The 60,948-nt window shown below is 38.2% G+C and overlaps 3 protein-coding genes, 1 long non-coding RNA gene and 1 pseudogene across 5 annotated transcripts; 3 read left to right on the top strand and 2 right to left on the bottom strand.

Annotated features, from left to right (window-relative positions):
- The first annotated feature begins 4,532 nt into the window (after nucleotides 1-4,532).
- Nucleotides 4,533-15,092, top strand: LOC120112408 (uncharacterized). Of its 2 annotated transcripts, none has more exons than XR_016396500.1 (6): nucleotides 4,533-5,071; nucleotides 5,597-5,703; nucleotides 10,046-10,205; nucleotides 10,379-11,974; nucleotides 12,048-14,182; nucleotides 14,520-15,092. It is a non-coding gene; the product is annotated as an uncharacterized LOC120112408 (long non-coding RNA). The 2 variants fall into 2 exon arrangements; XR_016396501.1 differs by having other exon boundaries at nucleotides 10,379-11,934.
- Nucleotides 9,791-24,405, bottom strand: LOC103709316 (kinesin-like protein KIN-7A). The gene is made up of 15 exons (XM_008794609.6): nucleotides 24,188-24,405; nucleotides 22,965-23,222; nucleotides 22,762-22,851; nucleotides 22,557-22,657; nucleotides 22,280-22,393; nucleotides 22,112-22,193; nucleotides 21,925-21,992; nucleotides 21,775-21,834; nucleotides 21,562-21,686; nucleotides 12,274-12,472; nucleotides 12,033-12,155; nucleotides 11,817-11,912; nucleotides 10,787-11,728; nucleotides 10,368-10,693; nucleotides 9,791-10,258 (listed from the first exon to the last, which is right to left on the bottom strand). The coding sequence occupies exons 2-15, from the start codon at nucleotides 23,203-23,205 to the stop codon at nucleotides 9,931-9,933; spliced, it is 2,895 nt and encodes a 964-aa protein (XP_008792831.4). The 5' UTR covers nucleotides 23,206-23,222; nucleotides 24,188-24,405; the 3' UTR covers nucleotides 9,791-9,930.
- A 2,537-nt stretch (nucleotides 24,406-26,942) lies between these two features.
- Nucleotides 26,943-39,491, top strand: LOC103709364 (uncharacterized protein OsI_027940-like). The gene is made up of 6 exons (XM_026805517.4): nucleotides 26,943-27,103; nucleotides 30,843-31,029; nucleotides 31,133-31,283; nucleotides 32,351-32,388; nucleotides 32,473-32,533; nucleotides 38,995-39,491. The coding sequence occupies exons 1-6, from the start codon at nucleotides 27,099-27,101 to the stop codon at nucleotides 39,096-39,098; spliced, it is 546 nt and encodes a 181-aa protein (XP_026661318.3). The 5' UTR covers nucleotides 26,943-27,098; the 3' UTR covers nucleotides 39,099-39,491.
- A 1,849-nt stretch (nucleotides 39,492-41,340) lies between these two features.
- Nucleotides 41,341-42,176, bottom strand: LOC148702535 (non-specific lipid-transfer protein 2 pseudogene; annotated as a pseudogene).
- An 8,192-nt stretch (nucleotides 42,177-50,368) lies between these two features.
- LOC103709363 (reticulon-like protein B6) lies at nucleotides 50,369-51,947 on the top strand. The gene is made up of 5 exons (XM_008794662.4): nucleotides 50,369-50,582; nucleotides 50,697-50,877; nucleotides 51,093-51,234; nucleotides 51,314-51,383; nucleotides 51,454-51,947. The coding sequence occupies exons 1-5, from the start codon at nucleotides 50,468-50,470 to the stop codon at nucleotides 51,621-51,623; spliced, it is 678 nt and encodes a 225-aa protein (XP_008792884.3). The 5' UTR covers nucleotides 50,369-50,467; the 3' UTR covers nucleotides 51,624-51,947.
- The last annotated feature ends 9,001 nt before the right edge of the window (nucleotides 51,948-60,948 follow it).

The raw sequence follows: 60,948 nt of genomic DNA on the forward strand, positions 1-60,948 counted from the left end.
GCCATGGGTGGTGGCCGGCATGGTGGCTACCACCGTGGGCAGCCACGAGCTCCCAAAACAAAAAAAAAAGAAAAAAAAAGAAGAGGAAGAAGGAAAAGAGGCGGCGGCGTTGAGAGAAAGAAGAATATAGAGAGGGAGAGGGAGAGGATGGGTGAGAGAGGAAGAGGTGGGATGAGGGTTTTGGAGAAAAAAGTGAGATTTAATGGGGGTATTTTGGTCCAAAAAATAGCTTCTCGACAAAGCTGAAAATAGTATTTTCGGAAAGCTCCAAATTTGAGCTTCTCCCCAAAAGCTGTTTTCAGCTTCTCGCAAAAGCTGAAACAGCTTTTCGAAAATTTTACCAAACACTATTTTTTATCTAAAAGTACTTTTGGAGGGCCAGAAAATGCTTTTTGGCCCTCCAAAAGCTCCCCCAAACAGGGCCTTAACCGCTCATAGCCAGCTCATTTGCGTTTTATTTTTTAACTAACATTACAGTATATAATATACTTGAAATAAGATATGCTCATTTAAAACATGTTAGAAAATAAATTTACTTTAAATACACATTACATATTTCTAATGAAAAAAAGAAATCTGATTAGCTTCTCAAAAGAACAATGGAAAAATTCATGTGTGAATAAGGGATACAATAATGCTTCCAGAATATTTTTTTTTAGAATTTTTATCTCAAGTATTTTCTTGGTATTTTTTTAGAGAGAGAAGGGTGAATGACTTTTATATTAACTAAGTCCAAATTTTTGGCTATGCACCCCATTCATTCTAACGCATTGGACTTTGGTGTTGAAATTGGTATCCTTATGGTCTCGGTGCATTCACCAAGAAGAATTCTCAAAAATATATTGGTCATCGACACATAAATAGACATATTACTCTTTAAAATATATTACTCTTGGCACATAAATATATTTGATTGTTTGCGAAGTAATAAATACTTTTTATTCACAAATATTTGATTTTCATGTATTGAGATAAAAAGATTAACATTTTTTTATTTATATTTTGAACAAATTACACTTTGTTGTTGTTTTTTTTGGTAATCTTCCTTTCTTATTATTCGATTCACACATTTTTAGGGTTAAAAGCTCATATACTAATGCTATGATAATTCCTCTCAAAAAAAAAAGAACAAGAAAAAGAAAAAGAAAACAAACATCCCTTTGTATAATTCTTTTTTTTAAGAATAGTTGAACTCTTTTCTTTTTTTTTTGAAAAAAAAAGTCAAACTCAATTTTGTTGGGCCTCTTATTAAGTTAGGGTTGTGTCTCCTATGCTGATTGAAATCGAGCGTGCTTGCTTTCTCAATAATTTTTCTGCTAGTCACCAACAAATTTCACCAGATATTTCTTTCTTTCTTCTTCTCCTCTTTTTTTTATTTTTTTAAAACCATGTCTTCCTTTTTTTTAAAAAAATTACTATAAATTGGAGTATCCATCACTCGTCTGGGTTGGGTGGTGTCTTGTTTCATGTTATGTTAGTCTATTTAATACAATGAGGTTTAACTTAGACCGTTGAGCCAATTTTTACCAGTGGATCAATTCACCAGCACGAATCAAGTCCAATCATTTGAAATCCTCCATATATGATCCAATCAAAGTGTGGGTCCTAACTTCATACTCATGCGGGACCTAGAGGTCAGGTCTAAGGTCGCTTGGGTTCTATTCCAATCTGGATTGACTCAATCCCATTATACACAATCTCTAAAAATTGGATTGAGCTTCCAAGAAAATGATCAAGATTCAGGACTGAGAGTTGTCATCTCTCAAGAATTCAGCCTTATGTAATTTATTCTAAGATTTTTCCCGGTGCAAATCCTCTAGATTCATGTCTCTGATCTTTCAAATCTAGGAAAAGGAGATAGGGGTTGCAAAGGTGAAGAGAGGCTGGTTAAACTCACCAACGAATGTGAGCCGACAAAGTCCAAGTATGGATCATGTCCAGAGAATTCTGTCGGTCAAACTGGGTCAACGCCGCATTAAAATTTTTTGGATGGTAGGCAGTGACCTCACATTAATCTTTGAAGCTAGATTATCTACATCTCAGAAAGAGGAAAGCTGGTCTTCTTTCCTATTTCGCCTGTTTCCCCTCCTCTTTTCCTTGCATTTATTTAGTCTCTGTCCATTTTTTTTATTTGGATTGTGAGTCCATCTTCTCATGGCTTCTCTATACTGGATCTCAGAAAGTGTGCCTTAGATGGAGAGGAGAGAGAGAGATAGAGATAGAGTTCATGGTCCTTTGAGCTTAGAACATCTCCATTCAGAGTTCATCAACAAGGTAGAAACGGAACCTGGTACGAACAATCACCTCCCTTGATCCATATGGACTTTTTTAACAAGTTTTGATTTTTGTCCAATCTGATGATTGTTCTTCTCCTTTTAATTCGCCTTATTTAATTTATTTTTTATTTTTCTTCCCATGTTTTCTTGGGCCTTATTCCAGACATGCTATATATTATTCATTTAAAACTAAACATGCTACATATTATTCATGTAAATCTAAACAGTATTTTTATGCAGTTAAACTATTTCTAGCCATAACAGGTTATGATAGGTCTTATCCTTTACATTGCATGTGTTAGTGGAAATGCCGAGCCTTTGGCTACTTCCAAAGTGCGCATATACCGTGCTAGTGCCACATCGCTCCACTATCCTTACCACTCGACAAAAAAAAAAAAAGAAAAAAAAAAGAAGAAAAAGATCGCTAAAAAAACCAAAAAAAATTGAGCTATTCTCGTGCATTCATGTCACCAAATTTACCAACATGCAAATCACCAGACCACCGTATGATATTTAGGTTGTTCTTTTCAGGTCAGCGAAAGGCAACGACCCACAGGTTTCGAATCATGATGAAGAAACCCCATCACCCTCCCTCGAGTGACATGCACCGTTCGATCCAAATGCCCTTCCTTCTCCCAAACTACAAAACTACCGTCCACCCAAGAAGTGTTTCCAAGAGTAGATTAGATAATATCCATTTAGATCCATTTTTGTATCCTAATCTATACAGATATAGATAAAAATTTGAGCATCCGACTAATATCTGTATCCGCATCCATGTCGATAAAAAATAAAAACGAATATAAGTATGACTAGACATTCAATCAGTATCTGAATATCCGATTCTATTTATAATTTATTTAATTTTATATTAGCACTTATGAACTTTTAAGAAAAATAAATTATGATATTTATTTGATTTACCTTTTATTTAGTAATATCTTTGATTTTGTAGTCATAAAATTTAATTATCCAACTTATATCCATTCTTTGACTATTCAATTTGTATCCATATCTGTTTAAAATAATATGGATACAAATTTATATCCGTATTAATACAACTAACATTTATATCCGTATTTATATTTATCGAACAAAACAAATATAGATATACCAGTATGAGAGTATCCAATCTGATTTTTATTTTAGTGGCGGATGACCATTTATACACATAGCGAATAGAAAATTGTCAAGGTAGAGTCCCCATTTTAGTACATATAATAGCGTATAACTCGCGTGATGCATGAGGTGTAATTCTTTCTCCTTTTTTTCTAACTGTTCTTATAATGCAATATAAAATAAATATAACAAAATAGATAACTGTAATAGAATAGAGTATAATAGGCATAAAAATATAATTATTTTCTAAAATGATATTTTGATATTAATATTATGATATACTATTAATATATAAAATTTCAATAGTATATGTATAATTATCGATATAGTGAGCTATTATATTATTATAAAACAATAAGATCACGATCCAACTTATATATAAATAAAAAATAGGAAAATATTGCATATAGAGGATATTTAAATACAATATAGCGAGATTATTAGTGGTTGCACTTTTATTTTTTAAATAAGAATATGACCATAAACATGTAATAAAAATTAATAAAATATTAGTGTAATATAATGAATTGTGCAGGCTATGTGTAATAGTCTCTGATGCACCTAATGCTCTTCTAGAAACTAGCTGATATGAACGGAGAATCGATCATCAGCACTTGGTTCGAAACCTACTTTATTTTTTCTAAACAACTAGGTTCCCATCATGTAGTCTGGCCTCTTAACCAGAAATACCTTAAGATTTCACTTTTCATTTCAATGTAGTCCGAGTCTTACAAGAGTTTAAGGTCTCTTGCGGCCTTAAAGAATACTGCCACTTGTGACCAATTTTCTTATAGAAATTTTAAGAAAGAAAACTTTCTTTTGGTTCTATATTTTTTCGACGTATTTAGTTCTATATTACCTATGTATTGGATAGATCTTAGATATTTATACAAGACCAAAAAATACAAATAATATATTCTAATTAATCATTTTAGGTGTGATTCTAAGTTATTGCAAATGATATCAAAGCGAACCCAGTTCTTAAGGGATATCGCAGCATGTGGACTGAGGATTATAAAGAAAAATTCCAAAATGTTGCTAGAGAATATACTAAATATAACGAGTTATCTAGAATTTAGTTACTTAGCAATCCAAGGTATCTTCTCATTAAATAATATTTTATCAACCGCCGAAAAATATTCAAGCTATCAATACTACATCCATCCTGAGCCATTAACTTTAATATAAAATGACTATGATTTGGTTTCAGATATCCTCTGACCAATTGATGTGAAATGAAACGGATATCCTACTTCCATCTCGGAATCAACAATTTGGCTTGGATCAGATTTTTGCCTCAACGGTTACCAAGTTCTTAAGGTTTTAAAATAGTCCGAAATATTTGTGTAAAGGCCCACATTTTACTGGGCTTGGGATACAATCCGACCCATGAGAAGGGGGAGGGAGACTCCCGACCGGGTCTTCTCCCTCCCCTGTTTCAAACCCATCTTCCTCCTCCCGAATCCACCAGAAAAAAAAAAAAAAAACAGAGGAAAAAGGGGGATTAAATCTTACCTAAATTGAACCAAACTCCATCTATAAAAGATCCCTTTCTCCTCGTCCTAGGGCATCAACCGAGTGCCGTTCAAAAGAAAAAGGAAAGAAAAAAAAGGGGATCCGTGAGATTGGGTTGTTTGCCGCCGATCTTACTAGAGGAACTCGTCGCCGGAGGTAAGGTGAGCACCTTCTCCTCCTTCTCCTTTGTCTTTGGGCCACTGTCGCCTTGGAATCCGGCTGGCAAGCCGCCGGACTAATGGGAAAAGCCGAGTCTCTGTTCCGCCTTTTCCTCTTCCGTTCCGGCCGGCCGTCGCTGGGCGTGGCACCACCGGCACCACCATGGGCCGACGACCATAGGGCGTCGCCGGCCATGGGCCGCCTGCTGCCGAGCACTCTCGACGGGAAGGAGGAAGGAAGAGAGGGAGAGAGAGAGAGAGCCAACTCTCTCTCTTCTTGGCTATTTTATTGACGGGAAGGAGGAAGGAAGAGAGGGAGAGAGGGAGAGAGAGAGTTGGTTATTTTATCTTCTCTCTCTAGTTGTTGTCTCTTATTAGTCTATTTTCTCTCTAGTTTAATTTAGGGAGATCATGGATTGTTGGTTAGTCTTGGGGTACTAGATACTTGTAGACCCTTGAGAGGATCCATAGAGAGTTTTGGGTTGTCAGATATCTTGGGTAATTTTTAATATCGTCTTGGTTCTGTAGGAGAATAATCCATTGGACGAAAGGATGTTGAGCGGAGTTCTGCGCATCCCAGTTTCTAAATCGCCGTGAGGGCGGGTGATTAGTCTATCTGAGTTTTTCAACAAAGGGTAAGAATCCTTGTACGCCAATCCTACATGATATAAATATTTTTGCACTATATATGTTTGATATGCTATGATCCAGACAAAGCAAAATAGTTTTATATTAAATTATATTTTAATCGTGTTGGCTTGTGATTGGTATTGTGATGGATGTATGTATGTGTATAACCTATACCTGCATAATTGGATTTATGGATGTGGTGGTATGGACTAACCATGTTATATAGATTGCCCTGTCACGGGCTGTGTCACGCCCCCGCCTGCGCGGAGCACGTGAGGCACCCAATGCCCACGTGGGGGCCACATGAGGGGGGAACACGGGGCTCCCCTGCCAGATATTGTCTGGTTCCAGAGCTTTACGCAAGCGTCCTTCACCCCTCCCCGATTTTGTTTTCCACCCAAAACGCGTCTGCAGGATTAGGAAACACCCGCCTCATATGCCCAGGCTCTAGAACGAGTCTTTCCGATGTGGGACTATTGGGCCTCACACCCTTCCCACCATCGGACAAGAGCCATCCTCGGCTCTGATACCAAATGTCACGCCTCCGCCTGCGCGGAGCACGTGAGGCACCCAGTGCCCACGTGGGGGCCACATAAGGGAAGAACACGGGACTCCCCTGCCAGATATTGTCCGGTTCCGGGGCTTCACGCAAGCGTCCTTCATCCCTCCCCGGTTTTGTTTTCCACCCAAAATGTGTCTGCAGGATTAGGAGACACCCGCCTCATATGCCCAGGTTCTAGAACGAGTCTTTCTGATGTGGGACTATTGAGCCTCACACCACAAAAAATAAATTCTGAAGAAGGGCTTTACCTGCCTTGAAGGGGATCGTTCGTCTCTTACTCCGGTGATGCAGCCCTCTGCTCCGGCGACGTAGGACTAACACCGGGTCCTACCAATCGGAGAGGATTGTAGAGAGGGAGACAAACAGTGGAGGAGGAGGAGAAGAAAAAGAAAGAAGAAAGAATGGAGAAGAAGGTTCGGGAAGGAAGAAGAAAGAAAAGAAAAAGAAGAAAAGAAGAAAAAGAAAAGAAAAAGAAAAGAAAAGGAAAGGAAAAAAAAAAGAGAGAGACCCTTAACGGGTTCGACCTAACGGGCCTGATCCGAGTACGGGTCCGAACCTGTTAGGCCCAAATAAAAGAAAAGAAAAATAGGTTTAGCCAAATTTGACTAAAACCGAGCCCAGTCAGATTGGGCTAAGTCCGGACGAACCCAAACTATAAATTGGGATAAATCCGAACCAAATTAAGTCCAATTGAGTTGGGTCTGAACCTAATTAAGCTGAGTTAGTCTCAGCAGACCCAAATTAAATATGAATCAAGCCCAATTCAAAACCAGTTTAACTAAATTGAGACCGAATTGACTTTGGGCTGATCCTGACTCAAGCCTAGATGAGCCACATTGACCCTGGACGAAAGTTAAACCTAATTGGACTTGAAATTGAGCCCAATAACATAATCAGAAGACCAAATTGACCCGATAGGGCTAGACCCAATCAGGAACCGAGCCCAATTCTTTAATTAAAGACCCAATTGACCTACATGAACCCAATTTGATTCTAAATGGAGGCCAAGGGCTCTAAATTAAGTAAATTGGACTTGAGATTCAAGCAAGTAAATTCATATTATGATAAATTAGAAAATTATGAAATAAATAGAGAATAATGTGATCCCTATGTGATTTATTTAGGTGATCAAGGATTTGTCACCCGGACGTAAGAAATTGGAAAGCATATTGCAGTAAGTAACCTTGGCACTGATCTTAAAGTTTATAAATTAATGTTTATTTACAATTATGAAAATGTATTGGTTATGATATATTTTTCTCAAAATTAGGATCAAGTATATGATTGCATGTGATTCATGAATTTGATTAAAGAGCATTCTTCATGAATATTTGATGGTGTATGAGTTATGAAATTATGATTATGCTAGACTGCATGAAAAATGATATTTGAGACATGTTTATGCATTTATTATATGATGTCATTTATCATTTTCCAACCTATTTATGATGATTATGATTTATAAAAGAAAAAGAATATGATTTATGAATTCTCAGATAGCTATGACCACCTCTAGAAATAGAGGCCAGTCGACACCCTGGAGCTAGCATCCAAAAAATAACAGGCCCTCTGCCAACGGGTTAAAGTTGGTAACGAATAACAGAATTAGTCGACTAAGATTAACAGGCTCTGTCACGGGATTATAGTGACCATAGCAGCACATCCGTCTGAGAGTATGTTTTATAAAGTATGGATAAATGGCAATATTTCTATATAACTTGCATTATCATGGTTATGAACTTTCATGGATGCCACCAAGGTGGTAGCCTAGTGGTACTGGGCAGCAATTCTAACCACAAGGTCCCAAGTTCGAATCGTTGCGGCGACGATTAAATTGTGGACCGGAGCTCACTACTTTGGCCACTGCTTGGACTTGTGGTGTAGGACCGCTCTTGAACCGCTAGTAGCCGGGGTGGTGCCGGGTGTGACGTACTCACACGTGGGACTCGAGCCAGAGCTCAGAGGAGTAGCTGAGCCGGGCTCACGGATGGGGAGGGTATGAGTAAAACCGGTCGGGGTGCCCAACACACGGCCATTTCTGCCCGCATCGAACATTCTCCTGGCGGGGCGGGGGCCCAGTGGGGGCTGCTACGCGGGGGTGGGCTTGTCCCTTCCTCCCCCCTACCCCTTTTTTTCATCAAAAAAAAAAATGAACTTTCATGGATGGATCATACATTGCTTTATGACCTGATTTGTGTGTATCATCTATAAAATATTTTATTTTACTACAATTGTTGGCTTTTTAATCACTGCATTGGCATAATTGTACTTGATCCAATAAGATAGTACCTGGTTACTTACTGAGTTGTGTAGCTCATACCTTTTTATCTACTTTTTTCTACAGATGAATAAGACCACTAGGAGCAGGGAGCTTGATGTTATTCAGGGTTGGGATAATTGAAAATGTTATGTAATAATCAGATTTTAGAATCTCTGTACTATTCCAACTTCTTCAATAATGTTATGACATTAGTAAATGAAACTATTTATTTTTATTATAAAATTTTATGTGGCTTCGTGTTATTGTGTGCATAAGATAGCAATAGCACGGCCGTGTCATGATCCGGATTTGGGGCGTGACAGGCTGGAAACGTGACCATGGTCAGTCTAGGTCGGAAATAAAGTGGAAAGGGGAATGGATGTGTGTTTGTGAATTGATTAAATGAACATGGACTTTGGGCTTATCTCGTTATTATTGATTGTCCCATCACAGGCTGGAAATGTGATATTATGGATTGCCCCGTCTCCAGCCTCTTTCCTCGACCTCTTGACCAGGCTGGAAATGTGATACTATCGATTGCCCCATCACAGGCTGGAAATGTGATACTATCGATTGCCCTGTCACGGGCCGGAAACATGACCAGGATGTAGCCCAAAGTTGGAAAGATAATTGATCCGGATCAAGTTAATATAGAATGGAAAGAAAAAGCATTGAAAACATTAATGAAGATTTATGAGCTATCGTATGCTATATCATTCTTGTGTGGTTGGACTTTCATTGATATTTGACGTACATACTTATATTGATTATTTGAGCCTTTTGATAGCCGGTTTATGATTTCATGAAATGTGCATCGATTTGTCGTGGCTTTCAATATAATATTATTATTGTGTTGGTATGGATGTGTAGGAATTCTTACTGGGCTGTAAAGCTCACCCCCCCTTCTTCTTCTTTTTTTCAGAGTTGTAGGATTTGATGGGATGAGCGCAGAGTGCGAGTATGAGAGTCATTAGTCACTTAGTCTATCTTGATATCAATGAATATTGAAAGCTTTTGTAAATGAACCAATTTGATTATCTGATCATGTTGGATTTATCTATTTGATTTAAGTGATTAACTGTAGAATTATCGGATTTTTGTTCATCTTAGACCTTGCATGATCTTTAGGGCACTGCTCTAGGGCTCATGCGGCCGGTCGCATACCGAACCCAGGTGCTGGGTTCGGGGCGTGACAATTTGCTAGGTTAAAGTTTATGCCACTGAAATAAGGTTTCTTTGATAACCCATAATCAGGCAAATACCCCTGAAATCGAGATGAACTTTTCAAGGGATTCCTTGTAGTTAGCAACTATTTTAGGAAACAATAATAATTGCTATTAAAACAATTTAGGGGAAGAAAGAAAGAATCTAATAAAATTTCAGTTCTTTTATTTCTGGTACCTCGCAGCATCAGAGTCTCAACAAATTTGATATGGGTTGCCATCCCAAAAACCATGGTTTCTTGCTTGCTGGCAGTGCAAAATTCAGCTCAAACATCTCTTTGCTGATGTTTCCTCCCTCACAGAATCCTACCAATCTGGCCACTATGTCAGCACTCTCCTCGATGTGCACTGGATCGTTTGGATCAGTCCAAAGCTTGTTCACCAGCTGAAGCTTCCTCTGCTTCCCTTCAAGGGGAACTTGCCATTTGATGTAGAGCCGCTCTCTCTCCTCCTCTGTCAAACGTGAGTTAACCCTTCTGGAAAGAAACTCTCTTTCCTGCCTTAATGCTTTAATGCTGCAGTTTGGATCAAAAGATCAGCAAACAACAGTTTGTCGCCGGTTAAAAGATTAAATAATGCAAACAACTGATTGAATAATGTGGAAGTAACTCAAATTTCTCATACCTTGATGACAGAGAAACTGCAGGCTCGTCTCCGATATGAGCAGGGCTTGCATTGCCAACTTCAGCAAAATGCTGCTGCAGCCAAGCCAATCTCCTGAGCTCTACCTCAATGTATATCTGATCCGCTCGATCACCTCTGAATAACAAGTAGAACTGCGACCGATGTATTATCGATACATGACAAACATCCCATAGTTGAATAATCTGCTGCATTTGCTCCTTGAAGACGGAATCCCATGCATCAGTGGAATTTTGCAGTTCTGATATATGCTCATCAGCCTCTGGTACTTCGTGCCCTGCAGCTTCATTTGATTCTAATTCCAATACCTAAAACAGAGGTAAAAATTTCTAGATGTTCAAGGAAGAACAAACCAAGAAAACGAAAACGAAAACGAAAACCAAGAAAAAAAAATCTCAAACCTGGCACACAAGAAGCTGCTTTTGGTACTGAAGCTTCGCAACACGCTCTTTCAGCTCGGTGACGTATGCTCGTATGCTCCTTACATTTTCCTCTGCAGCATTTTGGAACATCTTCTGCATTTTTTTCATGTTCACAGAACTGGAACGTTGGCAGCGTGGCGTTCCTTCCCTGGATGTTATGTCGCCACCATCTTCGCTCTTGGTCGGAGTAGCTTTCTCAGAACCTGAAAAGGTCTCCGGGGATCCTGCGTCGTTCTCTGGAGCCTTGTTCTCTATTTCAGACTCTAATATCTTCCGGGAAGAAGAGAGAGGAGAGCATGGCGCCCTTATAAGATGCGGTCGGTTGACGTGGCTGCTCAAGGTCAAAGGAAGCATCATCTTCTTCTTCTTCTTCTTCGGCTGACTCTTTGAGGACTTCGGGGTGGTTTCATTGAGCTGCAAATTGTTCGGCAGAGACATCACTAGCCTATCTATAGATTTCTGGACATTTTCTAGCTGCTCCTCCAGATTGGCAATGGTACTCCCCTGCGAATGAAGTCGCGTTATCTCTTCTTTAAGATTGGCACCGGCATTCTGACCGGTGATCACATCTTCGATGTTGACCTCTTTAGTCAGGGATCTGATCGCACGCATCTCCCTGATCTCCGCTTGAAGTTTGGCAACAGTCTCAGCGGCATCCTGATTCCCTTGTCTGTGGCAAGCCACCTCTTTCTGCAGCACTTCAAGAGCTCGGTGCGCTTCCTCTCCAAGTTCCTCTTGTAGCTGTTCGAGCTTGCGAATTTCATGCACAAGCATGGATGGAACAGTTGATGACTGCCTCATTGGGTTCCTCATCTTCTCAGCCCTTCCATGTCCTCTGTCGCCATGATGCGGTGATGATGGGCCATAAAAGGTGAGGCATTTAGCCACTCGTCGAGGCGATGGCTCAAGGGGACTCGAACCCTGGAGAGTGACAGAAGAAAAGAGCATGAAAAGATAACGCTCCGTAAATGCGAGTTGGAAAAGGGGAAAGGGAGTTTGGATTCCTTACCGTCTGATCTGCTGCACCTACTTTCCTTCGCAAGTCATCCAGTCGCGACTGCGCAAGATCTCTTTGCCGTTTCAGTTCTTCCATTTCCATTTCCATCTGCTTGTCACCAGTTCACAAAGTATATGACTCATCAATCTATAGCTCCTCCTTTTCCCAAAGTAATGATACAAATGATTGTTTATACCTTCAAAAGCAATAAAATTTAAGGTTTCTTACCTCCTTAATTTTCAGCTCTTTCTCCTTCAGAAGGGCTTCGGAAGGTTCCGGGGTGCGTCGTTCTGCTTCGAGTCTGGCAACCACATCCTGCAGATGTTTGACCATCTGTTTGTCTGGCACAACCTGATTAAGCGAAGGGTCAGCTGCATGATTCATTCAAGAAAAAAAAAAATCCTGATACTGCAACAAGAAAAACAGGCAACCAACTTATCTCATTTTATGTTGGTATTTTGTTTCTTACCATGTTAACATGAGCAGTATTTGTAACTTCCTTGGCACAAGTTGCAAAATGTAGGGTATTCCGAGATTGCTCTACATGGCTTTGTGCTGGACTCATGGTACATATAATGGCAGTTCTTGCATTTCCACCGAGAGAAAGCTGCAGTATACGTGTTAGCTTTGAATCCCTGTAGGGTATATGGCCGCTTCTTTTCCCAACACTGCATGGAGAAAATCAATGGCATTAGAAAACCAGTTTTACAATGTTCAAGATAGCCCATAGCAGCAACTTTTAGAAAACAATCAGCCTTGTAAATTTACTATTGCATTAAGATCAACCGTAGTTTAAAAACAGCTTCATACAAGTGCGTGGAATTCTCTGTGAGAGATTATGAGGTAAAAATGTAGTGCGAGGACAATGCAGCTTATGCCATTTGGGAGATCTTTTTGCTCGTACAGAATCAAGGACTTGGTAATGTATGTGGGGTCATACCAAGTCAGGATGTAGAGACAGCAATAGAGAAAAATTTACTTGCATGTACTGAGGACGTAGAGACATCAAAAGAAGCATGGGGTGCTCTTGCTGCCCTCTTTTCAAAGAAAATTGCAGCTCGGCTCCAACTTCTCGGGAGAGAGCTGATGAATGTCTCATATGGTACACTTTCGATAAGTAAATATTTTCTGAAAAAGTTAGAACTTTCTGCAGAACAATTGGATCTTAATGCAAAAATTGGTGAAGATGGAATGAGACGAATTACTATCAATGGTCTAAAATCCAAGTACCCGGGGGTTATCACGACAATACAAGGTTGGCCAATCCATCCTTCTCTACTAGACTTAGAAAATTTATTGGCCAACCACGAAGCCTCTTGCAAAACAAATGGCGGGAGTTCCATTTAAAAATATAGAGGAGGCGCTCTTTAGCAATAAAAAGAAGAGGCCACTCAGGAAGACAGTTTGATACAAGACAAAAGAAAGAGGAGGACGATAAATTTAGGAGGCAACAACGGAGGGGCTCTAGGAAAGGGGGAGGCTCGACAACACGATGTAGAAGAGTACAATCCGCAAGATTTAACAATGGAATGGTCAGTGATACAACTGTATCAAGGCAGGCCACTTTGCACAAGTCTGCAGATACAAGAAGGAATTGGTAGAAAGAAATGTCCAGCAAGCATCAAGATGACTATAATGGTGAAGGAGAGTGGGACTTTGAGGTATCCTTCGTCGTAGCAGAGTCCACATAAGTCCTCTTTGAAGAAGAGATAGATTTTGACGGTAGGACAGATAGAAGCTGCTGCCATGGAAGCAGGGGAGTCAGCAGTTGCTAAGTCTAATCCAGGAGTGGTTGACTACAGCAAGGATTGGATTGTTGACTCAAGGTGCTCTAATCATATGATTGGTGATGAAGAGAAGCTTAGTAGCACAATCAGCCACTTCCAAGTTTTTGGATGTGTAAGCTACGTATTCGTGCCTGATCAACTACGCAACAAGTTTGATAAGAAGGCTGCTCGGTCCATCTTTGAGGGCTACGATGGTGAAAGAAAAGGCTGGAGATGTTGTGACCCTACAATAGGATGTTGTTACATATCATGAGGTGGTGTTTGATGATGCATCATCTTGGTGGTCCGCTAACAGGTAATGCTGCCAGATTCTAAGGAGATAGAAGATGAGTTACAAGACAAGCCGGGCGAGCAAGTAATGGAGAGACAACCTAGTCCTGAAGTCATTAAGGAATTGATACCCTTATAGTGAAGGGAAATCAGAGCCAGCTTCGACAAGGGTGCCTTGGAGACTAACAAGTCTATGGAAAATATGAGTACATCATAGAACTACAAAAGATACGTTATGCAGCACGGGTTGCAGCCAGCAAGTACTATAATCAACTAAACCATGCCAAGCATCGTAGGAGCCAGCAGATAATAGAATTTTAGGTAGGTTTCAATATTTGTAATAAAATAATTATAGTATATTTTCTTATTGTCGAGTCCTATTTCAAATATGATTCTATATCATGTCTAATACCTAAATCAGGATTAGGATATCATGTCCTATAAATATGCCCATAACCTATTGTAATAGAAACATTTAAAATATTAATAAAAAAAAATTCGAGAGAATTTCTTTCACCAGGTGAAGAATTTTTAATCTAGTTTTCTTCTATTTGTGTGTTGATCTTCTTTGAAGTATAACCTCATCAATCAAATTGCCTCTTCTTTCTTTTCCCATTGCGTTAGTTGGTATCAAAGCCTGAGTTTTGATTTGATTCAGATGGCTCCGAAGAAGAAGCAAATGATGCAGGTGGGAGGAGCACAAGGAAGTGGATTAGTGTTGTACGAATCGAAGATTCGATGCCAAATCGAAGACTTACTTGACAACTTCATGCAATCGAACACCCTCATGCATGGATGAGGTTGAGGAGGATGACATGCTCAACCCTTTCCAGATCGCACCAAGGGCATCAGAGGGGAGGCCAACCTTGGGTGGGGATCCAAGGCGATGGGAGTAGCGCCTCAAAATCGATCTGCTTGAGTTCTTAGGGAGCTTGACCGTGGAGTTCCTGGATTGGCTCTATACAGTCGAGGAGATCCTTGAGTTCAAGGAGGTTCCGTACAATAAGAAAGTACCACTAGTGGCAACACAACTGCAAGGTAGGGCGGTTGCATGGTGGCACCAACTAAAAATTATGCGGGAGCATAATGGGAAGCCAAAAAATCACTAATTGGGAAAAGATGAAGAAGAATATGCATTGTGAGTTCCTTTCTTATAATTATGTTATACCTATATCATAGATTATAAAATCTAAGGCAAGGAAAAGACTCAGTTGATAATTATTCTTAAAAATTCTATAAATTAATCGTTCGAATGATTTGGTTGAATCCCAAGAATAATTGGTTTCGAGGCATCTTAGGGCTTTAAGCTAAAGTTTTTGACTCCATTCATTGGTATGCGCAAATCCTAAGTATCCAAGATAAACTGTTACTGAAGAATTGTTGGTCAAGGAGACTCTTTCCTTCAACTTTTCAACACGGAATTCCAAATCTTATTCTAAATCGAAGAACCCTAATACTAACTTTTCTAATAACATCAAAAGTTCTTAACAAGAAAGTTCACAAAAATCAAAAGTTCTCAAGCTTTCCTAATGAGACAAAATTCATGTTGGGTTCCATGACCCGCACATACGGGACCCACAACCTATGCATACAGGACCCACAACTCATGCATACAAGACCACGACCTATGTGGTGGCATGTGCATCCTAGGCACTCTGGCATCATACTCTCTTGGTTGGAGAAGATTCACACCATCGAGTCTACCTTCTTAGTCTTCCTAGTCTTCATAGTAAGGTGTTAGGTCGACTACGTTGAATGTTGCATATACACCATCAACGAAGAAGTTTAAGTTATCAATAAACTACAAGTAGTCGGCAAAGTTGTAGTTGTAGCTGCCATCCATAGTGACAATGGCAGCTGCCCAGCTACTTTCAAGGAGAGCTTATTATTGATTGCAGTATTGATTATCCAGAAGCAAGTAAGCCTTTCCATAATCCATGTTTAGTTTGTAGGTGTAGTGGAGCCACTGAATATCTAGACGATCCTTAATTTTGACATGAACTGGGCTAGCATTCTTGTCATAGATGTCCTTGTGCTTCCTACCCATCTTCTTGGTACTTGATGAGAGAGTAGTATTTTGACTTTCACATTTCTATCAAGATTTTTCTGAGAGAGTATTCTTTAGAAGGGATAACCTCCTAAGTTCCACTCTCATATAGATAGAATATGTTGGATCAGCTTTGAAGAGCAAGAAAAAGTAAGTTCTATGAACTAAGGAAACATTGCATGCATGCCAAAGCTCAATTGTCTCTTGCATTCTCCCAAACTCCAGCGGCCATCTTGAAGGAGATTGCAAGAGGCCTAAGATTGGATTTAGGCCTATGCTCTTTATGGTTTCCTTCAATATCTTTGTTGGCATTCAGTTCCATCTCTATGAACTAAGGAAACACTGCATGCATGCCAACGCTCAATTGTCTCTTGCGTTCTCCCAAAATCCAGCAGCCATCTTGAAGGAGATTGCAAGAGGCCTGAGATTGGATTTAGGCCTATGCTCTTTATGGTTTCCTTCAATATCTTTGTTGGCATTCGGTTCCATCTCTTGACCCACAATGAGTAGTTTCTGATGCTAAACCTTAGCCATCTCTTTAAGTTCAGCAACAAAATTATAGATGCTGATAATGTTCTCTTCAGCACTAATCTTAACATGATGCTCTTTGAAGTACTGCCATCCAAAATTTTGAGATTCTTCTCTCGAAACTTTTCCACATTGGCATAATAATTTAATGTAATCCATCTTTTCTGCAATCCTTTAGGCAACCGCGAGTAAAGTATCACAACATCACCGCCATCAATACTTTTCGTGTTGATCACTTTGATCTCCAAAGTTATGTCTTCGTTGCAAATTAAATCTTCAACCAACATAGCAAAACATGGTGGAAAACATGCAGATTGTTTGTGGGGAATTGATAGGCAATTTTGATTAAAAGCCAACTTCTTCTCCACAGATTTCTTAGTTGAAACCATTTTGTAGGAGTAATTTGTATAGCTCAACCATTGCCAAATGGATACAAGGTGGATCCATTGAAGAACTTGTAGATTCTTCCAGATAGCCTAATTCATCTACCGATCGTAGTTGCGTGGAGGTTATGGGGAGTGCATCGACATAGTCATACTTGAAAGAATCTATACTCAGCTGCAGCAGATTTTTATTTTCTTTAATCAAGAAAGGTTCTGAATTTTTGTTTATATTTGTCTCATTCATCTTAATACAACAGACCTCCTTACATATGTCTTCAGCACAAGGATTTTAAACAATCTCGCCTCCATTATGATGTAGTATTAGTCTAATAACAAGACTGTCAAATGGGTGTTTAGGAGACACAACAACCTAGTCTTGTTTTTGGCAAGATGTAGGCAGTGTTCATTGTCTAATATACCATTATCAGCAATATTTGACAACTAAGTTGCCGAAGGTAAATCCTTACATGCATAAGGTACCTAGGATGTCAAAGTTTAGCTGAATTCCTCCATCTTGCCATATGAAGTGGATTTAGTATGAAAGATATTGTGGCATAACCAATTTTCTTCATTAGCTACCATGGTCGTATTCAAGTTGCAGCGGACCATCAAGGCTTCACCTTGATCGGTATGCACTAGCTCTTCCTTGCTTGAGCCTTTCTTGTTCTACTTGACTGGTTGATCTTTGTCCTCTTCTACGCACTATTTTTCCTCCACCAAAATGATGAGATCTCTATTTGGGTAGTTAGCTGTAATATGTCCAAACCCTTGGCACTTGAAACACTTGCAAGGGTTGTTGAGGATACCCTTGTCCTTCTGAGATGGTTGGAAGGTGCTAGCTTTAAAGGATGTTGATGTCTTTGACACGAAACTCTTCTGGTTGGATGCTCTATCACATCTTCAGCATCAACAGGGCTGGAGTTGCACAACTTGTTCAATGTCAGGCTTCAATCCTCCAAGATATCGCCCTATAGTTTGCTGTCAAGCTCCTTGATGTCACACATTATGAGAAGTTGCTCGAATTCCACTATGTATTCTTCTACAGTCATACCACACTATCGAAGATTGTGAAGCTTAAAGAGTTTATTCTAGCAATAATTTTTAGGAGGGAACTTACATTTGAGTTCACGGTGCATCTTGTCCCACGTTCGGATCTTGCCACATCCTTCATACTCATATCGTTGCTTCAGATTTTTTGCCAAATTGATGTGTGCTTCTTGAGCTTAACGGCGACTAGTCTCATGCGTCGATCGTCAAAAATTCGTTAAGCTCAAAGACTCATTCAATGGTGTAGAGCCAATCAACAAACTTATCAAGTTGTAGGCATCCTTCAAAGTTAGATATTTATTTTAATACTAAAGTCACGATGGTTGCGATGTAGTCTTCATTTGCGTTGGCTATAAGTATGTTCTTCACTCATTGAAGATGGTTTTCCGTTATAGAATAGATTGAAATCTTCCAATTTTTTATGGGAACACCTGCTTTCATCATCAAAAGGCTCTATATCAGAGTAGTGATTGAAACTCTAACGATGTCGACGTTCATGTTGCTCTTGCTGGTGACAAAGCTGTGGATTTTCTTCTTGAAGTTGTTCAAGCTGGTAGTGCGATTCATCTAATTTGATGTCATGTAGATCTTGCTCGTGTTCAACATGCTCTTTGATGTTGCGGCAGTGCAACAGTATCTTGAAACCGTGCTCTAATAACAACTGACACCATGAAGGTGTTAAACTTGGACTGAAAATTAGGAGGATGGATATGTTGGTGCAACCATGGCGAGATAGAAACCTTACTACGACATGAATGGTGTCAGGGGTTGGAACCTAAATATAATGATGATTAGCAAGCCAATAGGCTCTTAACAGGGGTGAAGCAGTAACTAGAAGAAGAGAAGACGCGGGTCACTCTCTTCCAAGGTTGAAAATACCATCTTGGTTGGTCACTCCAAGAATACAGCTATCACACGATCACTCGTAAACTCTAGGAATTTACCAAAAGGGAGGAGAGAGAATATAGAGAGAAGGCAAAAAAATTTCTCATAAGAAAATTCTCACTGATTAATAACTCAAGTATTTTAAGTATAATTGCAAGTAGAGTTGTAATAGAGGTATTTATAAGTAGTACAAGGAGACTCTTTTCTTCAAGTTTCCAATGTGGAATTCCAAGGCCTATTCTAACTCGAAGAGTTCTAACTATTAACTTTTTTAATAACTGCAAAAGAAAATTTACAAAAATTTAAACTTTCTAGAATTAACTAACATCAAACTCTTCTAACAAGACAAAACTCATGTTGGGTTTCAGGAGTACAGGACTCGAGATCCATGCAGTAGCATGTGCGCCCTAGGCACTCTAGTGTCAAAGTTTCTTCTCTTTTTAGAAGAAATTCTTTCCACCATGCACTCTCTCACCAACTCAAAAGATGAAGAAATATCTCTACAAACTAACCGGAACTTCAGAACACCGCCTACCAACTAGTACAAATAGGAGACTTGGGTCCTCTTGTTGGGTAACAAAAATGAGGCTAAGAGAGTTAGAGATCAATAGTGAGTGAGTGAAGAACAAAGTGTGTGCAAGTGAGACGTTTGAGTGTAGTGAGTGGAGGTGTTTTGTGTGTAAAGAGAGTGCACAAAATTTATGCGTGAGCAAGCGCTTATGTATACTTGTACTTAAGTATTGTACAAGTGTCTTTGCAATAAAAGTTTTTTTTTTTTTTGATTCACCAAATCAGCATATTTTCTTTATACTAAATGTATGCATCCTTTTGCTCTTTAGGTCATTTAGGATATTCAAATCCCATGAGCAAACCCTTTTCTAGAAGTATAAATGACATGTTTGCACCAATAATTAACCACAAACGGTCAATTTGCAGTCCCTTCTTCATTTAGAATTTAACCCAATTTAGGGAAGGAAATCAAACCAATTTAACATGTTCGTTGCTAATATACTACTATCGCTTCCAATGTCACCATCAAAAAGATCAACCATTTGCACTCCTTTTATATATAAGTCAATCCATTTTTAAAAAAATATATAAACCTATCTTTATTTGTCTATTCTCCATCAGTCATTGTGCTTTCTCTACTCATTACTTTTAACACCATCTAAAGTCATTATTATAAGCTTGCAACTAAACTAAGTAGTCAATTAAAATATTTATGTCCTCCCATGTTTCAAATCTCCTAACTTTTGTAGCACATAATAAATTATTTCTATTTTTCAATCTTGATTATCTTTCTAGTTCATAACTATGGTCAGAGTCCCCCTTAGTTTTTCTTGTACTATGATTGTGTGTCTTAATCAAGCAAGCTTCACTCTCACTACTGGAAAAAAATGATTATAATTGGAATTTCATCTTCTTCATCAGTATAAAATAATTTATTACACTCTAAAAAAAGATTGTAACATTTTACTAAAATAGCTAAATGTTTTACAGTGGAGCCACAATAATGATATGCCCCAAATCCCCAACAATAAAATATATTTAATAGTAATGTCGACTTAGTTTTCTAAAATTATAATCTTATTGGACATTTTTGGACCTTATCTAAATCTTCAAAACTTTGATCCAAAATCATTGACATCGCCGAAACTGCTGAAATCGAAATAGCATTTAACCTTGGTTCAACATACACCATGTAGGTGAAAAGTGTTGCATTAGCATCCAAATGAGTTATGTTTGCAATTTCCTATTCTCTCCCATTCCTTCGATACATCAATCAAAATTATCAAAATTATTAGTCTCTTCTTTTCTTCTACTGCAAGGGGTAGTAGAGGTGAGGAGGCCAATCAAAATCATCATTTATAATGGTCTTTCCCTTTGTTGATAGGTTTTCGGCAATCCAAAATATGTGGTTATTATTAATCTATATCTTATCATTAAATATACTCTCCAAAGTCGGGCATTGTCCATTTTGACTGTTTCTATAATAGCTCGACCTCTTTCCTATTGTTCATGGTGTCCGGTTCATTAAGGACATCTAGGACACCCACTTGGTCTCTCTTTTGGAGGTTAGCTATTTTTGATCCCTTTTCAAAAGAGAGGACAAAAAAAGGTTTATTTAGCATTGCTAGAGCAAAGAGAGATGCCATCTCACATAATTGAACACAAAAGACATCTTCTTTTCATCTTAGCCAACACAACATTGCAGACTCCTATCAAAATATTTGAATCACGACTAGAATTTCAGTCAACTGGTCAAAATCATCTTGTAAATTTCATTGGTTTAACCATGATTAATAGGTCAATATTGGTCTAAATCATTTTTCCAATGTGCCATCTCTTGTTCTTACACAGGCAAATGGAAGAGTTATTATACAAATAAAAAACTTAATGAGTGAAGAAAGCAGAGATTTTATTTCATACTAAGCACATAAAGTTTTATTTTCTTTCTCAAGTTCTTTATGTTCCATCCTTAAGCTTAAAGGTTAGCTGCTTAAATTATTTACCATTAATACACCCACCTCTTTTCATTGAATGTGATGCCATCAATTTGTTTGCCATGTTTCTTTTTAACATGGCAGTTTACTTTTCTATCATTTTACTAATTTCCAGTTACCTCTCATTCCCCATGTAATTCAGTCAAAACTCAAACAACTTCACTGATTGGACTTTGATCAGGAAATTGACTGAATAACTATTTAATAGTTCATTAGTTATGATCTTAGTCAGGTCATTTTGCTAGATATGTTTCTTTCCAACAAACTTTTTTGAAAAAAATGGGAGCAGTATACGAGAAACCTGACCTGAGTTTTCTAATTACTGTTGTAAGAGTCAACAAGCTACGATTTATATGGGAGCCTTCTATAAGTCTGACACCATTTGCGTTAGTTTGTGAAACCCGCTCGCTTCCCGCAAGGTCCACAAGGTTCTGCAGAATACCAGTCATGAGAATTAATATCTTTCCATCAAAGAAATTTAATTTGGAATTTTGGAGCAGAATATGAGATAAAACTTACCAGGCTTGCCAAAAAAGACTTCACACAGCCTGAATGTTCACGTAGGCTACTCTCTATCGTCTGGATTTATAACCAAAACAAATTTAGTGTTCCCCTTCTTTCTGAATTTTAATATAAAATACTAAAAGTAACTGAGTTCATAAGACTTGCCAGCCTTATTATTTGGTGAGATCTGGAGCTGGTATCATTCAAGGCAGTTTCACCAACTTGCCTTTGTGCTGTAAACAATTAAAACAAATATTGCATTTAAATTACAAGCAAAAAACACCGGATACAGAACTTATAATGAAAATAGTTAAAGTCAATATGCCATCCGCAAAAAAGCGAAAAAACCAACCTTCACAAATGCCGATCAGATGTCTCAGATGCTGGCTATCTTTTACTGTTTCTTCTTCCAGTTTCTCAATAATAGTTCCTTTCTGCAGAGGTAGTGAAACCAAAATATGTAACAGGATAAACATCACATAGCAAAAAAGGATTAATAATAAGAAAAACTACAGAATACCTCAGGGTCATCAAGTAGTCGAAGAGGACCAGAATCTGTTTTCAACAGGTCTCTTACTACCTCATTGTATATTTCTATGCCAGAAATCTTAATCACAAAGTTCCTATCTGGAGTCTGCAAGACAATAAAAAAGGACATAAATCAGATTGAGACGTTTCCTCCTGAGCAGCCAGATTAAGGATATTTAAAAATAAATTCTGGATGCCGCTGAACTCCACCCCTCCCTCCACCATAAGGGGGAATAAGCAAAAGGAGAGAATTTTTTTGTAAAAATTACATTTTCTATGTGCTTGTAAATATCATTTACAGCGTTCTCAGTGATCCCCCGCATAGTATATGTTTTGCCACTGCTGGTCTGCCCATAAGCGAAGATGGTGGCTACAAAAAAAAAAAAAGGAAAATTGCCTCACACACAGTTCAATCCATTATAAAGACAAATTACTAGTAGAAACTAAACTGAAAAAAGATCCATTGATGTTTACCATTTATTCCTGTCAATGCTGATAATGCAACATTTTTAGCTCCTTCTTCGTAGACAATCTCGGTCAAACAATTAGGTCCAAATACTTTGTCTATATGGAAGATAAAATCAAGTTACTTCTATGTCTGTGAGCACTGCAACTCTTTGTCTTAAACTTCAAAATAAATTAATCAGAAACAATGGAGTGGTTCATCTAATCAATACCAAACGCGTAGGGGCCTGGTAAATTTGAACGCTCCTGAGTTGAGCCCTTGAACACGATAGTGTGGTCATCTATACAATCCCACACTATTTCATCTTTCAGTGCTTGTTCTTTCTTACTCAGTGGCCTCATCCTTACTGTGACGAAAATCTTCTCATCTTTGACTCTGGAGCCTCCAGGTGTAGATACTGGTGTTCTTTCGGTCTTCGAAGCTGGGGTACCGGGAGTCCTTGCTGCTGCCATCTTGGTTGCGCTCTGGGCTAAACAATGTCAAATAAAAAAAAAGAAAGTTGATGAGATATTGGATGGACATTGCAAAGACAATGCACCAGAGTAAACTTACAATTTTAGAGAAACATGACTTCAATCAGAAATTACAACAACAGGACATGAACAGATTAAAACATAAGCATAAAACACTCATCCACCACATGGAAGGTTAAAAATAAAGATATAAACTATAAAGAATTATGTCTTTATGCACCACAATTAAACCTTCAAGACTCGCATTGTAACATAAAACCATGAATTACCAAATCTTGATTTTTTTTTTCAGTGAAGTGATGAACAGAAACCAGCTTTTCAACTAAAATGCTTTCAAAAAGACAGAACAAAGTTTAGAAAGAAATTATAGAGGATAAAATGAAACAATGTTTTGCTATGATTTTTCTTAATACAACCGTAACCTCTAAAAAGATAAAACTCACGGAGCTTTTCATCCATCCACCTCTTCTTTCGTTCTTGTCTTCCACATGACTCCATTCGCAAGTGTTCTCCAGTTCCATCGAAATATGATCAAAAGCAATCACGATTTCAACCAAGAAAGAGTAATTCACCTCTTCCTTTCCATTCTATTCACATTTACAAAACCTTCTGGAGATTTTCCAACCATTTTCGTCTTAAGAGATCAAAACAGAGAAAAGACCAGACCGCTGGAAGGGTTCTCCACAATCTTTTCAGTAAAGAAGAGAAAGAGGTAATATTTCAAGAAATAAACCAAGAAAACGGAGAAAAGCTACCAAGATCTGTACAGAACCAAAGAAAACAAAGAAAACGCTGCCATTTCCCGGATCGGGAAACAACAAGAAAAACAAGTAACGAAATTTCCGCAGCATTGCATCATTCAACCGGAAAAAAAGAAGCGACAAGAAAAAACCTCCCAAAAATAGACCAAAATAGCAAGAAAGAGAGATCTGAGATAGAAAGAGAAGGTAAGAGCACTCACAGAGGTATTTGGGGAAGGAGACGCCGCCCGAACCCGCGATTCCTGCACGGCGAGATCCTAGAAACGATCCAAGAACCAAAAGAAGGAAAGAAAAGAGACCCAAAAAATGGTGGATTGAGTGGTGGGGGGGGATTCACGGTTTCTTTCTCCCAGAAGACCAAAAGCAAGGAAATGGGAGGCGGAAAGACCGAGAGAAAAGCGAACGTTGTGAATCGAGAGAGCTTCGTTTTGAGAAGGGGTTTTGTTAAAGTTTTTAGGATCAAAAAAATAATAATAATTGGAGAGAGAGAAAAAAAAAGTGAAGACAAAACCGGCCGTTTGAATTTGGGGTGCCAACGGCTAGTTTTGTAAAGTTTTAAATAAAAAATATCGGAAAATATACCACTACTTCGAAGTGTGTAGTTTTTAAGTCTCTCCTTAAACGGTTCCGTGAACCCGAAATTTCGGGGCCCAAATGACGCCGTGAGGCTCGCTTGCGTGCGTTTAAAGTGGGTCTCATAATATGGAGAAAGACGTTAAAAAGCTGCTTTAGCTCCCTCCTCGGACGTCAATTTTAACCCGCTAGTATTCGCCTACTTTGCCGTATTTTTTGACAACCTAATCGAACTCTGAAGCCTATTAAGCTCACCCCGGATCTCCTGGCATCCATCTTTTGATTGAACTCCATCAGTGGATTTGCTGAATGCTTGGACTAGTCTTTTATGATAAAACTACCATCCATAGAATTCCTCAACAACCCTTACTTTAGTCCTAACATGGATTACCAAACTTGTCTGGAGTTTTGATAGAATATGATCAGATACATGATGCAATGCAACGAGTTGATCCATGTGATGATCATTCACTGCATGCATGTGAGAATCATTGAGTTTTAGTAATTCTTGACGAGATTAGAAAGGAGTATATGAGGACATGAAAACTATGTCACTCAAATGTCTTTAGGCTTATTTTATGCTAACTCCATCATATGACTTCATGTTTAGTCATCCTTCCTGTCAATTTTGTTGTCAAAATATTATTCTTGAAATTTTACAACATGAAACATCATCTACGTGTCAATGTCTCGCAGCTTTAATGCAAACGTTGTTATGATATGATTTCAAACAATTTTTTTTTTTTTTTGGTACAACGGCGGCTCACACTCTACGGGTGTGGATACTATCAACAAAATCCGAAAATAACAAAACAGAAAGAGACTCCGGCACTGTGTCGCACTTCCTTCAGACAAAGCCTCCAGAATAGTGAGCCGCATAGAAAACGACCCAATCAGCTGCACAATTCGCTTCCCTGTAGACATGTGTAGCCTGATGGGTGCCACATGCCTGCAGGAGTCTGCGCTTTCGAACAACTTCTTGGATAAGATTTTCATAAATATATTAGCACTCTTGTCTTTTTTCGCTTCATTATTGTGGGTTTTATTTTTTTTAGGGAGACTATATCATCTTTTCCATTCTTTCATTTTCCATGATTCTGTCGTACAAACTCTATCATATAATTTTGTATTCAATTATTCTACCCAATGATCTATTTTTAATATAACATTTAGGTGAAGAATGTTACAGTGATGGGATGTTGTGTTTAACAATTTTTACAAATGCTGAGAGTTCTACGTAAAGGCCAATGATTGCCTGCATTGTGTCGGTGAAAAGCAAAAGGAATAGGTGCTGATAAGCAATATTTTTTTTCATTATTGCTTCAATTTGCCTAATTGTCAGCTATTAATATTTATAGCAGTTGCCTTTTATGGGACTAATATACGAGTTTCTATCTAACAAATTATTGGTTGGAAGAGTAATCGTCTTTAATTTTAATATGATAGTTATATATTTTTTTTCTTTTCTCGGATGGTTAATCGCCTCTCTTTTATCTATTTTTTCTAAAATGTCATTAGCAAAATGATACTATAATTTGAAATGCATCCTATTGTTGTTTCTTGATTGGAGACCTATATTTGAGCTGATGGTTGGGTTGTGATAAGGTCAGGTTCCTATTTCCGTCCATCATGGTGGTAATACAGGGAGATCAAAATTGCGGTTCAAAATGCTATTTTTATGGTTCACTTACTTCTCATCAATTTATTATCTTTATTGATCGTGCATTTGAGACAAAGAAAAAGAGTTACAACCAAAATTTATTATGGTGTCTATTACCGAAAAAAAATTTGTATAAATATCTTTCTAAAAATTTCAATTTACATAAATATCCTCTTAAAATTTATATTTATTTCTGTACCATCATAAAACACTATTTTCACACAAATGCTCCTAATATAACGATTTTTTAATACTGTTAATAAAAACTATTTTTTATTTTAATTAAAAGATATAATAGAATTGAAATTATTTTATTGTCTCTCATTGCGATTGCCTTATAAATATTTTTTTTTGCAGATCTATCCATTACGAATATTTTAGTTATTTTAATTAAAAACCGTTAATTTTTTAATGGAGTTAGATGGCGTAAGTATAAATACAAAAATAAGAATAAAAAAATAAAATAGCAAAATAAGTATTTTTGGAGGGTATATATGTAAATATTAATTTTAAGAAGGTATTCATATAAAATTTGATATTTGGGAGAGTATTCATGTAAAAACATTAAAAAAAAAAACCCCTTCCTATAGTGTCAACGGTAGAATTGAAATTTTAGGTCGGTTCGATTTCGAATGGGAATACTATTATTTATCGGATTCGGTATTTAAATGGGCATGCATCCGTTAACCCGGTACCCAACCCAGGCGCATGTACCTTATGCTTCGGTTTCTTCCCTCATCCCAAAATTATCAAAGCTTCGAGTACAAGCCCTAAACGCTAAACCCTAGAGACCGGGCGGCGGTCGGCAATCAAAGGGTAATCAGCGGCCGGTGGTCTGTAGGCGATCAGCGATCGCCGGTCGACGGTATCCAGTCGAGATGAGGTAAGTTCTTCTTCTTCTTCTTCTTCTTCTTCTTCTTCTCTTCTAGCCATCTTTTTACATATAAGAAATAATTTTGGGGAGAAGGTTGGCGTTTGACCTGGCATTTCGTTGCCGCCGACGACATCTGGGGTGGTTTCTGTGGCCACAGATGAGTATGTCTTCTTGAAAGTATTGTCATTGGTTAAACCTAGCATTAGCATCAGAGTTAGTTATAAGTTTTGCTTCAGAGTTACCCAAATTTAGAACCCAAATGCGTTAAAACTTGTACTTGGAAATCTTGGACTGTTAGCTGGTTGAACTTTGGATGAAAAGTATTTGGGAGTTTAGAGACGCAATCGCACTAGTAGCATACTCTTTGTGCCCCCTCATTGTACTCACTCACACACACACACACAAAAGGAAAGATCGTTTAGTATAATCTTCGAATCATTTCTGGTTTTGGATCTAATCATGAACTTGTGCATGTCTGTTCTTGTTCCATAAGCAACTTTGAGGGGGTGTATCATGTCTTTCATACTCGCTTGTTTCCACTCCGCCTTCTGTTTCTATTTCTGCTCATGGATTTCTAGCTATCTACGCCAAATCTTACTTTTCTCAGCACCATGTGGCTCGTCCTTTACATCTCTTTGGCTCTTCTATCTTCTCTTCTTATTTCTTCCTCCTTCTCTCATATGATCTTCAATATTTTCTCTTCAATTTTTCTGAATTTAAGATTTTTTTTCATCCTAAAATTTCTTCCATAAAATTCTAGAATCTCATACACTAGTGCTCACCAGATTTTTATGTACTATCTGACTTCAATCAAGTTACAAAGCTACAACTTGTTTATAACATTATAACATGGTCTGTTGAACCTAAGATCAATATGATTGGATATTTTTATATGTGCTTGTTAGTGTTGTTATTTGTTGGACTATATCAAATTTTTGTACAGGATTGCTTAATCATTTGGGTGAATTTTTCGTTGTGAAACAAATTTTTGATTTCCAGTGTCCATTTTAATAAAAGGTTCTAAGTAAAGATCTTTTTGTAGGAAATATTTAGTGATTTTTTTATCAGGAGCTTGGTTTAAAATCCTGTTTCAGTAAATTGCAGTAAGAAGGAATAAGTGTTAAGCTATAATATCAAGATTCTCGTTTTGCTCCAAGTCTCTTCTTTGGGCTCAAATTTGCTTTTGATGAAGAAATCTATGGTAACCAACAAAGATGTTCTGCTAGTTTTCCTGTAAGAAAAGGGGACGCTAATATATTCCTTGGTGCTATCATTGTTGTGAATATCTCTACCTTGTGCCCTCCATATCTCTGGATGAAAGAGCTGCATGAGGACATTTACCTAGTGCGCTCCATATCTCTGAATGAAAGAGCTGCATTGGGACAATTGACAAGTGTTCATTCTGGTGACTTGGATTCGTCAACTATGAGGACCAACTTGAGCCGACCCATTTCAATTGACCTGTGCAGTTCATATAAGGGAATCTCTTATTCTTCTACACGACATCAAATTTCATAAATAACAAAAAGAAAGAAAGCCATAAAGATGTGGAAGAAGCTAGCATTGTACATTTGCAAAGGCATATCATGCTCAGTTTGGAACATGAACAGTCAATCGTAAGTAAGATAGACGGTTAGATTTTTCATGTGGTAATGATGTAGACATGATGCTAATAGGTCCATTCTCTTTTCCATGTCACCCTTTGTCTGTTGATCCTTTAGCCTGGACTTGGGAGAGTTAGGATTTTACTTCCACAGACTTAGAAAAGAAATTAGGGAAGGTGGACCTAGTGTAAGCATCTGGTGAAATATGGGCCGAGTTATCTAAGTTGTAGATGCCAATTAGTGATATGGACTAAAGTTGCTATACCAAAAGAATTATTGTTGAATTATAATCACAATTGTTTGACTGAAAACAATTGAAAGTTTTACAATAGCCCCTCCCATGCACCCTCACGTAAAAGAAAGAAATAACGACCAAAATAATCCTTCAGGCTAAATAGGACCTTCATGAGACTCAAAACCTGACAATTATAGTAAAAAAGCCCTCGAATAAAGAAATATCAAACCTTAAACCCATTCTAGGATACATCACATACTAATGGGACTGTTAGAATCCATATAGTTGTGTCCCATCTATCTTGTTCATTTCCTTTTTGTATGGTTGTGTAATTCAGGTCATGTTTAGCATTTCTTTTGTTGCATTTTGTTTATGTGTTTAATTGGACCCTTGGCATCCAAATTAGCATACCGCCCATAGCACCTAAGGATCAACAGAATTTAGGTATAGTGACAATTCAATATTTGTAATTATTTGCAGAGGATACAAGTTTCTACTTTAATTAAAATTTGCGAATGTGCCATAGGTTAAAAGTGAAAGGATGAATATAGAAGCAGATAAAATATAGAAGATATACCATTACATGAAAGAAATCAGGGAAGTTGTGGAATAAATAGTCAAATTTGCAAATAATCATGAATGTCTGTTTAAAAATGCTAGATTGCAATAAAATTGTGCTTGTATATTGTGTAGGTATTTACTCAGAAGCACCCTTTTGGTGTAAAGTGAATAAAAAATTATCTGAGAAATTCTGAATACGTTGGTAAACTGGCTTGTTTGACATTTTATTTTACAGGGCTAGGTGTTTGAATTGGTCAGTTGATATGGATAACTAGAACCTTATTAAAATCTTAACTTGTGCAGATTGACTGGGACGAAAATCCCATAGGAGCTACATTTAGAAAATAAGTTATAAGGAGTATCCCAATTGTTGCCATCATATTTCTTTGTTCAAATCAGAACTGTTATTGTACTTCACGAGACAAGCATACTGCTGCCCAAGAAAAGTGGAATTCAGGTGGACAGCTGTAATTGACTTGCCAATCTGACAAAAACTGGTGAAGTTAGTAGGTCTGTATTGGGAATAATTGGGTTTGTAACATAAACCTGTTGACATGACTAACCTGTTTATTAAACAGGTTGGCTTTGGTTTTGGAGACTTGGCACACTTGTCCTGCATTTAGTTGATGCCATTATGATCTGAACTTGAAACAGATTCATTATAAACTCGTTAACTCGGTATGGATATAATTATTTGTTAGAATTATGTGTATAAATTATTGTATAAAGATTTATGTTAATTGGATGTGAAGTTAATGTATTAGCATTGGTTAACAGAATCAGGCTAATTGTGTCAGCATGAGTTTAAGCATGTCAAGGTAAACAGGTTAATTGTGTCATCTCCGGCCTGGCCTGTTTATTAAATGAGTTACATAGGTCAGGTTGGGTTACCTATTTAATAAACAGGTTGGTTTCGGGTTGGAGTTGTTGACCTGTTTATCTGGACTGGTTCAGATTGACAGTTTTTTTAGATTACTTACGTCTCAACCTGACACAAACCCGACCCAACTCGATCAACTGCACTCTATGAAAATGTTATAAAACTCAATAAACAGCACATTTTGGTTTCGCTGTTTAAGCTTTAGTAAAACAAGTTTACCAAAAACCCTAAATGAATGAGTTTTAAGAAAATGGTAGCTAGATTGTTTTTGTAAAACCTGTTTTGCTAAAATTGACAAGTCATAAAACCTGGAAAGTGAGTTTTATGAAAAAACATGTTATCCCCTTTTTCATAAAATCTATTTTACAAAAAATCATGTTTCATGATTATTTGTTTTTGAAGAACCAGCAAGCATCGAAACAGACCCCTAGTCTTTATCTGACATGTTGTATACTCGTTTTTCCTTAGTCGTCATCCTGAAGTGAAGTGGGCACAAAGGGTCGACAAGGTTTACATCACTGTACAGTTGCCTGATGCAAAAGATGTGAAGGTTAATCTGGAACCTGATGGCATTTTCACTTTTTCGGCAACTGCTGGAGCTGAAAACAACTTATATGAGTTGAAAATGGACCTCTATGATAAAGTAAATGTAGAGGTAAGTTTTGTTGTTAAGCATTGTGGAGCAAAAACATCTTGTTTTAGAACTTGTTCTCCACCATTTCAATTTTTTTCCTTACCTCCATATTGGTAATTATCAGGGAAGCAGAATTAACACAGGAGTCCGGTCTATCTTCTGTGTGGTAGAAAAAGTGGAGAAGGGGTGGTGGAAGAAGCTATTACGTGGTGATGCAAAAACACCTCACTATCTGAAAGTAGATTGGGATATGTGGGTGGACGAAGATGATGATGGTATATATGCTTCTCCTTTATGTTCCATCTTATTAGTTCTAGTTAATGATTTGATGCTAAAGGAATAGTGGTTCCAGCAAGTATCTTGAAATGTAATAATGGCGCTTTAACAAATCAAAGGAAGATAGTTTGATGTAGATATCTCTAAATACCTTTTTGGTGAATTAACTATAACCAAGCATATTTAGAAGTAACTTCAGCGAAATATGTCATGAAAACTAAACGTAAGCTGATATTAACTATTAGTTAAACATTTGGCTGAAAAGAAAAGCAACTATGTGTTATATTTATTGTTTTAAAGGGCTTATACAAGACTATTTAGATGCTCTCCAAATGTCTTGAGTCATTTCTGATGCTATACTAAATTATGCATAAGCATAAAATGAGAGACATGTGAGGCATGCGGTTTCATGATGTTCCTGATGTGGGATGTATACCATGAGGGTATGATCATTTTCAACTAAAAGTACAACAGAAGGATGGTTACCATGACTTATTATATACTTTTGAAGTGTGTAAATACAAATGCCAAAGTTATGTACTGTAGAAAATAATCCTTGCAGTTTTGATGTCAAACTTAATTATGGTATTGAACTAAAGTGAATCATCGTTTGATGTAAATCAAAACTTGTGCATATTTGGAGAATACTGCCTTACATTCTTACAAACTTCATGGAAGGTAACCAAGTCCAAGCGCAACAGTCATATCCTTTGTTTTTACACATCTCTTTTTTACTCAAAATAATTATCTTGCATAATGAAAACGTATGGTGTTATGCTTTACATGCTGAGGCTTTCAGGTTGCCTTGCTAAGACTGAATGCCTCACGTTGCACCCACTTTTTATCATTGATTATGTTCTGGAGATACTAAGCACCTTTCTAGTTCTCCAAATTAGGATAAGTTGACTATGCGAATATGTAAAGCAAAAATCGAGGACCGTAGTATATTAATCTCACTGTAACTTGTGTATGTAGTAATTGAAAATTTATATTAATCTCAGTACCTATAAAAATGTGATCTTATGATTATGGAATTCCTGGTTACTAACTTTTACTTGTTTGTTAGGTGCTGGCGACATTGACGTGGGAGGGATGGATTTCTCGGTAACGAATATTTCCAAATAAAATTTACTTCTTTTATTAGCAAATAGGCATACATTTCTTACCTTGCATTTATCTCTTGCACAGAATTTTGGTAGCATGGGGGGTGATGGAATGGATGATGACCTTGATGAAAGTGATGATGAAGGTAACAACCCAGAAATTTCATATGTTTAATAATAAGGTTTTCTGCATATATACCCACCTAAATATATGAAATTGCATGTATACTCTTGTAAAATTGCTATTTGCATGTATATCCTTCTTTTTTTTTTGCATATGTACTTGTACCATCTAACGTCGTTAAAAAATAAACGACTTAAAACTAAAATGACTGAAATATATGCAAAAAATGTTAAAAGGCTATACATGCAAATAGCAAATTTATGAAGATATTCATATAATTTCTCATATTTAGAAGAGTATACATTCAAAAAATTTATAAAAAAAGATCAAAACTCGGCTAGAACTTGCTAAGTCTTGTATGATTCAGTTGGATCGCCAAGTCAAAAAAAGATTGAGCCACATTGTCAATTTGTTTTTAAAGATCATGACTCGGTCAAGTTAGAATATTAGATGATCATTTTGGTAATGCTATTCTTCATTTGATTTTGATATCTTTGTCATTTTTGAATCTATGACATCTATATATTCTTAATTATTTGTAAAAGCTTAGATAGTAAAATATTTTTTTGTGATATGTAAATGTTGAGTTGTTTGTTTTTGAGGTGAGAATTTCGTAAAAGCAAGATGATTCATTCTATAAGAGTTGATATTAATATGAGATCATGTGACATGATAATTTTAATCTTCTTTTGCCACTTTTTTTTATTAAGAACAACTGAATTATCTTTACTGAATTTTTATCATTTTTTATTGGATTTTTTAAGTGTATACCCTCCTAAATATGCATAATTACATGAATATTCTTGCAAAGTTGCTATTTGCATGTGTATTCTTATAAAGTTTTCTTTTTGCACGCCTACTTCTAAGCATATTTCAATCATTTCAAATTTAAATCGTTTATTTTTTAATGGCATTCGATGGTATGGGTAAATATATAAAAAAAAAAGAAAAAGAAGGGTATGCATGCAAAATAAGTATTTGATGAGGGTATACATGCAAATAATAATTTTACAAGGTTATTCATACAATTTTGTATATTTTGGAGGATATTCATGCAAAAAATCTTTAATAATATACTCCCTGTGCATGTTTACATTTAAAATAAAATCATTTGCATATGTGCGAGATTTGTTTTCTATTGAAAGAAACAAGTAGGGGAAATAAAAATGAAAACATATGAAGAAGAGAATGGTTGTCAGTCGATGGGTGGGTCCTCTATGTTTATACTTAGTTGTCCTCATAAAAGTGTATACACTTCACGCAATTTATTTCTTAACCTCCAATCCTGCATTATGCTTTTTTGTTTTTTTGTGGTCTCCATCCTACTTAATGTTTAACCTCCTAACTCAGATGGTGATCCAGTGTCATGGATGACTAGATATGATTTTCTATCATATTTTTTGTAGTGACAGAAGGGGATTAGGAGGGCTAAAAGAAAGATAAAGAGAGTAAAAGGAAATTGAAGTAAAAAATTTCCTTCAATTTTTCATTCAGTTTCACCATACTCAGTCTTGCACGCAGCCTCTCCACTACATAGATGCAGGTTTTCTACCTTTTTTATCTTTTGACTATAATGATATGGTACAGCTTAGTTGAGTAGCATTTGATGTTTGATGTGTTGTTGATCAAAGTAGAACATGAAGATGAACATTTTCTTCTAGAGCTATCTAGGGGTTTGTACTAGAACTGCTTCATGGCATATGTTCTGAAGGTGAGGATGCCATCATCAATTCTTAACGGCTCAAGATGCTTTTTATACTGAATTATTTACTTCACCTTATAAATTCCAGGATGAAACTTTGTTGAGCTTAACAAGTGATAAGTTAGATTCATGGTAATGCAATTTTGGACAAATTTGATTAGTCATGTAAATCGTGATCTACTGAAAGATTAGGTTGTGACATTGCTTCAGACTCAATTTTTTCAGTATCCAATGGATCATATTGTTTGGGGTGCTTTTGCACCCATGAATTTAGTCATTGACAGATTGGAAATGCCAATTTGGAATAGTAATTCATTGACATTTGTCCTCCAAGGGCTTATGTGGGTCGAGAAGACATGCATCCAACATTCATAGCAGAGTTCAGACCCATGCTTCCTGATGGGTTAGTATGAATCTCATACAATTAAACTTGACCCAGTACTACATGATCACAATCATGCATTAAAGCTCAAGCTTCAAATATGTTGGTCCCATAAAAGATCTTGTGTATCGACCCCATAGACTTGCCATACTGTTTATATGTTAAACTGTTAACCATCCTAGTGAAGTTGCCACACAGAAAGGGCATTGAGTTTGCTTTGACCAGAAAAGGAAATAAAAGATTGAGGGGTCACATTGGGTCTTAGTGGCCTCGAAAAAGAGTATTGTCATGAAAAGAAAGAGCTAGATTTCTTTCCAACTGTTCCGAAGCCCTCGACCCCTCTTTGATTTACAACCATGAATCATGAAGCTTTGGGAAGGAAAATGACTTCTCTTTAGTTCAGTTTTGTCTTGGATAGAATGCTCAACCACCATTCTCAATATATTTCCAGCTATTCAAGTCTTAGGATGGGATACAGCTGCCATAAATGAATTTAAAAGGAAAATGAATTAAGAGGGAAGTATGGAATCACTTTGGGTCCATTAGAAGATGTGGAAGTGTGCTGGTGTTGTGAAAGGAAATAAAAGAAGAAGAGAATCAAGAGAAATTAATCAAAACCCCTTGTCATTTTGATATCCACTCATATTCCTAAGCCTTAATCTAATGAACGGGCACAGCGCGCGCGCGCGTGCGAGAGAGAGAGAGAGAGAGAGAGAGAGAGAGAGAGAGAGAGAGATCTCCATATCAGCTGTGTGCCTCAAATCTTTGGCTGTAGATGGGAAAGTATGATTCCTTAGGATTTGGTGGTTCTTGACTGTTTTCACGTATACATAAGAGAGGAAGCTACCCTTTGAGGGCATTCAGACGCTATTATGATACTGCTATGCCATCAATAACCCTCACCGTGAGATATCAAGACCTTGCCCACCATAAGGACATGCTCAATCACCAGAAAAATCGTACATGACTCAATTAGTGACATTTTTACAAAGTCTACATGAAGGACCCACCATAATAAGATTTCTCTTGGGCAGTAATATCTCGCAGCAAAAAGAAGGAGCATCTCTTGCTGATCCCAAAATAAGGAAAGAGGGTGGTGTTGGGTGAGTACTTTCATCCTTCTCTTTTCATTGCTCTCTATTCTCTATCACTATTGACAATATCCACATTATTTCATTCTCTTTGAATAATGTTAAACATACAGTATTCTATTGTGAAGAGAGTGGAGAAGATTCCATGCTCTTTTTTCTCTTTTTTGCTGGCTGTCTGTAAAAAAATATATAATAATAAAAATAGAAGAGGAGGGAACACTAACATTAGGTTAAAGACCCATTCATGCTGATACGGTCCGTGCTGTTGCCATCGCGTGACAGCCTATAGTATTTTTAGGACTTCTTGATCATTGTGATTTATGCATTGATTGTGTTTGAGCTCTTCTGAGGCCGTCATCACTAATACTTGATCACCTTAATCTTCATGATTTGCAGCAACTGATAGTTACAATCTCCTAGCAAATGGCTTTAAACATTGTCTTTGCAATAAGAGCCATCCAAACATTGCTGTCTTTATAATGATGTTTCATTACTTACAGTGCATGGTCAATTGGACATCCTAACTCATATTAGCATATCAATCTAGATATCCAAGGCAATCTTTGAATGGCAACAAAGGTGCCTCAATTGTTTTGCACCTTCAGTTTTTGTGATAATCATCTAAGTCCAACATTGACTGCTATGATCAATGCTTTGGTCATCATGATTGTACAAATCACTATATTTTTCAAAGCTCACATTCTTTGAAGTCTCCAAGCTTTGAGGTTTGGGCATTTTCCTTGGGGCTTTTCCACCTTTGCTCCAAAGTTAGAGTATTGAGCGGTTTCCTTCAGGCCTACTCACCTCTATTCCTAGCTTAGTGTGTTAGTTACACAAGATTTACCCACCTCATCCTTAGACTTATATCGAGCATTTACCTATGGCTTTGCTCTTCTCTATTAAATACTACAGTGTTGCGTAGCATTTGCGTGCATGCATGTGTTTTTGTGGAGGGTGGGATACTCACTTTTGAGATTTAACAACCTCTATTGAGGGGCTGTTTGGAGCCCTGTAGGTGGAGCTGCATGCAGCTCAAGTTGCAGGTGCAAGCCACTTCATGTGTTTGGAGAGGCATAGATAGACCACGTGCTATAACTTGAGTTACACAAGGCCTGCATCTCAAGTCTTAACTATCGCAAGTTGACCCGCAGCCAGGTGAGCAGTATAAAAAAATACGCTGCTCTTCTATCCCAATCGAATACTCACCCCATCCCTGTGTCACCATCTTCCTCCTCTCTCCTTTGCCCAACTCAGCCTCGCCTTCTGATGCTGCCAACCCCACCCCTTTGTTATTGTCTCCCTTCGGTGATCCACCCAACCTCACCTCCTAATCCTGTTGGCCCCAACCCCCTATGTCACGGTCTCCCTCATCTTAGAGCCCCATTAAACCTTGCCACCTAACCCCACCATCCCCAATCCCGCACCATCATCTCCCTCCTCTTCGGTGCCCTACCGAAAATGCCAGGAGAAATGCATCATGGAGGCAGAGGCCTCAAATCAGTTCGGAAGATCTAAAGATCTAGTGCAATATCTGGTGCAAGAATGCCGGCTGAGATCTGGTGTGAGAACGTTAGTGGGAAGCAAACTCACTGCAGGCTGAGATCTGATGTGACAATGCACAAGGTGAGGGACGCTTATTTTCTGATCCTCCCACGTCACAGGGAGGATTGATGAGTGACGGCTCATATCCGATCAGGACAATGATCTGATGGTGGAGATTTCAGCCCTCCTGCCTCCCAGGTCTACATTCACCTTGATCTTGCCTCTTGCCGTCGTGCACCATTCAAACTGGTGAATTGATTATGTTTCAACTTAATCCACCAGCAACTCAAACTATATGCGACCTGAGCTGCAGTTTAAGTTGACTTGAAGGATTCCAAACAGCCCCTTAATTTTATACGCAGTTCAAAGACACCTAAAATTCTGTAAGATGCTTTGGAGGCAACTCAAGTCTTCATAATACTGCTCGGAGACACCTCAAGTCTTCGGTATACAGTTCGGAGACACCCGAAGTCTTCATCAGATAAACTGAGGACACCTTGCATCCCTTCCCTCACTGCTCATGGGGATCTAGCAATCTGGATATGGAAAGGAATTTAACGTATCAGCCCTACTTAATTACAAGTACCTATAATTTATTAAGGAGAAAGGACTTGGCATATTTTCTCATGTACTTCATGTACGCATTTAGTCTCGCATTTCATGGGTCTACTTACAAATGCATGCACATTGCACAAGTAATTTAATTTATCAAGATGGATTAGAGGATAGAGGGGCGGGCCATGGCGCAATGGTAAAGTTGTTCCATCATGTTTGAAACATGGAAACAACCTCCCTCCATGTAGGGGTAAGGCTATGTACATCTTTTCTCCACAAACCCAGCATTGGTAGGAGCCTCGTGCACTATGATTCCCTTTTCAGATAGATTAGAGAATTCTTAACAACTTAATTAGAAGTATTCCTTATCAGAGGATTTAATCAACTGTGGTTCCCTTGAGGCTATATGAAATGGGTTTCCTGCATCTTAAAGGGAAAAAAACTGGGTTTGTCTGGCATTTTGCCCCTAACCATAACTCATTCACTGATTCTTGAACATCAGTCAAATTGGACCTCCACTTAGTTTCCCCCTATTGAGGATTCAAAATTTGTATCTATCCATCTTGCCTTTTTGCATTTGCTTGGGATTCTAGGTTTATCTGCCATAATGATTGTTTGTTAATCTTTCCTTTCCATTATGTAGATTGTTGTGCTTTTTTTTTGACTGTTTAAGCTATTGCATTTTGCACAGAATACTATGTTTCAAGTGGAAATGCAAATTATGCCGGGCATAATACAAAATTGATATATGTCATTCCCAGTGAGAAATTGAAACCAAGGAGCTGATTGCAGATAGCAATACCTTTATTTTTCATTTAGAAAATGTCAAGTTTCTCATTCACAAATCTAAAACATTTACATTAGAATGGCCCTGGTTTCTTTCAATCCTCTATAGTATTCACCCATGATTATTCTCAATATACATTATCAATTTAGGCGACTTGCAATATAATTTTTTGTTAGGAAATTCTGATAGTCAACTTCCTTATTAGTAAGCATTGATCGAACACACAAGCCTTTGCTGTTGTAACAGCATTTTTTTTTCTTTTTGAGCATAAACTCTTGTTCTAAGTACTAGAAATTCATTCCCTGTCCTATTCAGTAGTGGGGTGGAAGATCCAAAGCGCAATTGTTGCAGTGCAATTATATTTTTTCCCAGTATTTTACGAACTCTAACCTTATATTAATTTAATAACCCATCTGTTTTTCAGAACAAGATGCAGAAAAGGTTGATCATGCCGAAAAGGCTGGAGATGTGCAGAAGACTGAAGAAGCCTCGTCAGAGGCCAAAATGGAAACAGCTCCAAGCACATGAAAGAGTCCTCCAGCCAAAATTCACTTCCATGGTTCTGGGGTGTTGCTGAACAAGGCTAGATGATCATGGTTTTCGTGTTCATTGGCGTGTTGACTGGTTGATTGTAGTTCATGTGGAGCTCATTTTCATTTTTGATAGGCAGGTGGAACCAGTTTGGTTCGGCTGGCAGCATGTGTTTGATATGAAGGTTCCATGGATAATCTGAAAGCAGACTTTAGCATGTCAGTATTATTAAACTATGCTTGTTGGATTTTTGGATTTTTTGTATTTTTTTGTTGTTGCTTGTAGTGACACTTTAAGCTTCTGCCTTTTTTCTTTGGCGGAAAATGTGTGTTCTATTATCGGAGATTGGTATTATGGTGAAAGATCTATAAAGTGTTTTTAAAGTGACAACCAGGATATGTTGATGCACATCTATCTGGTGATATTAGAGGGGAAAAGAGTTACTTTTGGGGAGAGGATTCTTGTTGCTTGATGCCTTTAATGAGTCGGATGAAGACTATTGATACTTGTCTTTACAAGAGCTAGCCTATATAGGCAGTGGATAAATGAGAGAGCAGGTCTCCCAATGAAGTGAGATTTTTAATTTTTGTGATTAGGAAGGGCTCCTACTTTCTACTGTATACCCATCCCACCCCTCAAGATCTTCTACCCAGTAACCACCCCACCCCTTGAGGGCTGATGTCATTTGGAAACACTCTCTAGTTCTTTTGCTTAGCCGGCAAGGGATGATACTATCGGAGCAAGTACTTCTAGCTAGATGAGAATAAATTCCTTTCCACCTTTTTGTATTTTGTATTTTATGAAACTCCTGGTTGAAAAAATTCTGGCTTTTCTGTAACATTTCTTTGGCTTGTTTTTCTGCATTTTTAGTAATATCTGTTGGCACTCTTGGAAGACACCTGAATTTTGCTAAATTCTCACCACGGGGCACTTTTTCTTATCATTTCCTGATCTTTGCTAAATTCTCACCACTGGGGCACTTTTTCTTATCATTTCCTGATCTCTTGAGAGATTGCATGACTTGGACTCCACATTTTATACTGGTCGGAGAAAGCCCGGAAATTTCAGGGTCGAATTTTACCGTTTCAAGAATCACTGCTTTTGCTTACTCTGGTGGATGCAATTCATTCAAATGTCTGAAGTGTGTTCGTCTGTAGGGTCCATGGTCCAAAAGTTGTGTGGAAGGCTGAAAAGAAAATGATCAGAGTTCTGAATATAAAGAGTCTCAGTTATCAGCCTTATCATGGCATAAACTATTGATGGTCATTCTTTATTTTCTGTATTAAATAAACATGGTGGATTTTAATGCTAAGGTGGATTAAGTGAATTCTTTTGCTTCATTAGCAATATAACTTCAGACAACAATGTGATGTTAGATTTGTAGGAATCAGACTCAAGCTTCATACCTTTAAGTTGCGGATTTCCTACCTGCAAAGAAATATATTTTCACGTCTAAATATCCTGATTTGCCTTTTTTTCGCTTTGTTATTCTGTTTTTTGGTTTGGCAGGTCGGCTATTTCGTTGATTGCCACTATTTTAGGGTTGATGACCGCATGTGGGTGATTGGTGGCACGGGCTTAGGGATACTTGGCTACTTTCTGTGAGGATCCGTACAGAATTTGAACTCTTAATTTGGCGATAATCTGGCGAGGATGGTAGGGCTTAAATGAGGAGAGTGTATGAAGATTCGTGCGGATGTATGTTTAGTCCCACATTAGCTACGTACTTCGTGCTAGTTTTTTCTTTTTTTTTTTTTGATGAGATTTTAAATTGTTATGCTTTTACTTTAGTCGTATCCACACAGATCACAACGAGTAATTGGGTCCCTAAAAGCTATTCTTCATGGTAGCCTTGCCCGGACCAAACGTTTTGTCGCTTATGTTGCTGGTTATCATATGACTCGATAGAAGCAGACCAGTCATGGATATCAAGTGGCCTAGTTATGAAATCGTAAAAGGCACGTAGCAAAACCCGAGACCATCCATATTGAAAGATTTCTGTGTGGTAGATCTGGCTCCAGCTTGACCTAAGCTGCTTTGGGTCAAAGAGTTAGGCTCAGGTCTAACTGGGTTTGGATATATTTAAAAATCTTAACCTTTTCGGAAAGAAAAATCTGAAATTTGGGGTGGATAAAGCTCGTCGAAAAGACGGCAAATCACAAACAAGGCTTTTCCAACTTAGCCCGGCGGCACTACCAAACCCCAACTCCAGAGAAGCAAGCAACAATGAGACCAAGAATACCAAAGCATTGGAGGTACTGACCTCATAAACAGAGTTACGTAATAAGTTACTATCAGCAAAGATAGCATTCTCCCTCCTCATACATTAGCAAAGTAACATAATTGAGGACACGATACGAAACTTTCTCATGCACACAAAGAAGCCCAAAGACAAAGTAATAGCAACTAGCAAGTAGGAACCACTCTCACGTACACCGCATACCAGCTACGACCTTACCTTGTATGCTATAATATCCATAAATATATGAAGGATCGCACCCTCTTTCCCCTCCTTTAATCACAAGGCCATGCTTAACTCATTAAGGAGAAATTAAGAGGATGCTCTTTAGTTCATTAACAGTTGGGCATCGGCACCCCACACTTACCGGCCACCTTCTTGCTGTTCTTGGAGTTGATATAACCCTGCAGCTTGGGGTTCTTCTTGTACTGGCAGAAGCAAGGCTTTTGTTCCTTCAGCTTAGCGCAGCAGGCGGCGGTGGGCGGAGCTGACGACAGGATTGCCTTTGCGCATGGGCTCAGCTCCATGGGGTTGCACGTCACCGACACTGTGGTCGGAGCTCGGCATAGGAGAAGAGCTGCGATGAAGAAGAAGAAGAAGAAGAGAGGTGCTGACTTCATGTTAGCACTGGACCAAAGATGGAAGGAGATGGTAATTACTGATCAGAAGAGAATGGGAAGGCAAATGGCGGATGGAGGAGAGTGGAAGAGAGGAAGGAGGGCCTTATATAGACCATGGTGGCTCTCATGTGAATGAAAAGGAAAAGGTGGCAGCACTTTGAGACGCTAAGCCACCGGGAATTTTGCAGGCAATGTAGCCGAATGGCAGGGTCCTTTCGCATGCGTTCTTGGACTCCTACTATGTACGAGTCTAGAGTTAATTCCAACCTAGTTTTATGAACTTTGGTTCCTTGGATGATCTCCTTTGCCGCGGAGGTGAGAAAATGGTTCATGAAAAGTTCCACCACATATCACATCCGGTGGCCATCTAATTTCATAGTGGGGTTAAAGTAGTGCAGTGATGATGTGAATGGGGTGGAGGCGTGGCGGACCTCATCATGAATTTGGGTGTGGGGCTCAACGCTCCTTGGAAAATCTTTCAAACTTTAACGGAAAGACTTTTGGACTAAGCTATATATACACACTACTAGGGAAATTGGAAGCTTGCTCTATATTTCCTGGCTGGTGCAATTTGTTTTCCACTTTTTTTTAAAAAAACTCTTTCCTTGATATGATATACCTCTCCTCATGTGAATCGGCTCAACCCTACACTGGTGATTGATATAAGATGCAGCCTCTTCTTTTAATAAAATTGAATTGAGCTTGTAAAAACTCATGCGAGCATGTGTTTAGTCTCACATTGGTTATTCACTAGATAAATTTTAGAAAACTTATACATGATCAAGAAATTCAAATAATACATTCTAGCTAATCTTTTTGGATGAGATCCTGGATTATTACAAATAATATCAGAGTGGACCTAATCTATAACCCATGGATTAGAGAATATTACAATATGTATTTGCTGGAGCTGACTACCTAATAAGGATGTTAGGGCTTAAATGAGGGAAGTATGTGAGGACCCGTGCGGGCATGTATTTAGTCCCATATTGGTTATTCGCTGGGTAGATTTTGGATACTTATACAGAATCAAGAAACACAAATAATACTTTCTCGCTAGTTTTTTTGGATGAGATCCTGCATTGTTATATAGCTTAATCCAAATTTGAGATGAAAGAAGAAATACTAGGTCTACCCGTGCGAATGGGCAGTGGAGTAGATCAGGGTACTGCATAGAGAGGAAAAAAAAAAGGAGGGAAAAAAAATCCTCGGGTCTGCAGATTGGGTTAGTCCGTGATAATAGGATGCAAGTATTTTGGGATTGGCCTGGCTCTCGGAAGCCCCTTTTCTGTCACATGAGCCTATCATTGCTCCAACAACATGCATTGATGTCTTCATGCATGAAGGTTAGGGTGCACCACCATGATACTGATAACATGATAACAGGTGTCACACAGACAGAGAGAGAGAGAGAGAGAGAGAGAGAGAGAGAGAGAGAGAGAGAGAGAGAGAGATGGGGCGAGGGAGAGTTCACACATCTATCAACTGCCCCTCAAATAGAAACTAGCCCGTGTCTCTGAAAAAGAATGACTGTAACTTTGCCTATGGCCCATGAAGGTAATGATTGGAGAATAAAGATTAGCTGCTCCGTTCTCATTAGCTAGATATCATCAGAATGATTTGAGAGGATAAATTTCAAAGCTTTATTTATGGAAGCTTGACTTTGTTCGGTCATGGTTGGCATGGCCTTTAGGTACTGGTGCTCCATCTGCACGTCTCTTTGATCATTCCATTTTGGATTTTGGAGTGCAGATTGTTTCTACCTACCAAGGTGTCATCACCGCTGCCACGCGTATGCATCTTTGGCAAGAAAGAATGATCGATTTTTTTTCGCGACATCAACTATTGAATCATATCTTGCACAAATCTTCAAGCACTTTGAACTCTCTTTTTTCATCTGCTTGCACATATATGGTAATGGTTATTGCACGATCAAATGAAGCATATTGCAAAAAAAAAATGAATCATTCTTTCGCGCAAAAGATACAACCCAAATCCATAGATAGAGACATGACTTTAATCATGTCAATGTCTGAATACAAGCCAAATCCAAATCCTATGGTTTGCCGTTATTGGCATCTGACAAATGATACTGAGCAATCAATCCCTTAGTTCTTGACACCCAAATGGCTGATCAGGTTTGGCTTTTGTTCTTTTTAATTCCTTTTATAGTTCCATTGGTCTGAGATGAATTCTTAGGGTTCTTGATGAGTCTTAAAGATATAAGTGCCCGTAACCTAATAATAAGATCCTACACTCACTATTGACCATACTAAAATTAGTATTCTTTCATTCAATGCACTTTATTTATTTGTCTTTCAAGGATGGATTAATTTTTTAGATATTGTAAGGTGAGCTGATGGATTTATGAGCTGAGACATGCTCTAGTAGTTATGCTCCTTTGCTTAGCAATCAAATACTCCAAATTAGAGATGGTGCATTGCAAAATATTTAGACTTGGATATAATTATAGTACGGGTGGGTCACCTTTTTCTTTCTCTTAAGAAAAAAGAATGCGTTGGTGGATTTCAAGGGCCTGAAAATATGGCCACTAAAGGTTTTGGGTTGACCAGGCATGAGCTTAGCTAATTAGAACCAAGTTCGCTAATTAAGAAGAGGCTATATAGGCTTGGGGGAGGTTTTATATTTAGATTTTATTTTTGGATTTAGGTAGAGCTTAGCTCTACTCGAGCTTTCTTCTGGCCTAAAATTGGTTGTCTGAATGCAATCCCTCAAAGGTTAAATGTGCCCATCTTTTTGCATGCGATGAGTGGAATAAGCATTATATAATGTGCTTTAATACTCTCAACAAAGATATTGTGTTCCGGGTAGAACTAGGATAATCACTTAGCACTAATATAGAGAAGGAAAGCTATGTGTGTATAAGACCACCATAAAATAGCCATTAAAATCTATGGATGAGAATAAAACTCTCAATCAATATGGATTAGTTATAAAATGACAGTCAATTCAATCAAAAGGTGAACCTTTATAAAAACCTAGGCATTTACAAGATTGGCGGGCTCTAGTACCATGTTAAGATTTTATCTGAAAATTCAAATATTTAGATAGATGGATCCAAAAATATATAAGCACCACAAAATTTTTTAATCTATCTGATGTTGAACTATTATTACACTACAGGAAAAAGAAGTAATACCGACATTTTTTATATCGTTTACTGATACTTATAAGCGTCGGTAAATACCCGCCCGACGCTACCTAAAGCATCGTCGAAGCGTCAGCTATATCTGAGATGAAAATTTTTTTTTCCGATGCTTTAAAGCGTCGGCGAAAGCATGCCAGCCCAACCTGATGTTTTTTAACGACGCTTTAAAGCATCGGGAGTTGAATTTTTTTAAAAAAATTAAAAATATAATTACATGTCATAAATTACATTATAACAATATGAACCTGCATTACATTTACACTGACATAAACATTTCAAGTCATTCGAAATATTCATATTGTCATATATGATTAAATTTACATAATAAGTTTAGAATTACAATGTACTTTGAAAAATATAAGAAATATACATATCAAACTTTCTAAAAAATAGTCTAGAAAGAATCAAGAACTGAATTCAGCACCATCATCTCTACGAGCTGTTGAAGTATCAGGAATCTACAAAAAAAAAAGAGAGAAACTTTAGAAGTTAGAAATATGAAAATCATTAACTCATACAAAATAAGTGATAATTATGTAAAGTATTCAAATATATATAGTTATTTACGTGAGGAAGGAGAAATCATTGTAACATAGATGAAATATGCTCAAGCTGATAATGCAAAGTTTGTTGTTCTGCTTCAGCTCCGCTATCTCTACTTGATGGCTCTACTTTAGCTCCTCCATCTCTACTTGATGGCTCTGCTTCAGCTCCGCTAACTCTACCTGATAGCGATCCTTCAACTCTTTAATAGTTGCCCGAAGACTACTAATATCTGCAGTGCTACTACCTTCTCTGGCATTTTTTGTATACCTGCTCACTGCAGACAACTGAGTGGGGGTAACTCGAATACCATAACATCTCACTCGACTATAACGCTTTGGGCCCATCAATTCAGCGAGCACCTGAGCTTCGACATGACTGGCCGCATCGGATGATGATGACTCTCCAATGCGCTCTGAAATAAGAGTTGTTGCCCTGTCCTATATCTTTAAAAAAAAAGTCATATTAATGTATGCTAATAATAGAACTAATAAAAATATCGTTGTACAAGTCAAAAATGAATACATATAACTATATCTCTTGACTCCTTTCGAACAAAGCTGCCATCTCGGTGGGTGTGAGTCATCTTATAAAACTCCACCATACCAGGCTCCCTTCTAGTATCATCTATCTACAATAAAAAGTATATTGACAAGCTATATATCATGATATATGCTATATGATAGAACAGTTTAAGATAGTTTCAAAGAATTTCAAAAAAACCTACAAATTCAGCTCTACGCTTCGCAAAACTCATCGAGCCTGAGTATGAAGAATAGTCTGAGATGGTCATGCAGCTCTACCAATATTGAAATATGTCTTCCCAAAAAAAGAGTAAACAATATAATATATTTAATGTATAAATTTGTAATCTATATAATTAGTAAATACAATCTAAGGTATTGAAAAATAATACACAACCTAAGCTTTCTTGTAAAACAAGTAGTGGACAAGCTTCCTCCACTGATGAGGGATTACATCAGGAGGACAAACACGGGCAACCTCCTCTTCTGTCATACCATCGTGCTTCTAATCCGCTTTTAACTTTGCCCTATATTATTTTCACTTGCGGTTGACAGACTTCAGCACCCAATTATGACTTTCTTTAGGAAGCAAAAACTTACCCTACACCAAAGTAAAGAATGTTATAACAATGTTAAATCAAAAAATAAAATTGTGATAGTAAGCAAATTCAATTCTTTACCTCAATAACTATAAGAAGCTCAACCTTATACGAAGAAAATATTTCATTCCATTTTGTATAGTTGAGCAGACACAACTGACCCTTCCGCGCAACCGATCCTAGAAAAGTCGATAAAATGCTTGCAGCCCTCTTGATGGGCTGCCCTAGTTCATTGCAATGGACGACGATCTTCTCATCCTCACGTAGGCTCCACAAGTCTCATTTTCAAGTGGGTCCTCGTGTCCTCCTCAATCTCTCCGGTCCTTCTCGTCGGGCTGCTGGGATCGCAGGGAATGATCAAAAGAAGATCCTACTTGAGAGTGTTGAAACTTAATATCTCTGAATCGTTTTCCTCGCGGCATGTTGTTACCTGGTATACACAAAAAAGAATCAATATTAGTTAAATGATAAATAAAATCTAAATGAATTGCTAATTAATTCAATGTATAAAAGTAATTTTTTTCTTACCATTAAGAAACTATATGTCTCATTCAACATTCGTCCTAACCAAACTCATAGAATTCAGTTTATCAATTGGCAGAACATTAAAAGGCATTCTTAGGAAAAAAAAATTTACTACCAAACTATACCTTGATGTTCTTAGCGGGCATGGCACAGATTCTAGTTAACTAAATATCACCGTAAGCGTGAAGTGCTCGCTCCATTGTGGAGATGTACCATATGTTTAAAAGATTAAAAAGAATCTGATTGCTGTATGGAATGATATTAAAGTCACATTAATTCCCACCTTCACAAGTAAAGAATAGGAAGCAATATGGAATGACTTGGAAAAGAAAAAGATGCATGCAATGAGAACAATCCATCCTTCATAAGAATTTCTGAGAAGACTATTACTATTGCAAGAAAATATTTAGCCACTAAATGAACATGTCAATAGAATGAGGGGAGTTGTGGGAATAGAACCCCTCCATCTAACATGGCTAACATCAATCAAAACCAACTCCTTTTGAGTGCCATGGACGATAAGGTCCACGGAATAGAAGAGTTTTCCTCTCTATATGGATTCAGAAAATAATTTGCTAATTTTTCCCATTAGTTAGAGCCCACACTTCAGCGATCAAAGCCACATCAAATATTTGCCTGGGATACTATCTTCTGCCCTTTCCCCTCCCGAGTGACTCCTTTTCCATATCTCAAGTGAAATGATCCCTTGATGTGACCATGGAAAAAGATAAGGCAGATTGGAAGATTAGCAACGTACATGCCAGCAAGGAAGAAGCCTTTGAGGGATTACAGATGACCACTAGGGCATTTTCTTGAGTAAAATCAAAGTAAATTGAATTGCAGAAAAAACAACAATTCAAACGAAAAATACCTTTATAATTAAGAACACAAGTTTAAGTTTTAAAAAAATAATAATAAAATAGAAACCAAGGACGGAGGTAGGGAAGGAGAGAAAGAGAGAAAGAAGAGAAGAAGAGGAGGAAGGAGAAGAGAAGGGAGGAGGAGGAGGAAGAAGAAAGGAGGCTAATTTTCATTCATCGTTCATTAACCTTAAACAAATATATGCCCCATATATATAGGGTCACAAAATAACAAATAGGTCATTACAAAGAAAACAATCTAAAAAGGGCCCCCAAATGACAATATGTAAATAAATGCAACCAACATAAAATAAAATAACATAAATCAATCTAGCCACAACGAAAGTGGCTGGACCGTCCTTCTGCGGCAACCGTAATCCCGCAAAACAATCAGTCCGGTACTGGTGTCCAGACCTACCTGAAGGATTAGAAAATGTCATGAATATCATCTTCGTAGGTAGTGCAGCTCTTAAGTTAATCCAAGATCTCAAACCCTCATAATTATATGCATGTGGCTTTTTACCTTCCAAAAAAAAAGAACTTTTTTTGGCTTTTCATTTCTCAAGACTTACCAGAGCATAATATTACATAGCTGGATGGGGCTTTTATCTCTGGAGATCATTATACATATCTATTTAATCTCTTTTAAGTTCTACTCAACCATGGTGATAGTTTATTTGAAGTCATCCTCCATTTATAACACCGCTAGGCTCCCCAAGTCGGTAAACATAAATTGTAGAAAGATAATCCATTGCCAACTCCCATTACCCATGAAATAGAAAGAATTTTCAAAATCACACTGCTCGAAGAGATTTGCCAATTGGTGGTAGATGTTGGAATCTCTCTGAAAGAACCATCATACTCCTGAAAAACATAAAAGATCATACAACCTCAATCCGTCCAAGATACTCCGTGAGATCATATTCGTTGGAGCTTCATGAAGATGATGGGTTAAGATTCATGGTAAAATCAGTATGTGAAACCACCTTGTACTGGTTTTGAGACTACAGAGTTTCCAGCATGTTCATCCATGATGTGAGCGTTCATATTTGTTGTCCACACACAATCATCAGTACCGGAATAAAAGAATATTTCATTTAGGTTAAAAATTTTATGTCAGACCTTACCTAGTTAGATCCATGTTTCACATGTTCAAATGACAATGGAAAGATGATATTTTCCATGAGCACCTGGCTTCATAGAAGGTGCAGTGGTGCATCAGGTAACCCACATCAGTGAAACTAAAATGCTCACTTTTTGAGAATTAATTGACCTCTTCATTGATGAACAGAAAATATTCCAATGACCCATAAAAGAAAAGGGACTGAAAACAAGAAATTAAAATGGAAGCTGCAAATTGGTACTGAACGAAAGTAAGCATTCAGCATACGAATCATTAAGATATAAGGCTTTATTTTTGTAACCTATCTTTGCCTCTAAAAATCTTTTGAATTACGGCCTTTTTCTCAAACGGAGGGAGATGAGGTCAGCCGGTCGGCGGAGGGAGGAGGAGAGGAGGGTCGCTCGGCGCCGGAGAGAAGGGAGGGGGAGATGAGCTTGGCATCGGACGCCGCTCAGCGCCAGAGAGGACAAGGGCCGGTCGCTCGTTGTCGGAGAGGAGGGAGGAGAAGAGGAGCTAGGGCTTGATCGGGATGCAAAATGAGAAGGAGGGGGGCGGCCACTAGTTTTGTTGTGAATTTGACTTTTGACGATGCTTATACGCATCGTCTTAGGCAAGTAAGTACGACGACGCTTATTAGCGTCGTCTATTGCCGACACTTTTAAGCAAATTTTGACGCTAAAACGAAAATTGTATGTATATCAACATGCCTCCATCTCTCATAATATAGATTTTCATCTCTCCATGCTCCATGGATTGCCTTTAAATTAAGAGATCCCCCGTCTTTTTTACTTGTTCCTTATCCATATTTAATTGTTTGCAAGAGATGACCCTAGAATCAAGCTACGAGCGACAACAGATGGCATATGCACGCTATGTACTTCAGATGCTGTCTTCAACAAGTTGGCTTGATTGGATGAGAGGTGAATTGCATTTATCAAAAAGAGCCAACAAGGTGCTTTTTTTTTTTTTTTCTTTCAAAGACTTCCCTGATGATGGCAAACCTCCGGCTGAAGCAAATCATAATCTCAGGGTCCCGGCTATCCAAAGCCAAAGCTATTCCTATATTCCCTGCACTCTTGGCACCTCTTGTTGTGAGCTTGGAATCCCAAGTCCTTATTATTAAGGATCCAACCAACCTCTCTAACCATCCCAAGCTACGAAGCCATGCCTCGCATCAAGTATGCTTCGGATTCCGATGAGCAGCAACCAACATTCACCACCTCTAGAAGCCGTCTTGGCCACCACAGATCTCTCCATGAACTCTTAGGTGGAGGAAGAGGTACTGTAATCCATTTCTCTACAAATCTCTGAAGCCATCTAAATATTCTCTATTTGTTTTTGAAGTCAAACACGCGAACTTATAACTCTCTCGTGCATGGATTGATTTCTCTAGTTGCGGACATCTTGCTATGGCGGAACAAACATTTATCGGCGGCAATTTTGGCTGGGGCCACGTTGATATGGTCTCTTTTTGCGGTGGCCGAATACCATTTCGCCACCCTCCTGTGCCACATCTCCATGATGGCCATGCTTGTGGTCTTCATCCGGTCTAATATGCCGTATCTGTTCGATCGGTAATCACCTTTCGGATTTTATGTTCTTTCTTTTTCTTTTTTTTCTTCAATTTTAGATTCTAATATGAAGACCGTTTCAGGCTTTTCTTTTGTGTGCTCTCAAGCTAGAAAAAGAGCAGCTTTAGCAAATATTTTGGATTAAATGACATGGACATTTTCCATAACGAGTTCTTACTACATGGAGTAATACCAAAATCTACAACTCATTCTTTCAGGTCTCCTTTCAAGATCCCTCAAGTAATTTTGTCGCAACGTGACATCAAGGAAGTTGCACTAGCCTTCCAGGGCAGACTCAATCACTTCATTTCCATCTTCCATGACATTGCTCGCGGAAAAGACCTCAAGCAATTCCTATTGGTAGAAGATCTATCCCTTTTATATGCACTTGATCTTTTCCCGGCAATGCATTAATTCTGTTCTTCTTCATTTTGTTTAGGCCATGGCTTCCCTTTGGATATTGTCAGTGGTAGGAAGTTATTGCAGCTTCATCAGCCTCTTGTATCTCTGTAAGCTCTATGAAAAATTAATCGATGTTTATTACCTCTACATAAGATTGAAGGCTTGCTTCTTTTGTAGGCTTTCTGTGCATTCATATCCTGGCAGCTTTATATGAGAGAAACGAGTACGAAGTCAATCGTCTAGCTACCAAGGGAAGCCAAGACCTCAGGAAACTCTACATGACGCTGGATTCCAAGGTTCTCGGGAAGATTCCAAGGGGCCCAGTCAAGGAGAAGAAATTCAAATAAAATTATTTTCGCTTCTTGTTGGGAAGGCAACACTTGGCTCGGGCATAAAGTAACATGATGCTACCTTGTCGAAGATCTTATGCATGTAAACGGGCTCCATATCAATTAATGACTCTATTCATATTAAAACCAAAGAGTTTTATCTAGTTGTTCATCTTGAAAACTCTATTGAAAACAGAAGGTAACCATCCGTGTTTAGGTCTAGGCAACCTTAATTCCCAGATGATATGCAAGGGAAAATATACTAAAGTAAATGTCAAAGTTTGTAATATGTCAACCATTGACTCTGCAAAGACAGCTTATTGCACTTAATAATGGTGCCAGCAAGATCTGGAATGTGGAGTTTTTGTGCATGACTCTTTTTTTTTTTTTTTTTGGTTAAAAACGGCATTTTATATAGCTCTAACGTGAGTACAGACTGCCAGGTCAAACAAAAGTAAAAAATACAGATAAGAAGGTAAAACTGCCAATGATGTCTAGATGAACTCTCCGGAGTGGCGAGCTACAAATGAGGTAACCCAGTCTGCTGCTCTATTCGTCTTCCCAAACATATGAGCTGCCTGGAAAAAGGTAAACTCCCTGGTCGGTCGACGTATCTCACCAATCAATGGGGGTTCATCCCCATACATATCCACACCACAGATCTAGTCAACCACCAAGGAGGAATATCCCCCTTAAGACACACCCTATCGGCTCCGAGAACACGCCTCGCATAGGAGATATCCTTCCAGGCTGCCCGTAACTCTGCCCCAACAACGGTCAAACCCGTGCATGACTTTCCCAACATTGTGGCTTTAAAGAAATATAATATATGCTTTCATCTAAGTTAGCTGCACAAAAGGATTCGGAGTTGAGCGTCATATGGAAATATTTGCATGCATGAGTAAATCAAACATCCTATGCTGCCTTTTGTCCAATTTTTTTTAACCTTTTCCATCATCATTATATGCCCATATATGCGTAGAAGATATTACAGACTTGTTTGTTGCTATATTTTAAATTTCAGGAGCTTTTAGTCGGTAAAAGTAATGGATAAGTTGTATATCCAGGATACTAATATCACCATGTCGATAATATCTAAATGCGTATGACAATCCCAATCAGGCAACGTCAGGGTTAAGCTTCAGCATTATATACCAGACTTCGGCGCGAGCCATGCACATGAAAATGCGAGGCAGGAAGTGAAAAATAAAGTGAAGATGAGGCATGCATGGATGACCTGCTGCCACACATGCATGATGCCCGAGAGTTAATATAGTAGAACATAAGAAGACCAGGTTTAGTGATGAATGGAAATAGGCTTCAGCGACTACTCCAAAGCCAAGAAAACATCATTTACAACATATTTCACAAGTCACGGCTTATTGTAGATTGCTTCAATATTCCATGTTCTTTTTCTTAGACAAGATGTACATAACAAAAGAAGACCAGTCAGGCAACTGACACAGAACATAGCCCTTAAACACTTTTGCAGGAGTTAAAGGTGGATTGAGAGAGAGAGAGAGAGAGGGAGGGAGGGAGGGAGGGGAGAAATTTTTAGTTGGATCATATCTATGTCTGGGTTTGTGGATCAATCTTACTACGAACCAACATGTCTATATTGCTTCCTTTCCTTCTTATCTTTTTTATCCTTGTGCATGTTGGCTTGTAGTTGGACCGACCTCTCATTGAGCTGGTGGACATGATCCAACTAATAATTGTGTATGAGAGATACTATTCACTCTTCTAATTGTTAATGTCAACATAAAATTGACATTTTTATAAAATTTATATATTTCTAAATCTCTTGACAATTTTTTTTTTTATAGTTTTACGTAAGGTCCTCGCAACCAATTAAACTTGTCTCGTATTGTCACAAAATATTTCTAGGATAAGTTTGTAGAAGAGAATATCCCGTACCTACTTTCTCTACTTTTTTTTGCATTTTGGTACTGTATAGTTATAGTGTATGCAGTCCAATCCAAGCCACCTAGAATCTGACATGGAATTGAAATAGGTTGGTAGGTTGGATTAGAGATGGCAGACGCATATCTATCGGTGCAATCTTTTAGCATTTTGCCTAATCCACATTGTTATTTGTTAGAACCAGATGTTGATCTAGCAAGATGCTTAATAAAATATTTAAATTATATAAAAAAATTTTAACAATTGTAATAAAATAATAGTAAAGAAATATCTGGCTTGTGAGGTGTGAGAGGCATGCCAAGAGACGCACTATCCTAAAGCCGTTGTTGCTTCTCCACGTGCAGGTATTGGCGGTCAACGATGGCTCCAAGATACAATCCAAACAGCTCACAACGGGCCTAATCTACAATGCACGTCTGTAGTAGACAGATTATCTAGTCTATATCGATTGTCCAAAATATAAAATAATATATATAATTGTATAAGAGAGAATGGTGGTAAGGAGAGACTATGAGAGCAAGAAGAAGACTTTTGTGTTATGTTATTTTTAGGTGCAAAGAATGGCTCATATATTTTGGCCTTTTATAACCTAACCATAACTGTTGAATACTTATGGCCTCATTAAGGCTATAATGAGAGGTAATGGAAAGTTTTGAAACTTCCAAATCGAATTTGAAATACCTAGAGATTACAACAATTTTTTTAAAAAAATTTGGGGGTTACAAATTTTTTTTATTAACACCTCTTTAAAACTTTTAAAACTCATTAAAATTCCAACAGCAGAAACCACGCAGAAATAGAGAGGAGGAGAGGGCGGTCGGAGAAGCGGAGGGAGAATTGCTGCTGGGTATTATTTTCTATTTATCCGACAAAAGGAAGATCTCATACTCCTCGCCTCTCTCTTCCCACAAGCCCATCTTCTTGCTTGCTGATATAAATAAAAACAGATAGATACATGAAAGAGTATGTAAATGATGGAGCAACATCTCAGTTGTGTCGCTTGTAAGGCCTAATAGTCCCACATCAGAAAGACTCGTTCCAGAGTCTGGACATATGAGGCAGGTGTCTCCAAATCATGCAGACAAGTTTTGGGAAGAAAACAAAACCGAAGAAGGATGAAGGACGATTACATAATGCCCTGGAACCGGACAATATCTGGCAGGGAAGCCCTGTGTTTCCCCCTTATGTGGCCTCAACGTAGGCACTGAGTGCCTCACGTGCCCCGCGCAGGCGGGGGCATGACATCCCCAACATGGTGTCAAAACTGGGATTGAAACTGAATCAGATTCATGGCTGGTGGATGTCCTTTTAAATACTGTTTGGCGCATCAATAATTGTACTCGTGAGTGCAGTATCCTGATTTTCTTTTCTTTTCTTTTCTTTTCTTTTTTTAAAAAAAAGAGGTAAAATTCTTCACAGAAACATAGGAGAATAATCAATTGGGAAGTCCGAAGACAGGGGTCCCATACTTCCTATGATGGTGGTCACTGATTCTTTGTTCTTTCATCTGCATCACTGCTTTCCTGATTGCCTTGTAGATTCTGCTGGAAATATTAGCGGTTGATGTCCTTGTAAAGGAATATTTGATGAGTTAGTTGGGTGATCGAATATGTCGACTACTGCTGAGCATATTTGTAATATATTCCAGCTGATTAATAATTTGGCTGCAGTGTTTTAAAGCCTGTTGTATATTATGATTCTTGTGATTAATTTGGCTGTGTAGTTTCTATTTTATAATGGTAAGCCTTGACATTGGAAAATATTGGTTCTTTGGCATTGTAATTTCTATTTTATACTGAGATCCAGTAACTCTTGGCCTCATGTCATGTGAATTAGCTGTCAGAACAAAATGCAATCTAAAAACAATGATGTCACAAACTTTTTTTCTCTCTTTGTATAATTAAATAAGATATCACTCACCAAGCAACAATAATCTCTACAATCTACTCAAGCAATTAATAGGCAAAAATAATCAAGCAATCTACACATAAGAGGCAACACAATTTTTTAACGTAGAAAACCCTTCTATGTAAAGGAAAAAAAAAAACTATGGGACCTAGTCCAACAAAAAACTTCACTATTTAAAATAATGAGATTATAATAGATCCTCTCTAGTTCAACTAAAGGCTGCACAAACATTAACAACATTTAATCTTGGCTTCCACAACAAAAACATTCATCACCAATAAGGCGGATTTCAACAATAAATAACAAAATAGAGAATAAATTTCACCAAGTGTTAATACTTGAAATAATTAATAAATAAGGATTTTTTGTGTACAAATAAAGAAGGTTTTTTTTTCTTTGTATAATTAATAAAGAAGGCTTTTCAAAGATCCAAACCGTTTGGAAACAACATACTGAAATTTCAGTCAATTTAGGATACAATCAACCATCCAATTATCCGACAAAGTAGCATATTTTCTATTTCTTTTCTTCTCTATTTTTTTTTCTCTCTTCCGTTTCCATGGAGCCCCACGACTCCGGTTTTCTTTTCAATTCCGCTCACCAAAACAGGTGGTTTTCTTCTTATCTTTTTTTATTATTTTAAATTTAAATGAGGGGGGTTCCGCATGAGGAGCGACCACACCAACATTAGCTTGCTGGTATATCGTAGACTCTACTGTACATTAAATCGTTATACCTTTGCTAGCCGCTGGTAACCCAAGCATTTGTGTATCGATCTGTTTCAAAGATCACAAACACAATTTTGTTCCTCATCTTGTGACCGTTCAAGAGGTTGGTGTATGTTGTGGCTTGGTTTCTTAGGCTGCCATATCCAAAGAACTGGTGCCATGTATTTTGCTTGGAGCCTTACTAATCCTGAATAACACTAGATGCCCGGCATCTCAGTCGACTGGAACTCACAATTATCCTGGATGAGAAAATTTGGTGCCCTTAAAATTTTGTGAACATGAAATTGCGAATTGTCATTTTAGTGAATCACAACAGCTTATTCCACAACTTATATATTGTTGGTTCGTGTCCGTCGGACGATCGTGTGGCATCGCGGATTTTACTACTGGGATACCATGTCCAAAATCTTATTGAGATGCAGGTGGTGCCAATTGCTTAGAGATAAGAAATTACATTCGATTATTGTGATTTTCTTCATCCCAACTTGAAGCCAAATAACAGTAAACACAAATTTAGCTTTGCACTAATGCGGCAGTTGCCTAATTTAAACATTTCGTTTGATGACTTTCTGCAAACATCTCTGATTCAATGTCTTACAGTGAGACGTGCACTTTTCATAGTTGATCAAATGATCGGTGTCATGACTGTCCAAGTGCTTTTTCGCTCTCCTCACACATGAAGGCAATAATAATGGGGAGATCTCTTCAAATTCGTGTTCTATTCATATTTTTCGATTTAACATATAATTTATTTTAAATTATTTGCAATCTACTAGGTCAGGCTGAAAGTAGTGGTCAATTTTAAATTTGAGTCTGAGTAACAATTTACAAACCCAATATGTGAATACGATGTTACTTTATTCTAAAAGTACATTTGGTTCGAAACTAGAGCCGGAATTGGAATGGAAATCATAATGGTCATATTTCTCAATGCATTCGACTCATGACTGAAATCGAAATCATCTAGAGCCACCGTGGTGGTAGCATAGTTGAAACAGGGCTTTGTTTCTTCCGAAGTAGTGTAGGTTCGAAATGCGCGGGCGTCGATTAAACGTAAGAACCAGATGCCCCTCGTCTGGATGCGCTCGTTGGGAGCGCCATCTGGTCCAGCTGGTACTGAGGTGGCATACTCACATGTGGGGTAACCCACGGGTCGGAAAGGGTACACGAAAACTTGCAGCCTGCATCGAATATTTTCTGGTAGAAGGAGGGCCCAATAGGGGCTGCTATCTAGAAGAGAGTCTAAATCCCCCAAGGTTTTGAAGTCCGTTTTGGCCTCAATGTATCTTGAAGTCATAGTCTAAGATAAAGGAGTTGGAGAAAGCCTACCTTTCTATATCTAGAGCTCTAAAACTGCACAGGCCTTGTACCTCGTTTCTTTTAAATCAAGGAGAAGACATTCCAAACTCTTTGGAGTGGGCAGTAGCCTAACGGTCGCAGCAACCAATAGAGGGGGTCTGATTCAGATCCTGGAAGGGCTGTTTGTTCAAATATTTTTCATGATTTCATTAGCTGGACCCTTCCTTTCTCCTTAAACAAAGAAATTAAGAGAGAGAGAAAAAAAGAAAAGGAGGAAAGGAAAAACTGAACGAACAATTCATAGAAATATTTATAAAGAGTTCTCCATAGGATTATTCTTCTCTTCCAGGCAGCATCCTCCCAAACCTTGACGGATAAAAATACTAATATTCTTTTCCCCCATTTATTCTCCATTTAAATATGAGAATTTTGTCGAAGTTATAATCGATCAACCAAGAAATTTATAACATTGATCATTAAAAGCCCTGATAATGAAATTGAGGCATGTTTTGTTAGAAGAAAAAATAGTTTTGATATGGTATCATCAGATCACAGTTACAATCAGAAAATAAGAAGAAAGAAGGGCGGAATAACCCAAGCGGGGGAAAGAAAAGAACCCCAACGGCTTAGGATTTCGACGAGGAGTTCCTCCTCCGCCGCGAGGAGAGATTAACCCTCGGGCATCCGGATCGTCGTTCAGGCAGCGGCTGATCGGCGTCGAAATCGATGTCGGAGAAGGAGGAGGAGGAGGAGGCGAGGCGGTGGCCGGGTCCTCCTCCTCCGCCGCCGCCGCGGCAGCAGGCGGAGGAGTGGGAGAGGCGGCGGGCGGCTTGGAAGGCGAGCTTGAGGGGGAGCTTGACGCAGCACCAGAGGACCGATAGCGGGCAGCAGAGGCACAGCACGCAGGAGGCGGCGGCGCACTCGGCGGCCGTGTGGGCGCAGCCGCTTGTCGTCGTCCGAGAGGGAGGAGGAGGGCAGCGAGTCGGCCGGGTTCCCATTTCCGGGCCACTGCCAACTGGATTCTTTTCTGTTTTCTATATTTATTCGATTGTTTTTAAGGTTAAGAAACCAAGAATGTGAAAGCTCTTTTTCTAGTCCAGACTCCAGACTCTGTTTTAGCCACTTGTCTCTCCATCTATCTCTTATTTTCCGCATTTGTTTTGTTTGTTGGGCTTTGCCCGACGATGCCATGCTCGTGCCCAGGCCCAGCCCATGTAAGGGTGTAAGATCCAAAAAGAAAAATAAAAAAAAAGTTTACAAGAAATTATACTCTAAACCACGCCAATGCCCTTATTTTAGTTCTATAGAAACGAAATTAGGTGATTGGTGGGTACACCGCTACGTGCGGTATATGGTGTAAGATATAATTTCTCTTAGTTTAGCGGCTAGAATTACTTGAAGGTTGGTGTCACTAATCTAGATTGAAGCCCTATTTATGTTATTTTATATTTTATTATTTTAATAAACTAGAAACCTTGAAGCCTTATTTATGTTATTTTATATTTTATTATTTTAATAAAGTACAAACCCTCCTGAGCCAAGGTCCCTTTGAATTTGTCCTAGAAGCGTTGCTTCCTTCGTTCGATCAAAAGGACCATTCACACAAAATCTGAGATGAGTTGGTAAATCTGAGATGAGTTGGTAGAGAGGTTGCGGAAAACTCACCACTCCAGACTTCTAATGAGATTGAGAGAAGAGCTGCTCCATCCAACAAAGATGCCCCAAGCAGGAAGTCACGTTGATAGAGAAATGATGCCCCAAGCAGGAAGTCACGTTGATAGAGAAAAGATGTCCCAACCTCAAACCTCACCTAAAAATTTTGCATAGGTGTTCAAAATAACTGATGTGGAACTACTATAGGAAAAAGGAGAAACGCCAACGCATATACGCCGACGCTTCTTAAAATGTTAGTAATTTAAAAGCGTCGGCGGTCACAATGGTAGATCTGAGATGGGAGGATTAGACGACGCTTAAAAGTGTCGTCGGAGTCCCACGACGCTTCTCATTTCACCCACCCCACCCACATATACAAAGCCCCCTCCCGATCCCTAACCCCTCCAGCCGCCTGCTACCTGCCGCCCTCCTTATCCCTAATCCCTGATCCAGAGCCATGGCCATGGTCCAGCTTCAAATAGGTGGAGGAGATGCTCCAACCCCAAAGAAAAGTGACGGTCCTTTTCTTCTCTCCTCCTCCTCCTCTCTCTCTCTCTCTCTCTCTCTCTCTCACTCCCCTCCCTCTATTTATATTTCTACTTCGTTTTAGGGTTTCGATCCGGCGGAGAGGGGATGGCGATGGAGGAGAACACTGGATGGCGACAGAGAGAGGGTTATGAGCACCGGCGGAGAGCTGCACGTCCTTGCCGTCGACGATAGCTCCATCGACCAAAGGGGTTTTCATATTTCTCCATGGTGCCGGAGCGTTTCTCCATCTTTCCTTTCTAATTTTTTTCCTCCCCTTGTTATTTATCTTCATTTCTTTGCTTTTTTTATTCTTTTTGTTCCTTTTTTTATTCTTTTTCATCTTCTTTTCTCTTTCCGTTCTTCATTTTTTTCTTTTTTTTAGATAAATGATATAGTTTCAGAGAACAAACTTTGATTGAATTTTTTTCTCTCTCTCTCTTTTGCAGTGATGCCTGTGGATAGCGGGAAGAGAGATCTGGAGCTCCTGGGCTAGGTATGGCTATTTATTTAAATCTTTTTAAGCTAGGTTGGCATGCGTTTATTTTTCCTTAGGATTAATATGTGAATATAAGATTTCGGTTTACTAGATGCCAGAGATGACCGGGTATTGGAAATGGAATAGAGTATATTTGTAAGCTAGGTTGCCTCTTCCTCTTCTTCTTCGTCGCCTCCGAATGATCAGGGCTTATAAGCCATCCTCAAGGCCCCCAGAGATTTATAAATATTTTTTTAAAAAAATTATTTACAACGACGCTTATAAGCGTTAGAATAGAGTATATTTTTTTTTGTAGGAATAGGGATTTGCCGACGCCTATAAAGCATCGGTAAATTCCTGTTTTTGCCAACGCTTTCATGTAGCGTGGGCAAAAACTTTTGCCACTCCGGTATCGCCGACGCTTTTGCGATGCTTTAATTAGCGTTGCCGGAACTTTAGCCAACGCTTATAAGCGTCGGTAAAGTTTAGAAAAAACGTCGGAAAAGATGAGTTTTCCTGTAGTGAACTAAACACACGCTTGCATAGGTCCTCACATATTTTTCCAATTCAAACTCTGACGTCCTCATCAGGCTAGGGGGTCTAAATCCATTCAAATTAGTCCCACACACGCTGGCATAGGTCCTCACATATTGTTTCTATTTAAACTTTGATGTCCTCATCAGGCTAAGAGTCTAAATCCATTAAAATTTATTCACAAATACCACAATCAGTCTGTGGTCGGTCTCCATGAGTCCATGTTGCAGTATCTCCTAGTCCACATGGGCCATAGACTAGGTTCGCTCTAATACCATTTGTCACAACCCAAGAT

This window comes from Phoenix dactylifera, chromosome 9 (assembly GCF_051530095.1).
Source record: "Phoenix dactylifera cultivar Ajwa chromosome 9, Ajwa_hap1_PhDact_Kaust_v1.1, whole genome shotgun sequence".
Taxonomy (NCBI): domain Eukaryota; kingdom Viridiplantae; phylum Streptophyta; class Magnoliopsida; order Arecales; family Arecaceae; genus Phoenix; species Phoenix dactylifera.

Excerpts from the sequence above, each read along its gene's own strand:
- LOC103709316 (XM_008794609.6), bottom strand. The coding sequence starts at position 23,205 with ATGGCAGCAGCAAGGACTCCCGGTACCCCAGCTTCGAAGACCGAAAGA. Across the intron at positions 22,194-22,279 it reads GACTACTTGATGACCCTGAG|AAAGGAACTATTATTGAGAA; the intron begins GTATTCTGTAGT and ends CTACCTCTGCAG. Across the intron at positions 21,835-21,924 it reads CTCACCAAATAATAAGGCTG|ACGATAGAGAGTAGCCTACG; the intron begins GCAAGTCTTATG and ends TTATAAATCCAG.
- LOC103709364 (XM_026805517.4), top strand. Across the intron at positions 31,284-32,350 it reads GGTGGACGAAGATGATGATG|GTGCTGGCGACATTGACGTG; the intron begins GTATATATGCTT and ends CTTGTTTGTTAG. Across the intron at positions 32,534-38,994 it reads TGATGAAAGTGATGATGAAG|AACAAGATGCAGAAAAGGTT; the intron begins GTAACAACCCAG and ends TCTGTTTTTCAG.
- LOC103709363 (XM_008794662.4), top strand. The coding sequence starts at position 50,468 with ATGCCTCGCATCAAGTATGCTTCGGATTCCGATGAGCAGCAACCAACA. Across the intron at positions 50,583-50,696 it reads ACTCTTAGGTGGAGGAAGAG|TTGCGGACATCTTGCTATGG; the intron begins GTACTGTAATCC and ends TGATTTCTCTAG. Across the intron at positions 50,878-51,092 it reads ATGCCGTATCTGTTCGATCG|GTCTCCTTTCAAGATCCCTC; the intron begins GTAATCACCTTT and ends TCATTCTTTCAG.